This window comes from Lycium barbarum, chromosome 10 (genome assembly GCF_019175385.1).
Source record: "Lycium barbarum isolate Lr01 chromosome 10, ASM1917538v2, whole genome shotgun sequence".
Lineage (NCBI taxonomy): Eukaryota > Viridiplantae > Streptophyta > Magnoliopsida > Solanales > Solanaceae > Lycium > Lycium barbarum.
The window spans coordinates 23,464,133-23,536,221 of record NC_083346.1 but is presented as its reverse complement, the minus strand read 5'-3'; the positions used below and the strand labels follow the sequence as shown (position 1 = coordinate 23,536,221).

Here is a 72,089-nt window from a genome sequence, read left to right as displayed (position 1 = left end):
TCCTTTTGTGATCATGAAAAGTTATGTATAGCTATCAAATAGTTTGAGTAGATTTTTAATATTTTGAGCAAAGAATCTAAGCATTGAAGGGTATCTTTTTGTGTCGTGATATTCCATTTGAACGATATGGAAGAGTAGTCCAGAGTTTGTATGAATTAATGGAGTTGGTTCATTCCACTAGCACAGCTAAAGTCCAGCCCTCCATTTGCTATCAGCACTACGGGTACTTAACCCCATCACTTTGACACTTCTGCAAATACTGGGATCAGGTTATTGATTCGTGTAAATACTTTTGTTACATAATACGATAGGGAAAAATATAATAATGGAAAAAAAAAACATAATACAATATGATTCTTAAACCGTTAATTAAGGGAAAATAATGCAGGTGTTCATGCGGCAAAATCACCCGAAAACACCTAGTTAAATATATTACATTCTATATTTGAAAAAAATATCGATAAAATACTCAATTAATATGTACATTATATGCCTTCGAGTTATACAAATCACATGCTATATACTTTAATAGTATACGCAATATAATTCAATTATCTTGCTATTGTATACCTTCCGCCTTCCGGATATATAATTATGTGAAAAGTTTATCCAAAGATATAAAACTTCCAAAATTGTGGCATGTAATTTTCCAAGGGGCAGATTTTAAAAATGGTTCATGCGGATATATTTATTTCTCACTAATCATGTAAAAATCCCGTATTAAAAAAGAAAAAAAGAAAAGAAATAAGTGCTCAACGTTCACCATCTAATTCTTCTTACACAGCCAAAAGTGAGGAAAAAAAAAAAACTGAAATTATAGTTAGCAATTCGCTATTACGAAAATGACATATCACTATATGCTTTTAGAACATTTTATAATTGTTGGTGGACCAAGCTAGTTATTGAGTGGATAGTCATCAATGAGGACTCATATCACGCCATTGACAAAGATCGAACATCATAGAGCTTTAGGGCTATCTGGGCCATGCCAACAACAATTACACTGAATGGTCTGCTTCTTGGGCCATTAAAACAAAAGTTTCTATTTTTATAGGCATATATGAATATGGCAAGAAAAAATTGTACTAAGTGATAATGTCATACACAGAATTACCTAAGTTCATAATGCCAGTTATTCAAGAGTAACTCTATTTTATTTTTTTGGGTCCAAGAGTAACTCGATTGAATGTTCAATATAGTCCTGTCACTAAAACTGATTCGAGACCACCCCTATAAGTTGCCACAAAAATATTACTTTTCTTGGGAACTTTTTGTAGCCAAAAATAAAGAATAGTCACAAAAAATACTCAAGGAATTGTTCAAAATTAAAGTTGCAATTAAATATACATGTTATTAAATATTCAACCAGAACTTTTCATTTCTGGGTATGAAATTTATTTTTATTTTCCACTTTTTTGGGTAATTTTTCCGTTATACCTTATGGTTTGTTAGTTACTAGCATGTCAAGAAAACTTTTTTTTTTTCCACATAATTAAATAGTTCTGATGTTCTAATATATAACCAGAATCCAGTACATTTGTTTAAGAATATGAGCAAACAAACTCACTGGGACTATGCATACTAAGTAATAAAACTAATAGTATCTTTTAGTCACAGTCACATACAAACTAGTAAAAATTACAAGCTATACATAGGTGTTGAGCATCTTTTGTCAAATGCTACTGAATATTACAAAATGGTAAAGTTAGTATTATTGTTTTCTACAGTAAAACGGTGGGACTTAATAATTAGTTTTTGCATATATGCTAATCAAGAAAATAGCTAATTACAATTAATAATGTCTAGATATACAAACTTCAACATATACTTAGTCATTTCCTTAATTTCATTTTATTGATAATGAAGAATAAAGAGGGAACTCTTAATTATACTTACACGTTCTATGTGAAGTTTTCTCGAAGGATTCAAGTTAAGAAGTTAATTATAACCAGAGTGTAAAAATTAAAACTCTTACGCCATCAATTTAATTTAACTGGCAATAGTAGGTCATGACTATTTAAAATTCAAGCTTATAAGTATCAGGAATTACCTGTTGTTACAGGTCAACTTAATCTGATATTGTGAAAACACCAATGCACAGTCAATACTTAAACACTTTTTCAAAATAGAAGTTAGCATTAATTGATGCTTAATTACATCCAACAACTATTTGACTAGATATTATAAATAATATGGAATTGATGAATCAGCTCATTCATTACATCCGAAAGATACATTATCAGCAAACCTATTAATTAAACTATAGTAATACTTAACACGTACTACAAAAGTAATAGAATGTGCTAACTTAACAAAATAAGAAAAAGGAAGATAACATAAAAAAAAGGGCGTATGCAATATGTTAAGAATCAAGAACACAATCTTTTAATAATAATTTCTCAAAAACCAAAAGCCTACCATTTAACCCCATGAAGATTAGCTGCAGATGTCAAATTTTCACCATAATTGTCTCCATAACTCTGTGAAAAGTTCCCACTATTGAAGCTCTGAATAAATTCAGGCCTTGCTAGTGAGAAATTTGTAAAATGATGATGATCACCAATATTATTATAACTAGTAGTAATATTAGTACTAGTTGGTTCATGATGAGAAGATTCTTCATTTCTAGCCATGATATTTTTTTCCCCTTCAGTTTCTCTATACTTATTGAGATAACCCTTTAAGGGTCCAACATAATTCTCAAACCCTAATGTTGTCATAGCCCACAAAAGGTCATCTCCATTGATGGTCTTCCTCTTTTCTCTTTGGCATTTATCCGATGCTTCGCCCGTGATGAAGCTGATGAACTCAGAGACACATTCTTGGACAGTTTCTTTGGCTTCTTTGGAGATTTTCGCATTGGCTGGAAGTGATCTTTTCATTATTCTACTAACATTAGCTATGGGGAGGAACCTGTCTAGTTCTTTAGAGGAGTTATCGGACACGTTACCTGATAACGGGCTTCCCACAGGGCTATTTTGGGTTCTTTTTCCGGTCATGATAATAATAATGGTGATGATGAAGAAGAGAAGAAAGAAAGTTGGAGATGTTTGGATTTTTTTTCTTTTTAGGATGAAGTTTATGTTGCTTTGGAATATTGGGAGAGAGGGGGCTTTTTAAGCTAACATTAGAAGGAAAAAGAAACAATAGAAAAAGAGTGGACAGACGGTTTGATGGGGACAGAAAAAGGATATATATAAATTATGAGTTGATCTTCAAAGGGATGGATCGAGTAAGAAGTTGTGGAATTTACCTTCACTAGGTCTACTCAACACGAATTAGATTTAGTAGAGAGTGAATTTTTAAATATGATATATAAATATTTATCAGGCTTTCATTATCGGACACGTTTGGTTCAACTTTTGAAAAAAAAAATCGCGCGTTTTCAACTGCGCGTTACATAAATAAGTTAACTTAAAATATGTCACTTTCTTTAATTATACGCATTAGCCTCAGTAAGCTGAGGCTTGTTCCAATTAAGAGTGATGCGCCTAGTTAAAGGAGATGACATATTTATTTGTGGTTAACTTAACTACCTAACGGAGACTTGAAATTACGCGCAAAAGATTTTTCAAAATCTGAATCAAAAGTGTCTAATAGAATCAATTTACCTTGTGTTCAGGTGCTCAACTGAAACAAGTCGTAGTTCGAGTGTTTAAATGAAATGTACTGACAAGCTTAAGGAGTTGTGTATATATTAAGCCAATATATAATTATTTGTACTTGATATTTTACGGTAAGTAAATAATTTAATCTTAACACTTAAAAAATGAATTTAAAATATATTAATTAATAATTGTGCATATGAAAGACATATATCTTGGGTTCACTGATGGATTTTTTTTTTTCAACTCACTGATGGATATATATAATACTGGTTGTAAATAGAACATTTTGACTCTTCCTGTACGTAAAGGAGAAATGAAATAAGTTTTGTGCAATAATATAATGAAATAAGTTTTGTGCAATAATATAATGAAATAAGTTCTGTGCAATACTTTATCTCTATATGTTAATGAAGAAGAGATAATGGACAAAAAGATAATAGAGAGAATCTCCATTAATAATTTATACAAAAATCTTGTTTTATTAACTGTGTTATGAGCTCGTTCTTCTTGTTCTGTTCATTAAAACCTTTTTCCACAAACTCCACTATTAGGTGAGTGTGAGGGGCGGCTTGGTGGAGATTAATGATATGTATTAATTAATATAATAACGTAATCACTATGTGACTTTTTGTTTGAGTTGACAAAATTTTCTAAAATTTAGCTCCTTCTGTTTAACCAAATTTACTTTTTCTTTGAAGGGACTTTAATATGACAAAACGCACACAACAAAATTGCTAGACAATTGAGGAATGACATTACTATAGTGCTAAACTTTTTGTAATTGACTTTTGGCTTAAACATACACTGATCGATGTGTAAACAAACTTTTTTATAAAGGCGAATAACCTATAGAGACGAATTTATTTTTCTATTGAAAATGCTTTCGAATTCGTAGGTAATAGACGCACACCAATGGGACATAGTTAACTTTTAACTCCATCTTATTAGTCATCAAGTACCATTAGCTTTTAATTTGCTTCAGTGTGTAGATCTGAATTTTGTTTGTTTGTTTTTTCTTTTAGTGAATTGCTAAAGGTACACTGATTAAATAAATAGCTTTTCTCGAACAAGTTGCTGTACTAAAGAAAAAAGCTTTAACAATAATTCACAAATAACGGAAGAAATAGCTAATATGAAACTTAAAAAAATGTGTTTTCTTCGTCAAGGACCTTATAGGCTTATTATTAACCATTTGAATTAACCTTAGCTGTGCATTTTGCTTTAAATAATTTAATGGAGATTGTTAGGATTAATTATATTTTGAACCCTCCGATCCCGGGAATCTTCACATGTAATATGTTGCCTGAAGTAAAAGCTATTCAAAATTATTGTTGGATATATTTGGTGATTTTAAGCGAGCTTTTGGTATATTTTTTAGCTTTTCAAAGAGGGTAGGACCATGATTGTTCTTGGAATAATATCGTTCTAGGAAATTCTTGAATATAGAATAGAGTTTATTTTCTCGTTTGCCCTTTTTAATTGTTAAAATTGACGTATTTCGATATCCATTTCACGAATAAATTAATTTCTATATATACGGAACAACATAAGCTTATTTTATTATATCAAGGCACACAAAGAATAATTATAAGCAGTGTTTTAAAAGGCGGGGGCGTAAGGCGGGGCGTTTTACATACGCCTCGACGAGGCGTATGCCTCGAGGCACGGGGCGTAAGCCCCATGGGTATTTAATTTTTAGTATTTCTTAAAATAATATAATTACAATAAATATTTTTAAATAGATAAAATTACATAAAAAAATAAAAGAAAACTGTAAATAAATGATATATATATATATATATATATATGTATGTATGTATGTATGTATGTGTGTGTGAGCGCGCGCGCGCTTGATCTTCACAAAAAGATGATCAAAGCAATCCATTATACACCGCTTATAACTTGTAATTATATATAACATAATTTTACAAGTATAAACAATACAATGAAATAAAAGCTATTATGAAATGCAAATCAATTCTAAAATTTTAACTTTCAAACACGGAAAAAAACACAGTTTCTTAAAACACTATTACTGTCATGGTTTTTAACATACCCTTGAACAAAAAGCCAATCCTTACCAAAGGAGGAAATAGAATAGAAGAATTTACCTTCTTTTTTCCTTCCCGTTGATTCCCCTTCTATACTATCTCATATCTCACCTCAGCGCTAATAGAAGCTTCAAGCCCGAGTTATAGGAGCAACCATCGGAAGAAGGAAAAGTCATACTATTCATTTTATCTCCCTATAAGCAAATAATTAATAAAATTTATCAATATTACAATTAAAACATAACTTCTTCATGAACAAAAATAAAATTATATGATAATTCTGATACATAGAACTTATGACCAATGACAAGTGAAAATGTACAATTCCGCTATGTGTTTTTTTTTTAAATTAAGTGATATTCACCCTCACGACGTTCTCAAATAGGAAATATCCAATACTACGACTTGTTATATGAGTTACACCCAATCTTCTATTTTTATAGATGAAAAACTATTAAGTATCATTATTTTGTTAAACAATTATGAGGGTGAATGATTTTAATTAAGGAATTTAAAATATAATTTGTGTAAGAACTGTTAGGCGAGCCCTGGGCGTTGGGCGTTAGGCGTGTTTAGGGCGTACGGTTGGGCGCTTAGGACGTAAGCCTCATAGGAACTAAGCCCCGCACGTTAGCCCCAGAGCGTTTTGCCACTGCCCTGCCCCGAGGCGAGCCCCGGGGCGAGTCCTGACACTGCCTTTTAAAACAATGATTATAAGTAGCCTGAAAATAAGGCACATAATTACTTGTTACAACATGTTAAAATATATTTTTAATGTACGGAAATTTTTACGTGTTAGTGTGCGTAAGTCAAATCAAAATAAACTTCATAATGCTTAAAAATTGCACGAGAATTAAGTGGTAAATATTCCTCAAAATGGTAAAATCATATGCCAAAGAATTCATAGATTGGCCTTCTTTGCTACGTATTACTCTTACAACGTGATCCGAATAAAGATATTTGATATATAAAAATATATGCATCTCCATTTGTAGCTCAACAAGTTCCCAAACAAAAGGTATCCAATTAAAAGTTTCCCATTCCTATTATGGTAAAGCTTTTTATCTTGGCCATATATGGCTATTCGTGGGTGCTAGAAGAAAATTTGAATGAATTCTTGCTTATTTGACATTGGAGGAGACATTATGTTCGATAAAAGATTTCATACAATCCTTCACTTCACATGTAAATTAATATCTTTTGAAGATTTGTGAAGTTCAAATTCTTGGATGGTGTCTGCACTAAAATGCACAATAAGATAACAAAGGTATCTTTTTATATTTTTTTTTGATTTTTTTTTTTACCGTAGTGTCTTGACCAAGTTTCCCTCGCACACCTCAATTATTTCACCGGATACTTATTACCTTATCAACATAATTATTGAGATACAGTCAAACCTCTCTATAATTGTCATTCCTTATAACAACATTTCACTATAACGACCTGATTTTTTCCGGAACCGATCTTTCATGTTATATTTTACTTCTCTATAACAACATTCTACCTGTAACAACAATGACATTCATTATAGCGGTACACTCTTTGTAAAATTACTTCTCTATAACAGCTATACTCAAATATTGCATGATAACATTGTATACGGTAAAAACCGGATGCGAGGCAAACCGGTGGAGCGAGGGGACCGACTGATCTGCCTTTTTCGTCATTGGAACGACCAAGCCCGGTGACCCGAGCATTCGTGACCGTTGGTCCGAATTGATCGTGGACGTTGGTCCGTTTGATCATAGCCGTTGGTCCGAATTGATCGTGGCCGCTGGTCCGTTTGATCATAGCCGTTGGTCCGAATTGATCGTGGCCGCTGGTCCGTTTGATCATAGCCGTTGGTCTGGGAAATCGTGACCGTTAGTCCGGGAAATCGTGGCCGTTAGTCTGGGAGATCCTGGCCGTTAGTCCGTTTTGGTCATGGCCGTTGATCCGGGAGATCCGTTACGCGGTTGCCACGCGTCGATAGCGTCCTGCCATGGTCAACCACCAACCATGCGTGCGTCAGATCGTACGGCCAACCTAATCCCACCAAATCTGCTCAGAGCTGTCCTTTTTATTATTATTCTAATCATTTGTATGGGAAGAGGCCCATAGAGGCACCACTATAAATAAAGCACATCCCCCTCCTTTGTAAGGGTTGGCTCCTTTACTTTCCAAGAACATTTATAATAAAAGAGCTCATATACACAATCTCTCTCCCTCAATATCTGATCCGGCCAAGGCCATTTGTTTCCATTTATATTGTGCTTCTTCCATTAAGTATCGAACATAACTTCTAAATGTTCATGTCCATAGCAAATCGAGCAAATTATCGTTATTAGCCGTTTTATTACTAAATACTCACACGCTTATCTTCCACTATCAAACATATATCAAGATCCAAGCACATATTTTATACCCGCATACAAATTCAATTGATTTCCCAAATTCGGGGTAAACAGTTTGGCGCCCACCGTGGGGCTAGGATAATAGTGGTTTTTGATCTTGATCTCTATTTTACCCATCAAAATCAGAAACATCTGCTGTCCGTCTCTGAAAAAACGGACCAAATGGCTAACAGTGGGCAATCTGGTCACGTCAACAACAACGAGATCGTGGCCGAAAATGAAGGCAGCGGGCCACGAGGATTGCCAAACCCCACTGACCCTTTAAATACTAACAATTCAATTACTTTGTCCGGGACACAAGTCCGGAAAGAACCGGATACCCCGAATGATAATATTGACTTGCGTTTAATTTTTGAAATGTTGCAGGAACAGAGAGCGGCGATTGCCGAACAGGGAATCGCAATAGCCCAGCTGCAGAACGGAGGAGATAAAACGACCCCGGAAAAGGCGAAGAGTGTTGCTGAACCCAGAAGAGATGAGGCACGGATGGTTGAAAGCAATGGCTCCGGATCTGGTCCATCCACCGAGGTTCTGAGAATGCTCGAAACGTTGGCGAAGCAGGTGGACTCGACCGAAAAAATGGTGGAGACATACAACTCTCGGGTGGATCAAATCCCGGGGGCTCCGCCTATCTTGAAAGGGCCGGATTCAAAAAGGTACATCCAAAGGCCTTTTCCTCCGAGTGCAGCTCCGAAATTGATCCCGAAGAGGTTCAAAATGCCGGATATCCAAAAATATGACGGCACAACGGACCCTCACGAACACGTGACTTCATACGTCTATGCTATAAAAGGCAATGATATGGAAGATGATGAAATCGAATCCGTGTTGCTGAAAAAGTTCGGGGAAACTCTGTCAAAAGGAGCATTGACTTGGTACGATCATCTGCCCGAGCATTCAATCACTTCTTTCGAAATGCTCGCCGATGCCTTCATAAAAGCACATGTCAGAGCCAAAAAGGTGCAGGCTCGAAAGACGGATATTTTCCGAGTAGCCCAAAGAGACGAGGAGCTATTGTGTGAATTTGTCAACCGGTTCCAAAGGGAACGAATGGAGCTCCCCTCGGTTCCAGAGGAATGGGCCGCACAAGCTTTCACAAAGGGGCTCAATGTTCAGAGCTCGACGGCTTCGTTCAAATTAAAGGAAAGCTTGCTGGAATACGAGGCTGTGACCTGGGCGGATGTCCATAACCGATACGAGTCAAAAATTCGGATAGAGGATGACCAACTCGAGCTTCCCCCGGGGCCCGTAAAAATGAACAAAAGCTCGGAGAGATCACGAAAGAGTTACGAACCGAAGGCCGGACCATCGAGGGAAAGGTATCGGCCATACTCTCAAAAACCAAGCTTTAGGTCGGAAAAATCAAGGGATGGCCCGAGTCATTTCTCCGGGTGGGAGTGATAAACGGGCCGAGTCCTCGGTTTAGGTATACCACCGAGGAGTCAAACGAGGAGGCCACGACTGTGAAACTCGATCTCACGGATGAACTTCGTGAAACCGCGTCGGTCCGTATTGCAACCCAGAAGCAGATAATGGAAAGGTACTACAATCGGAGAGCCAATTTTTGACATTTCTAAGTTGGGGACTTGGTGCTTCGGAAAGATACCTTGAGCACCAAGAATTCCAACGGAGGAAAACTGGGTCCGAACTGGGAAAGACCGTACAAGATAACCGAGGTAACGGGCAAAGGATCGTATCAGCTAGAATCTGTGGACGGGCAGCGATTGTGTAACAACCGGAACGTGGCTCATTTGAAGGGATATTACTGCTAAGGTATGGACACCTCATGTTTAACCTTTTTCTTTTTGCAGGAAGTCAAGTACCGGATAAAGTTAGGATCTAGGTCTGAAAACGCGTGTTGCACTCTTTTCCTTAGTACGGTTTTGTCCCAAAATGGTTTTTTCGACAAGGTTTTTAATGAGGCAACAAGTACAACGTGTTACATAACAAAAATAAGGACAAACGGCCGGGAACTCGGGGTCACGGCCTACGAGTGGGGACTTGATAGCGCTCGCCTGATCTTGCAGCTCAGATAAACACTAGGGGACTTATACCCACATCGAGGTTTACCCCGGTTAGTGGAAAACGGAGGAGCTCAACAAATCAAGACCGGAACTTCTGCATTAGGTTTCGGTGTAAGGACCAAACGATCAAAATGAATCGTGTCCCCCCAATATTTGCTACGGCAAAATCAAGACCGGACCTTCTGCATTAGGTTTCGGTGTAAGGACCAAACGATCATAATGAATCGTGTCCCGTTTAGCATTTGCTACGGCAAAACTAAGGCCCGGTCACCGGCCATAGCCTTCGATGTAAGGACCAAACGATCATAATGAATCGTGTCCCATTTAGCATTTGCTGCGGCAAAACTAAGGCCCGGTCACCAGCCATAGCCTTCGATGTAAGGACCAAACGATCGTAATGAATCGTGTCCCGTTGTATATTTGCTACAGCAGAGGCAGAAGGAATTAAAATTCTCATATGTACAAACATTTTGCAAACGCAAAGTTATCAAAAGCTGGTATAACAAAATCTTGGGTGTCTTTCTATTAAAAGGACTTCGCCCCGATGGTAACCGCTGTATTCCGGTACTGCCCCACTCACATACTCTATATCGAGGATTGTGCCCGAAATTCGACAAAGGCGACAAGGTCACAATGACCCAAGCCAAAGCTCGGCAAATTCCCCCAAAACGGGGACTGCTACATCAAAAACTTTGCCAAGGTTGAAAAAATACCGACCCTAAAGAAAATGCTTATCGTAATTCGGAGACATCTGAACTTATGAAGCATCGGATAAGTCCCACGGGCACGGTGAATTAACGACTATGAGTCGACCTGTCCTAAAACGGACCAACGATCATGACAAAAATAATGGCAAACATTCAAAACGAAGAAATAAGAAGGTAACGACGAGCTGACAGGGCCACCGGTTTCGGAAGTTATCCACTCCCCGTTACTCCGATAGATCGGAGATCCGGGAAGTGTGGGGCTATCTGTATACGGTAAAACCGGATGCGAGGCAAACCGGTGGAGCGAGGGGACCGACTGATCTGCCTTCTTCGTCATTGGAACGACCAAGCCCGGTGACCCGAGCATTCGTGACCGTTGGTCCGAATTGATCGTGGCCGCTGGTCCGTTTGATCATAGCCGTTGGTCCGAGAAATCGTGGCCGTTAGTCCGGGAAATCGTGGCCGTTAGTCTGGGAGATCCTGGCCGTTAGTCCGTTTTGGTCATGGCCGTTGATCCGGGAGATCCGTTACGCGGTTGCCACGCGTCGATAGCGTCCTGCCATGGTCAACCACCAACCATGCGTGCGTCAGATCGTACGGCCAACCTAATCCCACCAAATCTGCTCAGAGCTGTCCTTTTTATTATTATTCTAATCATTTGTATGGGAAGAGGCCCATAGAGGCACCACTATAAATAGAGCACATCCCCCTCCTTTGTAAGAGTTGGCTCCTTTACTTTCCAAGAACATTTATAATAAAAGAGCTCATATACACAATCTCTCTCCCTCAATATCTGATCCGGCCAAGGCCATTTGTTTCCATTTATATTGTGCTTCTTCCATTAAGTATTGAACATAGCTTCTAAATGTTTATGTCCATAGCAAATCGAGCAAATTATCGTTATTAGCCGTTTTATTACTAAATACTCACACGCTTATCTTCCACTATCAAACATATATCAAGATCCAAGCACATATCCTATACCCGCATACAAATTCAATTGATTTCCCAAATTCGGGGTAAACAAACATTTTGTAAAAAATATATTATGTATAAGAATAAAATATTAAAATATTTATGGTAATCACCATTAATATAATGTCATGCACATAGAAATTTCAAGAGACATCGGATGCAGTAGGTGATAACGAAAGTGTTGATGAAGAGCCTCAACCTACTGCTACTTGGGGTGAGATAGAACAATCAACTGTTGAGCTCTTTTTTCCTGAAAGTTTGGACAAAATTCTTTGTCAATTGAAGCGTTATATTATTAATAAGAGAATGGAATTTACGAAACAACCTAGCTACGATATTTAAATTCTCAATTAATTTTAAATGCATATGTTCCTTAGATTTTATTTCTTTATCAGTATGGTACAACTAGATATGGATTTATTTAATAATTTATTAGTCTTTTTAATTTTTAATTAATGAGGTATAAAAATCAATTGAGATTTTAAAATTAACAAGTATATTGTTTTCGTTTATAACCTAAAAAGTATAAAAAAAAAATAGTTGTTTGCGTACTTTTGCTTATAACAGCTAAATGAGATCTAAACATCAAATGACAGTATACATATATAGCAACACCTCACTATAACAACCATGGAATTCCCGGAAAAACGCTGCCATTATAGAGAGGTTTGACTGTATATACTGTTAATCATGTGTTTGGATGAAACAATAATTTATTCAATATTTAATAAAGAGTTAAATAGATCATGTACTAGTATGTGTATCCTTTAATTGCATATAGTAGATGATTTAGTGATTATAGAGAGGTTTGACTGTATATACTGTATTTAGTATGAAACAATAATTTATTCAATTTTTAATAAAGAGTTAAATAGATCATGTACTAGTATGTGTGTCCTTTACTTGCATATAGTAGATGATTTAGTGTATAGTTTAGTTTATACACGGAAGATTAGATTATCGGTTCTTATAAGTATAAAATTTATGTTCACAATCTAAGATAGAAATTGGACAAAGCTATCGGTATGATTGTACCACAAGATTGAATATAATTATATTCATTATGGGAACGGTATAGTTCAAACTTCTTGTGCTAGTACATTTTGTATGTATTGAACGGACCAAGTAGAGATAAATGTATTTGTACAGAATATATAAAACAACTTCTCTAGTTCATTAAATGTACTTATACTCTTAATCTTGATATAATTATTACTATCATTGTAATTTGTTCATTATCTTGACTTTGAGATTGATGATACTCCTTTATGGATGCTTATAAGTTTTCATGTGAAAACCCTGCAGGTGAATTTTGTATTCGTCACATGAAATATAAAGGATTTAAGTAATCAATAAATTAAATTGTCAGTAATTTAATTTAATTGATTGGCATCTGTAATCTTAACATGAGGAGTTAAATAAGTTTTAATGAAGGATTTCGAAATTAAACTGAAGAGTACAATTACAATTTTTTAGTGGAATAAATTGTAATTTATTGTGGTATGATTAATTCATTTATATTTCGAATTAATACCACAATTTGAAGCCTTGTTATTAAATCTGTGGTCCCTGCTATGCTTAATTATTCTAGAACTTGGAAAATAAGATTGTTTGGGGAAAAAGAAAGTCCACACGTTATGCTAGTGTTTTACACCCTAAAACGTGGCTATATATACAAGGCTTTTCAGCCCTAAGAGGAACATTTTTCCTAGCTATAATACTTTCCACTCGAGTATTCTTGTTCATAGAATACTTAGGTTAATAGCAGAAGTCTGCAGACCGTGGAACTGAAGGAAGATCGCATGGATGCTTGAAGGTTCGATTTGCGGTCGCCGTCATGCTTCAAAAGATAAGTATTGATTTTATGTTTGATTAAAATCTTGATTATGTGTTGTTTATATTAAATGTAAGTTCGATCTTGGCTATTTGCTTCAGCTGTTTATGTCAGTATTCCATCAATAATAACAAGATAACTCTTTCCACGCACCATGATTTAAATTAGGTTTAAATGGGAAAAAAATCACCTAGTATTTTTTTAATCTTTGTTGAAAATTTTAATTCTAAGCTATAAGGTTGTATTTAATTTATTGATCACTAGACTACACCTTTGTATGGGTGACAAAGTATATTTGCAACGCTAAGGAAAGAAAAGTAGGGGGAAAAAAGTGCATAAATTCTTCTCCTTTGTATTTGTTGGTGTCCCCCTGGATTCCATGTATTAAATCAATCACTTAAGGCTATGATTTGACATTATGATCGTCATATCAAGTTATTTGAAGAAGTTAAAAAGTAGAGAAACAAAAAGATGCTAATCTTTACTTTATTTCATCTGAGATCAGGTTCAATTTTTGAAATCTGTTGAATGACAAGGATTTCTTGATCATGCTCCACACTAATACTTGTTCCTTTATCTTGAGGCATTTTTGGCTTTAAGATATAAAGTTTGCTGAAGAAAGCTAGTTTTGTCTATAAATTAATTCTATTTGACCCCTTTTTGTTCCTATGACTCGAAAATGAACTCAACGGTCGATCTTAGTTTTCTTGGCTAAATTCAAGTCTTGCAAATTTATTAAGAAAATTAAAAGATGTCATCATTACGTTAAAAAGGAAAAGAGGTAACAAATATTAAATTCCTACAATGTAAAATAATCGTATTTCAGCGTGTTGTAATATAGTAATTTGTTAATGTATGACTGAACAGAATTTCGGATAATGACTTATAATTTTGTGTGGAAAATACTTTTCAGAAAAAAGAACATTTATTAAAGATTTGTACTCCTAATTCTAGCAAATCGAATAGTGTTTTGTGAAATTTTTGAGTGTTAAATATTTATTTTAGATGTTGATTGGAGCAAAGTTACAATTTGAGATTTAGCGATGAAGAAAAATGACTTTCACCTAAATGTGAAGATTTTTTTTTTTTTTTTTGATTTGATGAAAAATATTTTCTAACAACAAGACATAAAAAATGACGGGTATTTTCCAAACAAATATTTTCAAAAATATTTTGCCGCATACCAAACACACCGTTTTACGGTGAAAACGGATAATCAGTTAGAGATTTGTATTTTAAGGGTTTAAAGACAAGTAGGTCGTATCCAATCCCGGAAACTCTCCTTTCGGGGTCAAGTGTTTGTGATTATAATAGCTATATCGAAAGAACCAAGCTTAATAACAAGATAATGTAAGACAAATAGATATTCCAAGATAAATAATGTGCCTGGATGTATATTGCTCTTGAGAGAAAAATATGAAATAGGTTCTAAGAGAGGAAGTGAAGATGCCTTAGCTTACAAGATAAGCTATTTATGTAGAAATAAAAAATAAGACTTTTTAACCCTAGTGTTCTATTGATAGGATGTAACTGTGCTCTCATGTGCCCTCCTGCAGCAGCACACTGAACGAGTTGTGCTGATGTGACCAGAGCAGGTGGGAATGGATGCCAGCTATGGGGACCCCGCGGTCTTTTTGAGCACCCGGTTACGGAACCCCACTTGAGTACGGATTTTACCTAATACAGATAATCCCCCACTCTTCGGGCCCTTCATATTTCAAGTGCCCGGGAAGTGGAATGATCTGCTCTTTTCCCGAAATTCCAACGAGAGACAAAACGTCACCTCTTTTCCTGTGACTAGCTGTTGTGTCAGGTCGACATTTAATGCATCTAGTCTTTTATTCGATGGATCTCTTCCCGAGACGCCGATTGGCGTTTCCTTGACAGGATGCGTTGCTTCGTTGCCCAAGGTGAATGATCACACCTATTGGCTATGTATATATAAGTGAGTGACCTCGCTCATATTTTTCTATCCATGCTTTCATTCCTTACTTCTGTGCAAGCTTATTTTTCCTATATTCCGGACTTCCTTTCCTCAGTTCAATGTCTTCATCATCTACCTCGACATCTTCCTCTTTTAACCTCACTCTCGCTAACATACGAGAATAGCTAGGGGCTACTTCAGTGGTCTCTGCTCGCCGTCAAACATCCCTCGCTATTGCTTCCCGAGTGGAGGACCTAGGTTCCCTGGAATCCGCTATCATTCCTTCGAGTTTTTATTTCGAGCTTGATTTTCGTGTTAACCGCCAGTTCGAGCCTGTGAAAGGTTTTACTTTTTTGATCGATGATTACACCATCCCTCAGGTCCGTATTGATTGCCACTGGGGACCTGAGGTTGAGGTATCCCCACCGCCGGTTGATGCCAATATTACTCGACATATCCCAGGGATGTCTTTTACATATACTTACCCTTTTACCATCGGATTTGGCTTGCCAATCCACGAGGTCGTTGAGGCCTTTTATCGCCGGTACGGAGTATATCTGGGGCAACTGGCCCTCAAACCTGGAGAGTGATCTGGTGCTTGCAGTGTTTGGTGGACTGGATGCACCTCCCGTTTACTCTGGACCACTTGATCCACCTATATTCCCCCCGAATGCTCCGCGGGCGGGGGGGGGGGAATGATTGAACTTGCTTTCCGAGGCTCCCGGGGCCTCATTTTGAACACCGAGGATGATTATGATAGGGGATGGCTCAATCGGTTTGTGATGATGCGCACCGATCGCCTTCACGACCTCTCTTGTGGCCCATTCCTCGAGCAGTGGAACAATGCCCGTAAGTATTTGGGTTCATGTCCTTTCATATTCTCATTTTTCTTGCTTCTCGAGTATCCTGGCCTAACTTGCTGTCGAGTGACGATTTTTCCTTTTTTTTTTTTTTTATGTTCTTCCAGCGGCATTGATCATTCCCGAGCCTGTGCCTGGCATTTTTGACTGGCTGATAGGCATGTTGTGTGCCTTTAGGGGTACTGAACGGACCTGGAGAGGCATTTCCGCCGATAGGTGGAAGGGAAAGAACCACGGTAAGTGCCTTTAAACCAGGCTCGTGTGTCTGCTCGAATCCTTGCCCCTTCTTTGATTCTTTTTGCTCTTGCTAGGGCTCCCTGCTCGAGGGGCTCCTGTTAGGAAAGAGCCTTCCTGGGAAGAAGCCCGTGCTCGTGTTGCTAATGCGGCAGCAGATGCAAGAGATAATAAGAATCGGGCCTGTCCTGATGAGGTAGAGGTGTTTTCCTCCAGGGGGATCGGTTCTAGTGTAGGGAGGCGTCGTCGACTCAGCGAATGGATTAGGAGGGAAATGCGAGATCGGTCAGTGTTGGGGATGGTGAGGGAGGAATTGCCGAGGACCGGGGGACAGGAGTCGATGAAGGCCCATGGGGCGGACATGGGCGACCTTCGTGGTGAAATGCCACCTTTCTTTGACGCCTCTACTGATTCTTCGAACTGTGAAGACGTTCCCCCTCCTGATCCAGCTTTGTAAGTCTTGAGCCTCTGGACCGGGCATGCATGAATCCTGGGCCTGGGTGTCAGTAGAAAGTTTCTCTGGACTAGAATCACCAGCCTTGACTTTCTTAGCATGCCTTGGGAGGATAACTAGCTATTGGTGCCGTGAACGCTCATTTTTTTGCTTTAAATTAGTATTCCGGGATCGGCGTACCTTTTTTGGATGTTTATGCTTTCCTGACTTGGCCTGCGAGCCCTATATTTTCAGTGGGTTCTTCTAGTTTTTTGTGCCTTTGAATGCTAGTTGCATGAGCCTAGGTGCTCCTTTTTGTAAAAATTTACCGATATTGGATGATGAATGTATTTACTCCATTCTTATCTTGCCCCATGTCATCTATTTTTGGTTTGCGTACCGATTTCCTAAAGTATTTTTGTCGGAATTGGCCGTTACTGTACATAAATTTGCTCGAGTTCATTTTTGTTGGTAATGATTGTGGTCCGGATGTCACGTTTATCCGTCCCTTTAAAGGGGAGCATCTCCATTATAAGGATCCATCCGCCTTGAGACCTTTCTATTGGAAGCATGCTCTATTTTTATTTCGGACACATTTGTTTAGGAGTTTTGATTGCTTTATGTTATGTATTTGGTATTGCGTGCAACTGGTTCTCCCAATCCGGGAATATTACTTCCGGTCGCGTGTGTTATGATCAGGTATTATTCATCTGATTCATAATAAAAAGAAGGGGCCCCTATTATTTTTTGACGCCGATGAGGAGGACGTCTCGACCTCATCTTTTTAGCATAAAGTTTATAATTCCTTCATGCCTGGAGGCCCGCAGGCTGTGTCGTGTGTTAGTGGGGGATGTATTCGGATCCGGGGTAACCCGTTCGTATCAACAAATTTAAAGTGCAACCGCGCTAGTTTAAATTTTTTTCATTTATGAACAATGAGACGCGTAGCTAGTTTGTATTTTACATTGCTGGACAAAGGAAAGAACTACAAGCTCCACGTCACGCGGACCAGACTCTAGCCCTGACAAGGAGAAAAATCTTAATCGTGACAGAGGCCGGGCATGCTATCCGCTGATCACAGTTCTCGACTTCGAACGGGGCGGAAGGGGCTTCCTCTTGCGATTGACATAACCCGGCTACGTCTTTAAGAGTAATACATTTTTCGATCGCTGCCTTATTAAAAACTTTATCGGTAAAAAACCCTTTCGGGAAAAGCTCGGTCAAGAAAAAAAGTGCAACACATATTTTTCGACATTTGGTGGCTCTGGCCGGAGTGGTACTCTCTCTTTAGGCCAGTCCCAATCCTGGTCCCATAGAAAAGAAAATTAAAAGGAAAAAAAACAAAGAAAATGAAGATAAGGGGTTCATACCTGGGGTCATCTGGGCAACACGTCCATGACGAAGTCGTTCTCGAATTCAGATAAGCTCTGCATGCTCATGGTCGAGCGGGATTGATAGGCTAAATCATAATCGCTCATTTCCACCGACCACTTTGATAATCTACTTGTGAGGTTTTCTCCTTGCAAGGTTGAATGCCGCGGGGCAGCGGTAATTATTTTCACCGGGTGACATTGTATGTACGTATGCTTTTTCCGGGTAGCCGTAACAAGTGCCAAAATCAACTTCTCCAAGGCTGGATATCGAGACTCCAACCCTGCCAAAGTTTTGCTGGCGTAGTAGATCGGGAGTTTGTTTTCCTCGTCTTTCTGCACCAAGGCCATGCTGACTGAGACCGATGAAACCGTCAAAAACACGAACAAGCGCTCCCCCTTTTGTGGCTTAGCCATTAGGTAAGGGTTAGATAGATATTTTTTAAGATCTTTCAGGCTTTGGTTGCATTCCGAAGTCCACTTGAATCCATTTTCCTTTTTTGGTAGGTTAAAAAACTCATGACATCGATCTGAAGATCGGGAGAGGAATCTTCCTAATGCCGCTATTCTCCCGATCAGTCCCTGTATAGCTTTGATGTTCCCCAGTTCTTCTGACATTTCATGAATGGCCTTAACCTTGTCTGGGTTCATCTCGATACCCTAACAGGAAACCAAATAGCCCAGGAATTTCCCTGACTGAACCCCGAAGGCGCACTTCTTCGGGCTTAGTTTCATGTTGTATCTACAGATTACATCAAAGGTCTCTTGTAAGCAGCTAAATGAGCGTCCGCAGTTTCGGACTTAACCAGCATGTCGTCGATGTAAACTTCCATGGTCTTGTCGATCTGTTCCTTGAACATTTTGTTTACTAGCCTTTGATACGTTACCCCTGCATTCTTAAGACCAAAAGGCATGACGTTAAAACAAAAGTTATTGTGATTGGTCATGAAAGACGTTTTCTCTTGATCTTCTGAATGCACGCTGATCTGGTTGTAACAGGAATACAAGTCCAAGAAGCTGAGCAATTCGTGCCTCGTCCTGGCATCAATAGTCTGATCAATATGCGGTAGTGGGAAGGAGTCTTTACAGGCCTCGTTCAGGTCCTTGAAATCCACACACATTTTAAATTTGTTGAGTTTTTTTGGGACCACCACCACATTTGCTAGTTAATCCGGGTTCTCCACCCTTCGGATTGACTCTATGTTAAGTATTCGCGTGACATTTTCTCGGCAGAATTAGTCCCTCACAGCTGATATCGGTCGCTTCCTTTGTCTTACCGGAGGGTGATGCGGATCAGAACTCAGTCGATGCGTTGCCACCTCCGGGGGGATCCTTATTATATCCAGGTGTGACCAATCAAAGCAATCTGAATTAACTTTTAACTAAGTTACATATTTACCCTTGCGTTCGAGCGGGAGCTTGAAACCCAGGTGTACCTGCTTTTTGGAATTATCTTCGAAAAGTGCTCTGCGTTCCAGTTATTCCACCGTCGAGTCTCCGGGATTTTTGTCCTCCGGGAATACGAATTCTTCAGGGGTGGGCTGATCTCGATACCTGATGTGCCACGTAATTTTTTCACATTTGATACTTTTAACGGAAACTTTTACTTGTTATCAAGCAAGTTTGTGTCGTTTTTATGTGGTTTTTGTTTTGTTTCAGGTTTTCAGTGTTTATATGACGAAAGTTGGAGAAGTTACATGAAAAGTTTTCAAAAAGAAGTGAAAAATGGCAAGTTGACGGGACAAGAGACAGATCGCAGAACATTCTACGACATGTCAAATATACCATAGACTTGTCGTAGGATACTTGTGACAAAAGGAAATTTCACGGAGAAAAAAACGGCCCGCAGAACATTCTACGGACCTTAAAAACCACCGTCAAGCAGTAACAGAGAGCAACTCAGCCATGGAAAATACTGCGGAGCAATTATACGGACCGTATAACATTTGACGGTCTGTCAAAGGGGAAGCGCAGAAAGTCTGATGAAGGCAGTTTGACGGCTGAAGAAGGAATTTTGATGGACCGTATAACTTTTTACGGTCCGCAGAATAGTGCCAACGGGGGCAGTTTTTTATCTTATTTCTCACGACTTAGACCATTATAAATACTGATTGTAGGGTTTGTTTAGACTATTCTTGATCAGATTTTAGTTCTATTTCCCTAGCATTGAATACTCATAGTTTTTGAAGCTTTTTGGAGAGCAAACAATTGCAATTACTTTCTTTCAATTCCAATCAATCAATTGTAAGCATTATGATTTCTATTGTTCTTCATTCACTGTGAGTAGCTAAGCCACTTACTAACGTTGTGAACCCTAGGATGGGTGTTTTATAATTGGGGATTGGGATTTATATATGCATAATGGATTATTAGGGTTTATTTATTCTCTATTTTTCATTCATAATTGATGGTTGCAAACATTGATTAAAGCCATAAACTTTGCTTAACTTGGGAAAGTAAGTAGGGTTTGGTAGGAATAAATAATAAGAACTCAAGGCTTTAAACCTTATTTAATAAATTCACTTAGGAATAAGAGGAATTTACTTGACACGAATTAACTATTCTTCATATACACTCTTTTATATTTGGAAAAATCATAAAGAAAAATAATCTTTAACTGTTGGGAAACATTAGGCATTCAATTAGAGGTTAAGTGCATTCTTATAACGATCCATTAGAAGTATATCATGATCAATCACTATAGCATACACTTTATCTAAAGGGGAACACAACCTTGGTTCCTTTTACCATATATTACAATCCAAAGCAATTAGTTATAAACAACCAACTTTGTACAATCTCAACGGAATACGAAACTAGCCCGTAAGAAAATACTATACGACTTTAGTAACCTTTTCACACTATATTCCCTGTGGGGTTCGACTCCAACCTAGTTGGGTTACTATATTTGACATCGTCCGCTTTACATCATTTAATAGGTATAATTTGAGCGTATCAATACCCTTCTGCACCTTGCCTCTTCCTTCCCCTGGTTTTATCGTTTAATCCCGACATCTGTAATTGCTATTTGGGGGCCCTGTCCTTCTTGGTTGTCGCCATCGTCATTGTTTCTACCTCACAGGTTTCCTCCTGGTCTCCTCTGATTTTTTCTATCCCCTAGGGAATGGGGAACCTGACCTTTTGATGGAAAATGGAAGGGACCACCCGTATGGCGTGAATCCATAATATCCCCAATATGAAATTATAAGACATGCCTCCTCTTATCATGTCGAAGGACGTGTCTTGTCTCATGCCATTGGCATGAACTGACACCTCAATCTCCCTTTGGGTCAGCTCACTTGTCATAGTAAACTCGACCAATACTTTAGTTGTGGGGATGATGGCATCATCTACCCCCATTTCCTTCCGGAAGCGTTGCTGGATTATGTTTGCTGATATTCCTGGATCAATTAACACACGCTGAATGAAAGAATTCTTAATTAGAACAGATATTACCAGGGCATTATTGTGAAGAGGGACAGGTCTCGTGCGGTCGATGTCGGTGAAGGATATGCTCCTACTCTCGGCGGAGTCCCAGCCGCAACTCTTTGTTGTAAATGACACCTTGGATTTTCGAAGATTGGTGTAAGCTATCTTGTTTATCATCCCCCCCTCCCCCCCCCCCCCCCCGAATATCATGTTGATCGTGTGGATAGGCTGAGGTACCTCGCCTAGCTTCTACCTATGATTCTTGTTTAGGTTGAGCTTGGCTCGGTCACTGATATATTCCTTGAGATGCCTAGCTCGCAAGAGGTGGGCCACCTTGACCCTCAGGTTGGCGCAACCCTCTGTAGCATGCCCGTTAGTGCTATGGAAGTGACACCACAAACCGGTATTTCTCTTGTCCGGGTTGGTCCGGATCTCTTTCGGGAATGTGGCCTACTTCATCTCCTCATTACCGTGACAAGGTTCTGCGGTATTTATACTGAAGTTGTGATCCGAGAACTTCGGGGGCCCGGCCCCTTTAGATGTCCGTCCCGAAGGACACGAGACTCTTCTGCTGAAGAGGCCTCGGACGCTCCCGTTGTTTTCCTTGCTGGAATTCTAACCTGAAGGCCTGCGGGCCTCATATGGCTCAAACCGTCCCCGATGACTTGCGACGCTTACTTCAATAGCCAGGTCTGGTCTTTTTCCAAAGCGACTGCAGAACTCTATCGGAACCATCGCTTTTTGATCTTTCTCAATAAGCATTTTTGTAGTATATCTGAGGTTTATCTCGATCCATGTTTTATCCAGGAATTCCCTTAAACTTTTTTCAACTTTTAGGAAGCGTCCGAGCCTCTTGAGTTCAAACCATCCGCGAATACAGCCGCAACCCAATTTTCCTGGATAGCCGACAACAAAATTCTCTCCCTTTGAAACCTATCCACAAATCCTCAGAGAAACTTATCCTCCCCCTGCTTTATGGCGAACACACCCTGCTTATGTGTTTTGACCCTTCGCGCCCCTTCGTGAGCTTTGATAAAAGCATCCGCAAGGCTGCAAAAGAGTCAATATAATTTCGGGTGAGTGAGTATACCAAGAGAGCTCTCCCTTTATGAGCGTTTGATTAAATTTCTTCAGCATGACCGATTCAATCGCATGTGGCTTGAGCTTGTGCCCTGTGACGGCTGCTTCAAACATTGTTATATGTTATTCCGATCGGTGGTACCATTGTATTTGGGGATGTCCGGCATTTTGAATTTCCTGGGTATGGGTGCTGGGGCTGCGCTTTCTGGGTACGGCAATATACCATATTTCCTGGCTCCTGCGCCCTTCGTCACGGATGGGGCTCTTGGGATTTGGCTCATTCGCTCATTCATTTCCTTTTCAACCCTGAGTAGCTCCTTGGTAAATGCATGTAATCGTTCTTTCCCCATCTCGACCTTTTTAGCTTGTGGGATCGCGAGCATTTTATCCGCATTCTGATTTAACGCCGGAGTCCCTGCCCTAGAATGCTTAGCCATGGTAGTCATGGCCCTTTCCATGCGTCGCATCCTCTCATCCTGCGCCTTGAGCGTGGCCATAAATATTTTGCTTATCGAGGAACCCATTTTTTAAGTAGGTCTTTGCCCGTCAGGTTGAGATCGAGTTTGACCCATTTTTCTGAACGCGTGCTTGCGCGGTTGTTCCGCTCCGTCGGCGTTTGGGATACCTCTGCTTCGCTCCTCACTCAGCTGCCTGCTCCTATGATCTTCATTGGATTCCTCTCCGTGTTCAGACACTTGCACCTCCACCAGGTCCTTCATACCCCTTACCAACATTTGTGCGTCCTCGAGTCCCTGTATATTGCTCGAGCTACCGCTAGACATGTCTTCCTGCATATAATGACTTTACTTAGAGTTTATGTAAGGAGAATTTCTGCTGCGAATCAGGACAACTCCACAGCTGTCTATCCCCACAGTCGGCACCAAACTGTTTTTCGGTGAAAACGAATAATCAGTTAGAGATTTGTATTTTAAGGGGTTAAAGACAAGTAGGTCGTATTCAATCCCAGAAGCTCTCCTTTCGGGGTCAGTGTTTGTGATTATCATAGCTATATCGAAAGAACCGAGCTTAATAACCAGATAATATAATACAAATAGATATTCCAAGATAAATGATGTGCCCGGATGTATATTGCTCTTGAGAGAAAAATATGAGATAGGTTACAAGAGAGGAAATGAAGATGCCTTAGCTTACAGGATAAGCGATCTATATAGAAATAAAAAATAAGACTTTTCAACCCTAGTGTTCTATTGATGGGATGTAACTATGCTCCCACTTGCCCTCCTGCTGCAACACACTTATCGAGTTGTGCTGATGTGACCAGAGCAAGTGGAAATGGATGCCAGCTATGGAGATCCCCAATCTTTCCGAGCTCCCGGTTACGGAACCCCACTTGAGTACGAATTTTACCTAATACACACTATGGTTCCCTTGTTCTATAAAGTCACTTACAATTTAAGAAAATCAGATTATTTTTTTTTTACTTTTTTAAAAAATGCCTCTTAGCATTTTAAAGATTCTGCTTCTCTAGGAGGGAGATGAGTCATCAAATAAGTTGGCTTGCTTCTAGCTACTTCTAATGCTCTGCGTGACCTATCCAGCAAAAAATACAATACTTCTAGTCAACTACTATTATAGTATACTTTTTAAAAATTTCACCCCATGTTCGATTTTGCTTTGAGCCCGACTAATCGAAATTTGTATGGAAAGTTTCATTTTAAAAGTAAAAACGTTTTATACGAAAGGCGATTTTATTCCCCATACTCGAACTAAAAAACTTTAGCTAAAAATTGAAAAGAAAAAAAAGTAGTTACCACTCTATCATAGTCTTTTAGGATTATTACTATTACTTTTCACACTTAGCTAGGGATTTGATGAGCTAACTCTTCTAATTCAACAATTAAAAATTGCACGTTGATTTTCGAAACGGTCATCTACTAAGAATAAATTTAATTATGGTACCAGCTCAGCTTAACTCTTGTTACAAAAATGTGCCAAATGGCAACTTTTACCAGCTTCTCAATTCGAAAATAGTGAAGTACATTATATTGTACTATCCCAATGAGCTGTCTCTTTAATCAACTCAGCTAATTAAAAGTTTAAATACTGTTGCGCAAAGGAATAGAACTCCTATTATTTATGGAAAGATTGCCCTAGATGGAAATTTCTAGTTAAAACTAGATCCGAGTTAAATCGATTTATGGGATGCTTTTGCTTGAGAAAGCATGCAAATTAACGTTACAATATTAAATAAACTAATAAAGTCAACAAACTATAGAAAATTGACAAGGTAGAATAAGATAAAAGGGAAAGGATCCTAACAAAAGCATCTGATCACCTAAAAAACAAGCATGACTTTTTAAAGAGTAACCTATATTTTGACCTTGAGAAGTTGGAATTTGTCTCACCCAAACCAAAGTCAATCTTAAGTATAAATTTTGGAAAATCTTATTTTGATTTTAGTAGCTGGAAAATGAAGAGTGGTTTTGATTAGTTTTTCTAAGATATTTTAGGATTGAAGTTGGACAGATTATTAGTTGATAATCTTTAGAGCTGATTAGGAAAAGTGGTTATTCGCATACTCAGGTAAGATGAAGCCCACCCCAAGCCTTACTATAAAATTGTTAAGTTCGAAAAAAGATTAAATGTCGCAAATCGATGGATTATGAAGCAGTAGAAGTGAAACTAGATTGCTTAATCACAGTCAAACTTATCAATGAAGAGGAAGTTCAACATCATCCGCTTCGACCTATTATGAAGATTGTAGATATTTATTGAAGGCCAACAAGGACACACTTAGACATGTATGGAGGGATGTGCCAATTTTCTAGCAAATGAAGAACACAATAATGAAGAGGCTTAAATAATCTGGAGTTGTGCACTTAAGATCATGAAGTTTCTTCTCCTAGAGGATTTAATTCATGTTGCTTATGAACAATTTTAAAATCTTTATTTAGTTTATTTTGTATTCCATTCTAAAAAAATCTTTTGTTAGATTATTAGTTGATAATCTTTAGAGCTGATTAGGAAAAGTGGTTGTTGGCATACTCAGGTAAGATGAAGCCCACCCCAAGCTTTACTATAAAATTGTTAAGTTCGAACAAAGATTAAATGTCGCAAATCGATGGATTATGAAGCAGTAGAAGTGAAAATAGATTGCTTAATCGCAGTCAAACTTATCAATGAAGAGGAAGTTCAACATCATCCGCTTCGACCTATTATAAAGATTGTAGATATTTATTGAAGGCCAACAAGGACACACTTAGACATGTATGGAGGGATTTGCCAAATTTCTAGCAAATGAAGAACACAATAATGAAGAGGCTTAAATAATCTGGAGTGGTGCACTTAAGATCATGAAGTTTCTTCTCCTAGAGGATTTAATTCACGTTGCTTATGAACAATTTTAAAATCTTTATTTAGTTTATTTTGTATTCCATTCTAAAAAAAAAATATTGTTACATCCTTCTAGTTACTTTATTTCAAGTATTTTATTAGTAAATCAATCTTAAAATAAATTATCTCATGGATATGTCACCAAAATTTGGACAATCATCCGAACGAAATGCAGCATACTTTAATTTAGGGCACACCAAAAGTGGCAAAAATTAATTAGATTATCTAAAAGTCCAAATAATGCTTGATTTTTATATTCTAATCTTTTTTTTAGTACTCCTACAGTCTTGCATTGCTCTAGTAAAGGCTACTGCCGAATTCTTTTCCCTTTAAATTAATACATCACTTAAGAATATTCGATTTTTGGTAATAATGTTCGGCAAATTTTCCTACTATTAAATCAAGTAAAAAATTTATAGTATAAGAGCTCATTATAATAATCCTCGTGGTCAAATACGATACTTGTGTTAGTTTAGTTTGACCATCATTAATTTTGTTTATTTTTCTCTTTGATACGCTGGCTGACATACTCAAAAAATTTCATTACCATATGGTTTGAAATCAATTTTTATTTATGACATAAACTATTTTTTATTTATATTTTTCTAGTTTGATGCTAGGTGGGCTGCCATTTCTCAACGTTGTCTTCGTATATGAATGTGGCATATGCTTGCCGGCCACGTCGAGAATAGTCTCTTTTGATTTTGATTTTTTATTTTTAATACTTATTATAAGAATACGTCGACATGTTATGATATTGTACTAGTAAAACGCAGTTAATCAACTCTTTTTGACATCTTAGAAATGTTGTCCCTAAGATAAACTTAATGGGAAATAAGATCTGAAAAGATTTATATAGCTAATCCAATTTGCTTGACGACTAAAGTATATTTCCTTCGTCTCATTGACTTATATGCATTATTGACTGAACACAAAGTTTAAGAAGGAATATCTTTTTTAAACATGTGACTAGCGCCCCGAGAGGAGAGTGGGGGACGACTCTACACGCAAGCAACATCAATAACGGCTCTATGAAGTCAGAATCGAATCTTTCTATTGATTATACCAATTCATTCGTGAATAATAATTTAAGGGCGTGAAACTAGTTGCTTCATCTGCTTCTTATTATGGCAGCTATATTTTCGTGGCGAAAATAAACGAGAGTACTATGTGTCTATTTGGTGCTTTTCACAGTCAAAGTTAAAAGTATATTGGAAAAATCTTAGATATTTATAAGATTATAGATTATCTCGTTAAGAGTAAAATGAGAATTTTAAAATTAAATTATTTTAAATATAGAAAAGTCACATTCTTATTGAGCCTACTACAAAGTAAAGTGTATCACAAAAACTTGGGATAGAGCATAGAGGGAGTAATTATTACTATTATATTATTGTTGTACTAATTGTTATTAGTATTGTCAAAATATTTTAGACATTTTGATCAATAGTTTTGAAGAAAAGAATACTTATCTTTTCCTTTTTTTTTTTTTTTGGAAGATAAACAACTAGAGTTTTTAATTTATTTAAATTTAAACTATCAATTATTCCCTTGGTGACATGTTTTTAGTTAGTGTGATACAACTGGTTTCAACCTTCCAAATTTGTGTCAAACTACAATGGAGGCTACAATTAATGATGGGTTTCCATCGATTGAAGGTCGGTCCATTTCTTTCTTCATCTTCGGTTGACTTTTTTGTGTTCTCTTGTTCTTTTGTTTTCTTTGCCTTTTTCCTCTGTTGGACTGCTCTCTTCTTTTTTTCTTTGTTTTTGGTTTACTTGACATTACTTTGCACCAATCAAGTGTTGCATTTGGGTAATATATAGTTTTATATGCAGGATAAGGTTTGAAATACGGGTTTTAAGAATTTATATTGAACTCTTACTTCAAAGATGGAACATACAATTGAAAGTTTTGAAGCTCAGACATGAATATTGATGATTGAGTCAGATATTTCTGTACCGGCAGAGACTAGATATAAATGCTTGTTTGATTGTTCAATTTTTTCGGGAATTTACAAGATAAGCATGATTTTAATTTTAGCGTGTTGATTAGTTTCTTTTTCCTTTAATATTTGGGTTCTTCATCGCCTTCTATGTATTCTTGTTGGATTCTCTCGATTATTTTCAGTTTTAAGCTTCTTTTTTACTTTGGTCAAATTGATGGGAGTTGAAGAGGACAGGTAAGGTAATTTAGAAATTCATAATATTGTAAGAAATCTGTTACTGATAAGTATGAGTTTTCATCTTTGTCATATTCTTAAATGCCAAAATTCAGTGTAATTCTCTCTCACATATGACCAATATTTTGTTTTCTTTGCTTCAGTTTCTGGTCATCGCTATTTACTTCTCACTAGTCAGTTTGTCCTTAACCTCTGCTGTATTTTTGAGTTCGGCAAGATTTTTTTCTTTTTACAGTTATTTTTTGGGTACTTTTCCTTTTGTAATGGTAATTTCTTTTACAACATTCTTGTTCTTTATGGATATCATCTTAACTTAGTGTTGGACTCAAAATGGTCAAGAAACAGTCATTGAGTAGTACTCTTGTTTGGACTGATGATAAATCGGTTCATTTACTTTCCATGTATTTCCAATTGATCGGATCCAATCAAGACACTTCACATTCTTGGGGGAGGACCAAGGCTTGAAGTTTCATCATGAATGACTCTAGCTATTGTTGGTTTCTGTTATCCTAGCATGCACTCTGAAATCTAAATATCTTCCCCCTACGTTCTACACTATTTATGTTGTACAAATTGCAGTGTTGAAAGAGGTTAGTCAAACAGCTAGCTTAGACCTTATTAGGTAATCAAATAGATGGAATGAAATATTATTTTTGTTATGGATTGATGTATACCTCTTTGATAATTTTTTCTTTGTCCTACTAACTATCCTGGTAATAGAAAATTTACATGCAGGTCCAGCTATTTTTTTAATTTTATAATGTTAGTGAATGATTCTGATGTATCTCTCAAAAGTTCTATGTCAATTCTTCAATGCAAAAAAAATCCAGAAACTACTGCGAGAAATAAACTAATGATCGCATGTAAATTATGACATTTTCTCTTACATATCAAGCGGTTTTTTGCAGGAAAATGAAGTCCCTACTATCATTTCCAACTTGAATGCCCAACTCACTGGTAAGTTGTAAAAAAAATTCAAAGTTGTTGATTGGTTCAACTCATATTTACATAGGGAAATGAGTATTGACTCTATGATTGTGTTCATGTAGAGTGGTTGGAAGCTGGAAAGCTACAAAGGGTGGCTCTTGTGATAATGAGCAAGGACGCTGGTGAGGTATCAGAGAGGTGGAAGTTAGTACCGAAACTGATAGCGAGGTTGAGGTAAGCTGATTAGTACCAAAACTGATAGCAAGATTGAGGTAAGCCGATTATCATTTTCTGAACTCTGGTAAATTTTGTGGATTGAAAAAACGTGTATACTAGAGTTTTTTTTTGTATGGCTGTAGAAAATATAGAAATTTTCTAATTTCTTTTATGAGCTTAAATGAGTGAAGAACCATATGTTCGACCCCAACTTGGTTGGATCATGCAGTAATAGCTGTTAGAAAAAATGTATGTTGGATTGTTCGTTCATTAGCATAACTTTTATTTGGTTAGTGTTTCAAGAGAGAAAAGTGGAAAAGAGATAATGAGGGATATTCAAGCAATTATGAGACAAAATAGCTTCCAGCATCACTTATCCTTTATGCTTGGAAGCTGAGCACTGTAGTCATGGAACAAAGGTAATCAAAATTACACCTTCAACTTACTCTTCCTTGCATCTCTTTCAAGAATAAAAACTGTAGTGTTGCACATTTGAGCAATGCTGATCGACTTGTTGTCCTTGAATCGTCTTAACCTGTAATCTCTCTTCTCAATTTAGTTTCTTGAGTGTTGATCTATTTGTGGGTGTCTGCATGCGTTTTCTATTTCTTCTTTTTCCTCTTTTCCCCATCACCCTTTCGCCACAATTTCTTGCTTCTTTTCATTTTTCTTAAGTTGTCAAGCGAGGGGGCTTGTTTTCTTTATGCTATAAGGGGAAATATTAAAAACTTAGCATGTAGTAATAGGTGGAGAAAAGATTCAAGCACTGTACTACTATTCAAATGCCTTACATCAAACGCATGTTTTAAAGCAGCTAAATTCTGAGGACTACTTCGATATATTAAATCTTTTCTCAATAATCTATACCAAGGTAGTGAAAGAATAGATTTATAGACTTCTAGAGCCTATTTAGGATAGGCTGATCCTCTTTTTCCTCTAAACCAATTGAATTTATCTCAAGAAAGAATTCTTAGGTAGGTCAGAGATAAGTTTGGTATACTGTCTTCCCTTCATCAGCAGGCTGTATAGTCGCATAGCAATTGTTCCACGAGAGTACTATGGAAACCCGTTGCTCGATTTAGGTGCTCATCCTCTTATATTTTCATTTAGTGTGTCTTCCTACTCTAATTCTGAGATATCAAAACTATGAAGGTCACATATTTTTAGGATTGTTGTCAATCCTTAAAGAGAACTGCAAGAATTTGGTTTAGAAAAATGTTAGTGCCTTATCGAGAGAGTTACTATGAAAACCTGCTGCTAGACTTAGGTGCCCGACCTCTTATTGCTTTCATTTAGCATGCCCGTCAACTGGCCCCTACGCCTTAAGGTTTAGTCCTAGGCATGTGCTTGGAAGGATTTGTGATTATCATCTAGGCAAGAAGGTTGGTGATCTTTTATTTTGCATATCAATGAAAGGAAGCTCGTGGGTATTCTGCTTTTTCTCTTTTGCCTTTCTCCTCTGCTTGACTGTGGAAACCGTGAGAGTCCTACTATTATTTCATTTTTCACTTTATGTTTATGTTGTCCATGCTCTTCAAATAGATTGAGAATGTCGTTGAGTAGTTTTTCTTTCTGAGAACTGTTTTTCCAACGCAATAGTAACAATCACTTTGTGTTTCCCCTTTACTAATTTCACTGTTACACCTGCAACCTTAAGGGACTTAGCTTCAAAGCACTTGCATTAGTTAAGGTTGACGCAAGCCGAAATAGTCAATTTTGTCTTCCACTGTCAAAAGTTGGTCACGTGTTCTAAATTTAGTAAAAAAGGTGGTTGTTAGATTAAAACTACAACCTCAATTTAGGCCTCTTTCAATCGATATAGTACATCACTATATCAGTTGCAAAATTTTTTGGCATCCTGTTAGCGGAAATCTGAATGTTCAACCTTCATTATATATTTTCAGAAGAAGGAAAGTATATTTTATGTTCCTCCTAAATGAAACAAAGACAAAAAAAAATGGCTTAAAGTGTGATTTACATTACTTGTTACACTATAGATGTGGGTGCGAAACTCAAGAACATTATAAATAGACACTTGTTTGGTATTTTTCTTTATGAGCAACTCCAAAATACCGATCTTTGCTATTATATTCCTTTTCCAACTACCCATCTATCCTAAGGCACCAGTTGTGCATGATCCAACACTCAACCAAAAGGGTCATACTAATTCCTTTATTTTTGTTGGCAAGACACGATACAAAATGGAACTGCTGAGGCAGTTATCTGCAATTCCAAGATTGTCAAGTTGATGAAAGTTATCTTCCCAGGTTATTTAGTTTTGTCCTTCACGGATGTAACGTACAATAGTCTTGATAATAGGCATAGATATATCTATTTACAGCCATTATTTGCGATGATAATGCACATGATATATAATATATTCGTCAATATTAATAACTATATCATTTAATTACTGCAGAAAAAATTAAGCACCATGAAGATAATATCAAATTCTTGGAGACTCAGAAGAACAGATTATATGATTAAATTTTAGACGTACGAGGCACTGTTTCCTTCTTTTCAAGTTAATTCAGTGTTCAAAAAAATTCATGTGCAAGATTTTAAAAGGTCACTACAGTTATTTTGTTCTTTCAGTATCCTAGAATATAATGCTTTTACTCGGTCTTTGTGGAAGGGAACAGTCAAACTGTAATGACCTGCTAAGTCGTTATGGGGGGTGACTTAGTAAACTAGACTTCCGTGGGAAATTTCAAGGCCGCGGGTGAGTCTGCAACGTGTTTTTATGTATATGTGCATGTTTAGTTTGTGTCTGTAGGCCTCGGATTGGTGTTGGGATTTTTGGGTGAAAAACTGGTGGAAAAACCCGAACTACTGATCAAAATGGACCGCTGCAGCGGCTGTGGGACCGCTGTAGCAAGTTCATCGTAGCGGGTAGTAGATCGCCGCCGCGGGGCGGGAAAAGTTAATGAGGTCCTCCATAGCGGAAGGTTTATAGCGAGACCGTTGCAGCAAGACATCGGCCGCTGCAACGGTCGATGGGCGACAGAATCAGAGTTTTATATTCTTATGTCTGAACCCATTGCCCACATAACTCCAAAAAAGTTCCCAAGAATTCTTGTGGCGAAATTCTAAGGCTAGGGCTAAGATACTCTTGAAAGGTAAGTCTCAACCCTCTACTTTGTTCATTCCCTCATTACATTAAGTTCCATGATTAGTTTAAGGTTCGTTAATGGCGTATGAAAGGACTAAAGCCCTAGCATTTAAGAAACCCTTGAATAATGAATGGGTTAATGATTTTATTGTTGTTTATTCATCTAGGAGTATAGATTATCACTTCCTAGGATGAGAACTTGATTATTAATTGTGAGAATTATTGATTGAGACTTAGGGTTCCAATAAAAATGGAAGTTTTAGCCTAAAAATTGATTGAAAGAGGTTGAATTGATTAGAAAACCCATGAATGGGGATAATATGATGGTTGGGGTTGATTTTACGATGAATTCACCCTTAGTGATAGTTCATCCATTTGAAAAGGATAGAAGTAGTTGGGTTCTCTTCCCCAAAATTGTTTTTTGTATGAGTAGATGATCCATTATTCACTTAGCGTTATGATTGCTAGACTTTGAACGTTCTGAAGCTTTGCGAAAGAAGAAAGCTATTGCGGAGTGATTGCATTGTCCCAGTTCGGCTTTGAGGTAGGTTAAGGTCTACTTAATTTATACTTTGATTAGTTGATTGTATATGTTATGAAATTGATAGGAGAAACATGGTTAGGGCTTCAGACATAAAGTGTGGTTGGAAATTCCTATGTTTGATATTGATTGGTTGATTATGTGATTAACTATTATAATATATTAAAGACGGAGTTAATGAATACTCTTCTTGTTGACTTGGAGTAATCCCTTGTCCATGCTTTTGATGAATTGATTCTTGAGTCTTGATATGACTTGTGGCATGGTGAGTTATGTTATTTGATAATGATGCATTAATTGTTCACATTCCTAATTGATTGTGGAATGGAAGTACATTGTGATGAGAAAGACAATATAAATATGAAAAGACACAATTGACAGGAGGTGAGGATGTGGCCTAGTTAAGGGCTCGTGATCCGAGGTCAGTTCTGGAGCAAGTGGTACATGGACACCATGGGTTCCCAGCAGGTCATAACTATATGGGGAAAATAATACCATTTAGCATGTGTGTACACGGTTGAGATACTTTTATTATGTATTGCATTGCATCGGACTCATGGCTATTTGATATTTGGCACAAATATCGTGTCATTTTACATCCCATTCTTAAGACTTTTATCGCCTAATCTATGATGAAATCGTCAAATTTGAGCTTATGTCACTATATTTCACGTGTCTAGGTACGATGAAGACAAACGACGGGAAACCGAGCAGTTTTGGTTGATTCTGGAGGTGACCTTATATGCACGAGTGAACGAGAGGAGCTTGCGATACTTAGGAGAATTTCTAGAAGGATTGAGCACAAATGTGCCAGCCCCAGGTCGCGGGTCCATGACGGGAAAACCAGGCTGCGGAATCTCGAATTTGCATGTCATGCCCGCATCGTGGGCTCAGCACAAATAGGGGCTAAAATCATTGAACACACCGCATTGGACCCGCGACGCTTGGCCAACGCGGGAATGCCCAATTTTGTCCGATTTTAATTAGGATGAGGACCCTTTTATTTGGTTAACAACCCTAAACTATTAATAAATGCTTTGTTCGTTATTAATGACGTGTTGGGATTATTTCAAGACTTGTAAGCCGTCATATTACTTTCTCTTTAGAATTTATTTTATTTTCATCTTTTCAACCCTAGATTATTCATGAATTCTTGTTGTTCATTGGGAATCATGAGTAGCTAAGCTCCTTAATTCCAGGGTTGTGGCGAAAGACATGATATTTGGTTTGGCGACACTTTCTATAAATTAAATTTTCATATTTTGGGTTGCTTATTTATTCTTGATCTTAATTGTTTGATTATCTGGCCAATAGTTGAACAATATTTGTGGCGTGTGAATTGAACTAGGGATAGGGAATTTTCATGGGTAATAAGAATAAATAGGGCTTGTTCGATATAATCTTCGCTAATGAGGATAGGAATATACCATTTAGCCTTACTTAGTTGAATACGGAGAAGTAATTGTGTTCTTGTTACCTCTAGCGATCATAGGGATATAGGCGTTATAGTAGCATCTACAGGCTTGTGAGCAACTCAGAAGATACTTATAAAGTTATAATTAATCCGTCAACTAGTAACCCAGGAAATAAGATAGGTAGAGTTGTCTGAAGATCCACTGGATTGTCGAAAGCCATGACTCTGGAACTTTCTCTCATCTGATAAATCTTACAGTCTTTGTCAAAATACTCTCAGTCACAAAAACACCCATCACAAATTTTTTACTTTTCAGTTTTAGTTTAGTTACAACAAACACCTTGATTTTCACTTTCTTGAATAGTTTTATTCGGATTTGAATTAGTTTAACAGTAGAATCTAAGTCTCTGTGGGATCGATATCTGGACTTAACAGTCTATATTACTTGTACGCCCACGTATACTTGCTTGTGAGTTTGGGAGCAACAAGTTTTTGTGCGTTTGGTCGTACAAGTAATATAGACTGTTAAGTCCAGATATCGATCTCACGGAGACTAAGATTCTATTGTTAAACTAATTTAAATCCGAATAAAACTATTCAAGAAAGTGAAAATCAAGGTGTTTATTGTAACTAAACTAAAACTGAAAAGTAAACAATTTCTGATGGGTGTTTTTGTGACTGAGAGTATTTTGACAAAGACTATAAGATTTATTAGATGAGAGAAAGTTCCAGGGTCATAGCTTTCAACAATCCAATTGATCTTCAAACAATTATACCTATCTTATTTCCTGGGTTACTAGTTGACGGGTTAATTATAACGTTATGGGTATCTTTTAAGTTGCTCACAAGCCTCTAGATGCTACTATAACGCCTATATCCCTATGGCCACTAAAGGTAACAAGAACACATTTACTTCTCCGTATTCAACTAAGCAAGGCTAAAGGGTATATTCCTATTCTCATTAGCGAAACGATTATATCAAACAAGCCCTATTTATTTTTATTACGCATGCAAATTCCCTATCCCTAGTTCAATTCACACGCCACAGATAGTGTTCAACTATTGGCCAGATAATCAAACAATTAAGATCAAGAATAAATAAGCAAACCAAAATATTGAAATTTAACTGATAGAAAGTGTCGCCAAACCAACTATCATGTCTTTCTCCACAACCCTAGAATTAAGGAGTTTAGCTATTCATGATTCTCAATGAACAACAAGAATTCATGAATAATTTAGGGTTGAAAAGATGAAAATAAAATAATATCTAAAGAGAAAGTAATATGACGACTTACAAGTCTTGGAATAATCCCAACACGTCATTAATAATGAACAAAACATCTATTTATAATTTAGGGTTGTTAACCAAATAAAAGGGTCCTACTCCTAATTAAAATCGGACAAAATTGGGCATTCTCGTGTTGGCCATGCGTCGCCGGTCCAACGCGTCTTCAGTAATTTTAGCCCCTATTTGTGTTGAGCCCGCGACGCGGGCATGACACGCAATTCGAGATTCCACAACCTGTTTTTCCCGTCATGGACCCGCGACACGGGGTAGACACATCTGATTGCCACTCCGTGTTGAATCCGCGATGCGCGGCTGGCACATTTGCGCTCTATCCTTCCAGAAATTCTCCTAAGTATCGTAAGCTCCTCTCGTGCACATAAAATCGCCTCCAGAATCAACCAAAACTCTTCGGTTTCCCGTCATTTGTCTTCATCATACCTAGACACATGAAATATAGCGACATAAGCTCAAATACGACGATTTCATCATAGATTAGGCGATAAAAGTCTTAATAATGAGATGTAAAATAACACGAAACATAGATATTTGTGCCAAATATCACCACCCCCTACTTAGACTTTGGTGGCCCTCGAGCAACCACGAACCAACACCAGACTGCATTTCTCATTTAACTTATTCAAACTGGTCTGCAATGGGATTCGGCTAGTATGGCTATCTCAAAAGAAAATTTTCAAAACCAAAACAATGAGCCAAGTTACGAAAGTCATGCCAAATATTTAAAACCTCATTTTTAGCAACAATGACCATTTTCCTGAAAAACACGTCACTTTTAAAAACAATTGACTCAACGACACCACTTTAAAGAATGTAAACATTATTATGACCAAGAAATCCATCACTTCATCACTCTATTGCTAATCATGTGCCACCACCAAAAGAATGTAGTACAAATCTCTCAAGAATCACATATGTTTAAATCAATGGACATAACATCCATAATTATGCTCACTCTCACAAAGAATATCACATGCAAAGTACGACGTACCATAGGCTTGCCCGTAGTGTAACCACTCCACTAATACAAGTAAGACGAACCTAGAATCAAGTAGGACTTCGAGAGTTGTAATGTAGGCTAAGGGACAGTAGGAATTATTTGAATAATAGTGACTATCCTCCCTAAGCACTTTAATACATATACTTTTATCATTCTTGCACAATTTCTTCATTAGCTCTTATTCAACACCAACCAACCTTTAAATTTCTCCTAATTCGCCCATTTTTCTTTGTTTAAGCACCACTCTTTTAAAAGTGACACAAGTTAGAAGGGAAACTTTTTTTTGCTACATTTTTTTTTTGTTTTCAGATTTCTGTCTTTTCTTTTCTTTTTTTTTTTCATTCCCAACTAACAAGTGTGTTGGTTATTTTCATTCGGTGCTCCATTAGTCTTCCTAGATTATAATTAACAGTCACTTCCCCTTTTTCATTCACATCCCAACTCGCATTATATATGCAAATGATTTAAAGTACTCATAGAGTATTTGGATAAAAAATCAAGTTTTATAGAACGAAGGAGTGAAGGCTAATTAACTACTATCAAAGAAAAGGCTAAAGGCTTAAAAAGGTTAACTAGGGTGCTATTTACAAGTTGGTAGGATAAACATTTTAGGCTTTTTAGTGACTAATCAAAAAAACGCCTCTATCATTTTCTAGGCTTAATCGAACTTCATTCGCTTCGCGAACACACAAGGCAAGTTCTAGACGTCAATACCAATTATGGATACAAGTGCAAAACCTTACACACATATGGCACACAATCAACGTAAGAGGGATCCGGTTGTCCCTCGAATCAAATAATAACAAGAATCAACAATGCCAAGTGGGTCATAACGAGTCAAACACAAAACAATTTGCAAGTGCTTTCAAGAGAAATGATACAAATTCAAGGCATACTTTCACAAAAAAAAAAAAAAAAAAATTAGATCGTTCATATGCCAATACTTCACCTAACCCGTGCACCTAACATTTGAATATCCCTATCCTAAGGACTAATTTTCCCTCAAGCAGGTTGTCATCCACCCGTCATCAGGAAAAACCCTTTCTATGACTAAGAAGTAAAAACAAAAAGAGAATAGAAATCCTAATGGATGACTCATGCTACTACTGAGGGTCTAATAAAAAAATAAAATCTTTTTTATTCAAGTAATCCTAAACTAAAAAGAAAGACTAAACTAAAGTTAGATCATAAAAAACAATCCTAAGGCATAAGCATCCTCTGTCTCGAGACGTACTCCTACCGCACACCTACTTTCATGCACTGCCCTCAATGCATATGAAAAGATAAAAATAAAAGTAAGGCGAGAGATACTCCCTGGGGCCCACTAGGTCCTAATCATCCTCGTCAAAATCATCAGCCTCGCCATCCTCAGGCTCGGCTTCCATCTCAACATCTTCTTCATTTCCTTCCTCTGCCATATGCGACTTCACCTCTTCACCAGCGACGAGGTCGGCCTCCATCAAGTCCAACGAATTCACATCCTCATCAGCCGGCAGTCTGGACTCCTCACCCACAAGAGCCCGAGAGTATGGAGTGTGAGGGACCTCAACAAATGCACTAGAGAAATCCACATCAAATTTTTCGCCCGCGCAAATTGCCATCTTGTATAGTTGGGCCAACAAAGTGGACTGCCCCGCTCTCTCCTCGGCCGGGGTCAACTGTTGTTTCCTGCTGAGCTCAGGTGCTTTGACATTCGAAATGTCAAGTACCTGCTCTGGCGCTCCTACGACCCTGTCATGTGGCCTAGACAAGTTCTCATCAGGGCGAAGTATGAATAATGTGAGGGTATTTCCAAAACTTAACCTCGGAGGTAAAGTCTCACGGACCTTTTTCAGTTCTTGCATCATCAAGTGCCCTATGTTGATGGGCTGCCCCGTCATTAAGAAGAAAATAATGCACTCTCTCTTTTTGCACTTCAGAATAGTGCTCCAACGGCAAAATGTTGTAGTTCAAGAGACGCAGCCACACTCTGGCTTCTTGGCAAAAATTGCTCATCCTTAAGAACTTGTGGCACCTATACTTGCGTGCATAACGGGCCCATGAAGCTCTCGAATCTGGGTCACACAATGTCTCTCAGATGGCCTCGTAATCAGGCCGTCTGATGAACTCCTCCAATGGCTCAGTGGGATAATCTGGGACCCCAAGATATGCACACAATGTGGTCACCGAGATCGGCACCCCCTCTCCCCTCAAGTAAACACTCTTTGGCCATGTATCGTCATGATGGAACCGGATGTTAGCATAAAATTCCAATACCAAATCAATGTTGCACAGCCCTGGTGAGTCAAAGACTTTTACCCACTGCATCTCCACAATCTTGTTGTAGACATTTCGGAATATGCGCTCTAGAGTGGATGGGTTTATGGCCCGCTCGTGCATGTACCCCTGTGTGGGTTTGAATTGAGAATACCAATCCTCAGCATGTGGACGTAGATCTGGCTGAGGTCTCCCAGGTGAGTGACGAGGAATAGGTGCACCGGGCTGCTTACCCCCCCCCCCCTCCCGAAGTGCATTTTACTAATATTTTTTGTTGTCGAGGGTTTAGCTCTAGCCCTCTTTGTGCCCTAAGAGGTGGAGGTGGCAGTCGACTTTCCTTTACCCTTGGTGTTAGCCATTTTGCCTGCAAAACAAACAAGACTAAACAATGAATCCAATTTCAACTACCAAGGTATCGTGGAACGACCCCACACTTACTTCAAGCTATATTACAAAAAGAAAATCAAAGAAGTTAACTCAGTTATACTAAAAAAAAAATCATGAAATCTAACTAGTTCATGTTTTAGGACTTTAGGTTGGTGGATCATGACATTATTTTTTTCTCAACCCAATTCACAATTACTGACGCACAATTGATGCCCAAGGGTTCATACAACTATTTGATGTCATATTGCTACTCAAGACTTCACAATTCCTCATAGAAATTCATTCGAGCATTTTTACTGACACCTTGCAGGCATAGAATCATCCCTTTGAATTTTAAGCAACAATGGTGGGTTTAAACCCTCCCTTCTACAATGGGAGTCATCTTCTAGCCTTAGACATCAATTACAAACAACCAATACCAATTCCCGCCCCAATTTCGCCCAAATGCATTAACCCATGTTTCACACCTCAATCTCCAAGCACAAAAGGGAAGAAGAGGGATGGGAATTCATGTAATAAAAGAGAAAGTACTTACCTTGTTGGATTAATGAGGGATGGATGAAGTGTTGTGAACTTTTATTGTGAGGGAAAGGGATTTGGGGAGGGGTTTTCGAGTTTTTTTTTTTTTTTTTTTTTTTTTTTTGTGATATTTGGGAGAGGAAAGGGGATTATGGAAGTGAAGGGCCGCGGGGGTGATTTAAACTTTAAAAAAAATTCAGGGCCTCATTCGCGTTGGGTCCAACGCGGAACGTTCCATTTTATTTCATGCAGGCATTACACCCGCATCACGAACACAACACGCATAAATCAGCTGCAGGAAATTCGTGATCAGGTTTTGACCACGCATCGCGTGATCAACACACAAAAATCAGCTACAGGAATTTTTTGTGTAGGTATTTACCCCGCGTCGCGAGTCCAACTCATATTACAAACTTGGTAAATTTTTCGCCCTTTTTCGCGAATTTTTCTGGTTTTCCTCCTTCCCTAGTCCTGCAACTTGAACAAACGTGACCTATATGTACAAAAACGTTGGGTTGCCTCCTAACCAGCGCCTTATTTAAGATCGTGGCACGACTCTTTTTATATTTTTTTCTCATTTTTTTTCTATTTTTTTCTTTTTCTTTTTTTTTCTTTATGCTACTTTTACAAATATGGGTTGCCTCCCGAGAAGCTCTTGATTTAACGTCGCGGCACGACGTAGGAGTTTTTCAGGCCTCCTCTAAATCCACTGAGGTTTTCTCTGTATTGATGACCTCTCTAAAATAGTGTTGGAGCCTCTGCCCATTTACCAAGAATGTTCGCTCTGCATTCAGCGGTTTCAGCTCAACCGCCCCATGTGCGGTTACCCAAACAACTTCCAACGGACCAGACCACTTGCTTTTCAACTTCCCTCTGAAAATCTTCAGCCTCGAGTTATACAACAAGACTAACTGCCCAGGCTCAAAGTCACAAGGTTGGATGCGCTTGTCGTGAATTCTCTTAGTTCGCTCCTTGTACATTTTCGCATTCTCGTAAGCATGATAGCGAAATTCCTCCAACTCGTGCAGCTGCAACAGACTCTTTTCTCAAGCTTGACCCATGTCTATGTTGACACCCAATTTTGTTCCACCTTTCTTCCAAAATATTTATTTGCGCTTCTAATATTTTTGACAACTTAAGAACAATTATTTATATTTTATTACATTTATTAGCTTTCTATTAATATTGTCATTTTTTCATTATCCAACTATAGTCATCGCCTATTATTATTATTATTATGCCATCACTTAATATCATAATCGTCATGATCACTTTTAACATCTTACGCATTGCATTTATTTTATATATTTACACGATAGCATTTACTTACTTTTAAACTTTATAAATATTATCGCGCAACTATTACGATATCGTATAATTTTATTTTTTATTTGATTACTAATAAATATATTTTTATATTAAGTAATACTTTAGCACACGTTTATATATAATTAACTAAAGAGTGTCGTTCATTTAAATTTACAAGTCGAAGAAATTAAAGGAAGAAAGGAAAGATCCGCACCCGAGGCCCATATTTTCAGTTATTTGCAGCCCAAGTTTGCTCTAATATTCAGCCCAAACTAAGCCAATTCAGATCAGCCCAAAAGGCCCTCTAAAGCTACTATTGAAGAATCAATCTCGACCATTCAATAAAAAATGATTTGATGGACCTTATTAAGTCTCAAGTTTTGATCCTAATTCATCTACACTCTGTTTGGAACATTGTTACCCATTGTATTGTATTGTATTGTATTATTACCACAAAAACAATGTTTGTTTTGATTGTTATTTAAAATGTATTGTATCGTATTTTTAAATTTCGTCGTTACGTAACAATGAAAAGTCCCATTTTATGTAACAACCGATTTGGTGTTATCCCATTGTTACCTAATTTCTTTTTCCAATTATGTCCTTACTTAATATTTCATAATCCTATTTTACCCTTTACCTTATATTATTTAACTCCACCCAAAAATCCTATACCCTACGTCTTCTACATAACTCTGTCTCCTTCTAGGTTTGGCTCCCTACTTCTTTTTCTTTTTCTTTTTCTACGTCTTCTAGGTTTTTCTTTTTCTTTTACGTCTTCTTCCTTCTTTTATCTCCTTCTACGTTTTTTTTTTTTGTCCTGCTCCCTACTTCTTTTTCCTTCTTTTAATTTTATATGTTTGCTTTTTGCTCAGGACTCTTCCATAGTTTCAAAGTTACAGGTAAGCTAATTCCATTCTGCCATATGTTTGCTTTTTGTTCAGGAATCTGCCATAATTTCATTAATTTGCTTGTTTTCTTGTTTTATTTTTTTGCATAGAATATTTTGCTTATTTGCTGTGCTTTCCCATGCTTTCCACAGGAAGACCGCAAGATTCTTTTATTGACCATGATGTCACCCGAAGATTAAGTTTAGAATAATTTTATTTAAATTTTAAGTATTTATGATTTTGTGGACCGCATGAATACTTTGTTATTGACAATTATTTTGTTATGCATTTTAAGCTATGGATTATATGAAAAATATAGGCATCGTGAGAAAATGGTGAGTTCGTGTCTTCTTCAATTTAAGTGTTTGTTAATGGTCTGATATTATGCTATTGCACAATTTACATGCACTTAGCTTATAGTTTAGGGTATTTTAGTAAACTTACCAATTAAAATACAGTACGATACATTCAATCCAAACATAAAATATGTTATTACACAGCAGCAAACGATACAGTCTATCCAAATATTGTATCTACAAAACAGCACAGTACAATACAGTACATTATGAAACAATGGGCTAGGGTTTCCTTTGGTGAGGGCCAGCGGCGCCCCTTCACCTCTGTCTCTCATTTCCTCTTTCAAAAAATTGCCAAACTCCTTCAGTCGAAATGAAGATTTTGTTTTGTCATTTTTGTTTAAAAGAATGCTTTTCCAGACCCCTCTCTATCTCATGTTTCCGTTTTCGTGCTTCAAGGTACGCGAATCTCTCCATTCCAGTTAAGGTCTCGCCATTTCGGGTAAGACATCCAAATTTCAACGTTTAAATTCAAACGGTTGTGTTGACCAACTCTCAAACATGGTGTTCAAAATCCCGCCCAAAATAACCCTAATTTGTATCTATAAATACTAGCATTCGGAGTCCATTTGGACCAAGTTTTTGGGCCGCCACTTCTCTCTTTGAAAGCATTATCTTCTTGCCATTTTTCTCAAGGCACTTAGTATTCATTATCTTCTTATCTCAGATCTGAGCATCGTTCGTTTTCGAGGGTGAGTCGGAGATCCAAAGCCCCCGTTCGCTGCACCACAAAGAGGTAAAATCATAACCTTTTCTTTTTATATTGAGACATGTAAAAATCATTAATTTTAGGTATTCTTTGAAATTTTATTACACAATGATTATTGACAGTGTTGGTTTAAATTTATTGGAATCTGTTCGTAATGTTTGAGGTGAATGTGTCGTAGATCTTTTATTGAAGCATATAGTGCTCTCTTTTTTTCTTCTGTGAGGGTTAGGTATCGTGCTTTACCCATGAGTTTGTGTGGAATATCATTTTAGTAGATTAAGTCTTTAATATGTGTTCTTCATTTGATATGATTACCTATGTTGCTATGTTTAAAATCTACTATATTTATAAATGGGATTTATCCTATAAATGAAAACCCTGAAATATAGCAAAATGTGGATAATAATATATTCTACTCTTCCCTTTTTATCTTAGATTCCGTGTACACTTATATTTCACTTTAGAAATTCACCTCATATATTGAATATGTGTTAAAGTATAAAATAGATACTCCCCTTATAATGTTTCTATGGACCCTCATAAAAACAAAGCTGAAGTGCTTTCTGGTAAATTACATTTGCTTGAGTATGATAGATTTTTTTTTAATATAGGCTAAGGGGTATTCCTAACTAATGTGAGAAAATGTGCAGTACATGTTGTCGTTCCGACTTTACTCTGCCTCGTGTGTGATTTTATATATATATATATATATATATATATATATATATATATCTTCTCTATCTATTGTTAAGTATGGAATCTTCTAATTTCTTTATTTTGCTTTTACATGTACATCCGTATGGAGTATGAGAGTTTCAAATGAAACTCCGCCTACAGAGGGGATTTTGTCCTCTTGTTAAAGTTGAACGTGATCAATGATTTTCCTATTTATATTGCTCGTTTTATTTACTTGTGTTGATGTGATAAATATTTTATCTTCAATTATGTGTTTGTCGTTTTCTTTGTCTTCTAGAAACTCGGATTGTCTATAAGATTAACCACTGGAATATTACTCTAGTTTTCATCCTTAAACAGCAGCAAGGAATACCCTTTTTTTGACATAGAGCATGACATTTGGACAGAGGCTTCACTTTGGAGGATTCTGTGTCAAGTATATTAGTAAAATCATTTGGGGTTCCTTTTTCGTACTTCACAACCTTTTTCCTGTCAAAACTTAGTATTTTCATAAAATAAAAAGCGTCGTCAACAGCATTTTCAAACGAGGAAGTGATTTTGCAAGACGTGGATCTTTAAAAAATGAAACCGATATAAATACTTTTATCTAAAGTGATTCTGTTATCCAGTCCTCATCCAATACTTATTTCTTAAACATAGTTATATTTTATGCTCACATTTGGGCAGGTAGATGTATTTGACCGACTTTTTAAACGATTTTCTTTAGTTTCTACCATACAAATTTGATTTCCTTTAGTACAAATATTTTATTCAAGTCTGCTACTTCTACTTTTCAATGACCAAATTTATGCTATTGTACCCACTTTTAGTCATTACTTTAAATTATTTAGACGTTTTCAGGATCTTAGCCTTTTTAATTAACTCTAAGTTTGGCCAGTTAACCGTACTTAACGGATCTTAAAGGATGCTTAACCCCTTCCCTTTAGGATAATTAAGAACCCTTACCTAGAATTATATAGTTAAGTAGATCATTAATGGAGGTTTAGTTTAGCATTACCTTAGTTAATAATTAGGTGTCCTAATTCACCTTTAAAAATAATTAGGTGGCGACTCTTTAAGTTAAATAATTAGGGATCACCAATATGTTGTACTCTGCTTTGACCCGATTAAAATGGGGTATAACAGTCCAAATTCAGCTTCTTTATCGCCCAATATGCTCTATGCTCAAGCTCCACTGGTAGATGACATGCCTTACCAGAGACGAGCTTATAGGGAGATGTGCCAATAGGAGTTTTGTAGGCAGTTTTGTATGCCCACAGAGCATCATCGAGCTTCAGCGACCACTCTTTCCTACTTACACTGACAGCCTTCTCCAAAATCCTCTTAATTTATCGATTCGATACCTCCACTTGACAACTCGTCTGAGGATGATAAGCAGTCGCTATCTTGTGTTTCACCCCATACTTAAGAACCAATTTATCAAAGAGCCGATTGCAAAAGTATGTACCTTGATCGTTGATGATGGCTCGAGAGGTCCCAAACCTTGTAAAAATGTTCTTCTTTAGAAATCTTGCCACCACACTAGCATCATTGGTAGGAAGTGCAATGGCCTCCACCCACTTCGAGACATAGTCTACAACAACCAATATGTACTTATTCCCCTTGGACGATATGAAGGGTCCCATGAAGTCAATACCCCACACATCAAATAGTTCGATCTCTAAGACGCCCTTCAAAGGCATTTCATGACACTTGGAGATATTTCCTGTTCTTTGGCAGTTATCGCAGGCTCTCACAAATTCATGAGCATCTTTGAATAAAGTGGGCCAATAGAAACCTGACTGAAGTACCTTCGCAGCTGTTCTGTCACCCACGTGATAACTACCATAGGGTGACGCGTGACACTTCTCAAGAATCGCAAGGACCTCTTTCTCTGGGATACATCTTCTAATCAGCTAATCTGTGCCAACCTTATGTAGATAGGGCTCATCCCATACATAGAAACGGCTATCATGCAAAATCCGCTTCTTCTTCTCGTGATTAGCGCCAGGGGGATAACTCTCACTTACTATAAAGTTCACCATGTCTGCATACCATGGTACCTCAGCTGATTGAAGAGCAAAAAGTTGTTCATCACGAAAAGTCTCCTTAATCACCATTGCTTCACCTACATGTTCCCGATCTTCCAATCTCAATAAGTGATCTGCTACTTCATTTTCTGTGCCCTTCCGGTCAAGAATCTCAATGTCAAACTCTGGCAGTAGCAACACCCAACGAATAAGCCTCGGCTTTGCATCCTTCTTCGCAAACAAATAATGAACTTCAGTGTGATCAGTATATACAATCACCTTCGTGCCCACAAGATATGATCGAAATTTGTCAAAGGCGTAGACAATCGCCAATAACTCCTTCTCTGTGACAGTATAGTTCATATGGGTTGCATCAAGTGTCTTGCTGGCATAGTAAATAGGATGAAAAATCTTGTCCCTTTTCTGACCAAGGACAGCTCCTACAGCAAAATCACTTGCATCACACATCAAAATAAACGGCAGAGACCAATCGGGTGCGATGATAATAGGAGCAGACACTAACCTCTGTTCAACTCATCAAAAGTCGTCAGACAGGCTTCATTAAACACATACTTCATATCTTTCTCTAGATCTTTCACATTGGATTAGAAACTTTAGAGAAGTCTTTGATGAACCGTCCATAGAAGCCTGCATGCCCAAGAAAACTGCGCACTCCCCGAACTGAAACGGGTGGTGGTAATTTTTCAATTCCTTCAATCTTTGCCTTGTCAACTTCTATTCCCTTGCTCGATATCTTGTGCCCAAGAACGATGCCCTCTCGAACCATGAAGTGGCATTTTTCCCAGTTAAGTACCAAGTTCGTTTCTTCACAACGAGCTAACACGACATCAAGATGGTTCAAGCAGTCATCAAAAGAATCCCCAAAAATAGAAAAGTCATCCATAAATACCTCCACATATTTTTCCACCATATCGGTGAAAATAGCCATCATGCATCGCTAGAAAGTACCCGGAGCATTACACAAACCGAAAGGCATCCTTTCGAATGCAAACGTGCCATATGGACATGTGAATGTGGTCTTCTCTTAATCCTCAGGTGCAATCATGATCTGGTTGTAGCCTGAATAGCCATCCAGAAAGCAATAATAATCGTGCCTAGCCAATATATCGAGCATCTGATCCATGAAGGGCAAAGGAAAGTGATCTTTTCTGGTGGCGTTATTCAACTTGCAATAGTCAATATATATCCTCCAACTAGTAACAGTTCGTTGAGGCACCAACTCATTCTTCTCGTTCTCTACAACAGTCATGCCCCCTTTCTTCGGGACACATTGTACAGGACTTACCCATTTGCTATCAGAGATGGGATAAATAATACAGCTGTCAAGCCACTTGATTACCTCTTTCTTCACCACCTCCTTCATGATCGGGTTCAGTCGTCTCTGGCACTCAACACTAGGCTTGCTGTCTTCCTCCAATAATATTTTGTGCATGCAAAACGAACTACTAATACCTCGAATATTAGCTATCGACCAGCCAAGGGCTCGGATTCGATCTCTTACCACTCGTAACACACGTTTAACCTGCACATCATTCAAGTAAGCAGAAAGTATTACAGGCAATGTGTCTCCACTACCCAAGAAAGCGTAGTGAAGATGAAGAGGTAATGGCTTTAACTCAAGAACTGGAGTTTCTTCAATAGATGGTTTCAGCTTCTTCCATGACTTTCGTCTGTCTAGCTCCTCAAATGGTGTGTTTGCTCGTAAATAAGCATATGAAGTGTCAAGGATGTTAAGACACTCCTCGACTTCTGCATCAATCATCAAGTCTTCCCCATACACCAAAGTTATCTCCAAAGGATCTCGCGAAGCTAGAAAGTGATCTAACTCTGCATTAGTGAGCTCGGGCTCCACCACGGAAATCATCTTCAACTCCTCATAATGGGCTGGAAGCTTGGTGTCTTTAAACACATCAAAAGTCGCCTCTTGTCCATCAACTGTCATGGACATCTTCCCATCTTTCACTCGGATCACAGCATCAACAGTAGCCAAGAATCCTCTCCCCATGATGAGAAGAACACTCTTATCTGCCTCATAATCAAGTATCACAAAATCAACCGACAGGATAAACGAGCCTACCTTCACAAAAACATCCTCAATAATACCATCAGGATAACCAAGAGATCGATCAGCCAGCTGCAACGTAATAGTCGTTGGCCTAGGCTCACCCAAGCCTAATGTTCGGAACACAGAAGTGGGCATCAGATTAATACTCGCACTCAAATCACACAATGCTAGCCCAACTTCAATGTTGCCAATGGTAATCGAAATCGTGAAACTGCCCGGATCGTTCAACTTTGGAGGAATTTTACTCCTCACTCTAGAACTGCACTCCTCAGTAAGTGCAACAGTCTCAAACTCTGTCCAACGCCTTTTGTTTGCAACCACATCTTTGATATACTTAGCATATTTTGGAACTTATTGCAAAAACTCCACCAAAAGGATGTTGATGTGTACCTGTTTCAAAAGTTCAAAATATTTCTTGCAAGCTGAATATGCTTTCAATTTCTGAAGTCGCTGTGGAAAGAGAGGAGGTGGTCGAACCACTTCCTCAACTGGTTGCTCTGCGACTGTTTTCTTTGGCTCATCTCGCTTAGCAGGGATAAGTTATGCTTCTGTTATGTTCTTCTTTTTTTAAGACACTTCCTCAAGTTCTCTGCCATTCCTCAAGGTGGCTGTCTTGCAATCCTTTGGATTTTTCTCAGTATCACTAGGAAGAGCACCCGGTGGTCTGACATTCTGCATAAGAGCCATTTGCCCCATCTGACGCTCAAGCTCGTGAATAGATTTCTGGATCCCACTATGAACTTTCTAATTTTGCTGCTGTGTCACTTGATTCTGAGCTATGAGATGCTTCATCATCTCTTCCAAATTGCTAGCTGGCTGAGCTTGAGGTTGTTGATAATTGTTCGGCTTGTGGAAGTCCTGCTTCCGGAATGGAGCGTTGTAATTATTTTCTTAATAGTTTCCTCGATTTTCGATACCACGATTTTTCTGCCCCACAAAATAGACAGACTCTGGATTCATTGGGCAATTGCTATAATCATGTGGCTCACCACAACTTACATATACTGCCTGCTGAATATGTTGAACTGGTTGAATCTGCTGAGCTTGAGGAAACGCCCTCAACATCACGTTAGTAAGAGTACCTATATCAGCCGGAATAGCTGCAACATCATCAACTTCAAGAATCCCAGCAGCTTTTTGTGGTAACCCCCGGCTAGTTTCATGATACTCATGTTGACCTTCGGACATCATCTCAAGGAGAGCTTCCATCTCTTCATATGTTTTGTTTAAGATCTGCCCTTGAGCTGAAGCATTCAATAAGACCCTTGATTCATGGTTAAGTCCTTCTACAAAATAGTTTTCAATGATCTCCTTTGGCTGCATGTGATCAGGGCAATCTCGCAAATAACCCTTATACTTTTCCCAACCGTGTGGAAGAGATTCAGAATCTCTCTCAGTGAAATTAGCAATTCTTCCTCGCAGCTCCTTTATTTTCTTGGGTGAGAAAAACCTGTCGGTAAACTTATTCGATAATACCTCCCAAGAAGTGATAGAACCTGCAGGCAGATTCGTCAACCATTCCCTTGCTTCACCAATCAATGAGAATGGAAATAAGGATAGCTTCAGATAATCATCGGGAACATCTATATATTGAAAATTCTCGCTCAAATCCATGAACTACATCAAGTGCTTATGCGAGTCTTTACTAGACTTACCCATATATTGGCACGTATGTTGTACCAGCCGCACTGTTCCTTCTTTCAGCTCAAAATTTTCAGTAATGTCAGGTCTAACGATAGCCTTAGCAATAGTTGCTAGACTAGGTCTAGCATAACTGGACAAAAGCAATAGTTGCTAGACTAGTTCTAGCATAACTAGACAAAAGAATTTGTTGTTCTTGTGCCCTCGCAGCTGCTCTTCCACCCTGTTAATCCCCGTTTTTATTTCTATCCCTTTCTGTCTGTTCAAGAGCAAGTCTTGCTGCTTCGTTAGCCATTTTTTTATGTCTATGCAAAGTTCTTTCGATTTCGGGATCAAGATCAAATAACGATTTTCCTGAACTTCTAGTGCTTGGCATAAACCAAAGAAACTTGAAGTGACACAAGTAGAACAACGAAAAAAAGTAAAGACTCGAATAGAAAAAAAACTCAAATTAGAAAAACAATAAATTTTTCTAAGTCCCCGGCAATGGCGCCACTATTCGAGCAAACATTACCATTTATCATGTTTGTACGAATTTGTGACAGAGTTGAGAAAATTCGTAAGTTATGGTTGTGTTAGTAGTGACACGGGTTGAGTTACTTTTATTGATTACTGTTTGTGTGGGCTTATCTTATTTCGGTGATTGGAAGATTCTTGTTGATAGTTTCATAAAGTTATGTGTTGTTGTGTCTATCTGTCTATTCTATTGATTTTGTGATTTTATACATGATACTAATCTTAGTCGGCCTATGATATCTATCGCTATATAGTGTTTGTACTGATACTATCTTGCTGCATTCTTCTGAGTGCAGATTGTGATCCAACGACATCTACCAGATCTCATATTTAGCGTGAGGCCGGTTCCTGATCAGATCCGATGGTGAGCTCCTATCCATGCCATGCCGCCTGGAGATCTTTCTTATTTTGGATGTCTATTTCATTTCAGACATTTATGATTATTTCATACCATTGTTCATTCTTTAGATAGTTATGTTTTAGAGTCCTTATACGATGACTTTCGGATTTTAGGGTTGCAATAGTTAGGACTTCCGCACTTTTAATTATTTATGGCATGACTAGACAGTTTGGAGATTATTATTATTATTATTATTATTATTATTATTATTATTATTATTATAATATCCTTGATTGTGTAAAAATTGATTAATTAAAGGATGATTGGTTAAGGGGATTGATTCGCCCGCTAGGGGATTTGTGTGGGTGCCACTCACGGCTGTTTGGGTCGTGAAAAAGTTGGTATCAGAACCCTAAGTTCATCGATCTCATTGCACAAGGACATGTCTAGTCAAGTCTTGCAGATCAGTACGGAGACGTCTGTACTTATCTTCGAGAGACTATGGGATACTAAGAAAATTATAACTCTTTCTTCCTTTCGTGCTACTTGATTCCAATTGGTATCTAGATGATTCAAATTGGTATCTGACTTTTCCTTCTATTCTCTCACAGATGGTGAGGACTCGTGCGGCAACAGCAGCTAATGAGGTACCCGCGCCGGCCGCTAGGGTCAAAGCTCGTGGTGGAGGACAGGCCGTTGGGGCCGCAATTCGTGGTGGAAGCCCGGCCAGGGGCCGTGGTCGTGGTAGAGGTAGGGGTGCAGCGGCGCCAGCCAGGGGCGGGGCTCCTGCGGCTGGTCAGGCTCGCGCCGAGTCCCCTGAGCCTCAGGTGATTCCAGAAGAGACAGCAGAGTTTGCTGCAGCACTAGCTCATCTTGATATTATATCTCCTCCAGTGTTGTCAGACGTGATGGTTCAAGTGTTGAACCTGCTGAATAGGTTGACAGAGACAGGTATGTCACCGGCTGCTCCAGGTGCTCAGGGTGCCAGAGTGGGTGATCCAGCTCCAGGCAGAGTTCGTGCTCCGGGGTTACAGCATGTTGCAACTGTGGCTCCTTAGTTGGATGAGGCTCCAGGACTAGAGGTATTTCCCAGACCAGTGAGAGGTCCGGTGTTGACTGAGGATGAGCATGATTTGTTTTGGAGGTTCACTACGATGAAGCCTCCAGAGTTCTTTGGCACTGAGTTTGAGGATTCATATGATTTTATTAGAACTGTCATGAGAGGCCCCATAAGATGGGGGCAATAGAGAAGTATGGTGTTGAGTTTGTGACCTTCCAACTTTTAGGTAATGCCAAGTTATGGTGGAGGGATTTTTTAGAGTGCAGGCCCGCAAGATCGCCCCCATTGATATGAACTCAATTTTATCAGGTGTTCTTAGACAAGTATGTTCCTCGTACGTTGAGGGACCATAGGCGTGATGAGTTCAGTAACATTGAGCAGGGTAATTTTTCTATAGTTGGTTATGCGGCTTAGTTCCATTCGTTGTCTCGCTATGCCCTCCAGCTTGTGCCTACTGAGGAGGAAAGGGTTAGGAGATTCATGAAGAGGTTGAACACTGCCCTTTAGTTGTCAGCTCTTCAGCTTGCAGCAACATATGCTTCCTTTCAGAAAATGGTGGATCATGTTAGAACTGTCGAGGGTGTTAGGCAGGATGGTTATAATAAATACGCGGAGAAAAAGGCTCGAAAGGGTGGTAGTTTCAGTGGCTTTTTCTCTAAGGGCCAGAGTTCCCAGGTCTATTCTGGACACCCTATTCAGCCAGCCATGCAGGCTTCAGTTGGAGGCCCGTCAGGGGCCAATCAGCATAATTCCAGTCAGCCAAGGGGTTCTCAGGTCAGAGCTCCAGATTATAGTGGTTATTCGTCTTCATCCGTTTCTATCCCGCATCCGACTAGACCGCAGATGCTTTGAGTATGGTGATACGGGGCATTTCAAGAGAAATTTTCCTAGAATTAGGCAAGGTGGATAGGGTACTCAGTTTTAGGCTCCCTGAGCTCCAGCATCAGGTAGAGGGCGAGGATCTTATGGGGGTAACCGTGCTCAGTCTGGGCATGGCGGTCACACGGCTGGTAAAGGTGGTACCCAACCTAACAAAGGCGGTTTCCAGTCTAGTAGAGGTGGACATCAGTCCGGCAGGGGCGGAGCTCAGACATGACAGGTTGATAGCAATGGTTCGCAGGATACTAGTAGACGGGTTCACTGTTATGCCTTTCCTGTTAGGACAAAGGCTGAGGGCTCAGATGTAGTCATTACAGGTAACATCTCAGTCTGTCACCATATGGCTTGTGTATTATTTGATCCGGGTTCTACATTTTCTTATATATCTACATATTTCTCTATGGGTCTTGATATGGTCTGTGATTTTCTTGATACCCCTATACATATATGGTTGTAGATAGAGTCTTTCGATCTTGCACTGTCATACTTATGAGGTAGGGCAGCTAAGTGGATTTAGTGATTCTAAACATGATAGATTTTGATGTCATTCTGGGTATGAGTTGGTTAGCTCCTTATCATGCAATTCTAGATTGTCATGCCAAGACAATCACCTTCGCTATGCCGGGGTACCCAGACTTGAGTGGAAGGATAACCTTAGTCCCTTAAAAAAAAAAAATTATTTCCTTTATTCGTGCAAAGAAGTTAGTGGATAGGGGGTGCTTGGCTTATTTGGCACATATCCGTGATATCAGTGTTGACGGTCCATCTCTTGAGTCAGTTTCTGTGGTACGTCAGTTTGCAGAGGTGTTTCTTACAGACTTGCCAGGCATGCCACTGGACCGTGAGATTGATTTCTGCTTTGACTTAGAGCCAGGGACCCGCCCTATTTCTATTCCACCATATCGTATGGAACCAGCAAAGTTAAGGGAATTAAACGAACAACTTTAGGATCTTCTTAGTAAGGGTTTCATTCGTCTGAGTGTCTCCCCATGGGACGCTGCTAGTCTGTTCGTGAAAAAGAAAGATGGGACTATGCAGATGTGCATTGATTACTGCCAGTTAAATAAAGTCACCATCCGAAATAAGTACCCCATCCATCGTATTGATGATTTGGTTGATCAGCTTCAGGGGGCTTCTGTGTTTTCGAAAATTGATTTGAGATCGGGCTATCATCAGTTGAAAATTCGGGCAGAGAATATTCCTAAGACAGCTTTTCGTACTAGGTATGGGCATTATGAATTTCTTGTTATGTCTTTCTGGTTTATTAATGCCCCAGCTGCTTTTATGGACTTGATGAATGGCATCTTTAAGCCATACTTAGACTCCTTTGTGATAGTGTTTATTGATGACATCCTGGTTTATTCGAAGAGTAAAGAAAATCATGAAAGACACTTGAGAGTGGTTCTTGGGTTGCTAAGAGACAAGGAGTTGTGTGCTAAGTTATCTAAGTGTGAGTTATGGCTTGCGTCTGTTTCCTTCTTGGGACATGTGGTTTCGAAGGAAGGGATTATGGTTGATCCTAAAAAGAACGAAGCAGTGAGATATTAGGCTAGGCCTACATCAGTGATAGAATCTCACAGCTTTGTGAGGTTAGCCAGTTACTACCGTCGGTTCGTGAAGGGCTTTGCTTCTATTACCTCACATTTAACCCGTGACTCAGAAAGAGATACTCTTCCAGTAGTCCGACGAGTGTGAGGAGAGCTTCCAAAAGCTCCAGACTTTATTGATTACAACTTCTATTCTATCTTTGCCTGTGGAGGGCAAGGACTTTGTGGTTTATTGTGACGCATCTCGTTCTGGTTTGGGTGTTGTTTCGATGCAGGAAAAGAAGATGATTGCTTATGCTTCCAGACAGCTGAAGATTCATGAAAAGAACTATCCTACTCATGACTTGGAGTTGGCAGCTGTGGTTTTTATGTTGAAGATTTGGAGGCACTATCTCTATAGTGCCCGTTGCGAGGTATTTACTGATCATCGCAGTCTCCAGCATGTGTTTACTCAGAGAGATCTTAATTCTAGGCAGCGAAAATGGATGGAGTTACTTGGAGTAATCTTTTGTTCATGCTTTTGATGAATTGATTCTTGAGCCTTGATATGACTTGTGGCATGGTGACTTATGTTCTTTGATATTGATGCATTGATTGTTCACATTCCTAATTGATTGTGGAATGGAAATACATTGTGATAAGAAATACAATATAAATATGAAAAGGCACATTTGACAGGGGGTGAGGATGTGGTCTATTTATGGGCTCGTGATCCGAGGTCAGTTCCGGAGTGAGTGGTACATGGACATCATGGGTCCCCTGCAGGTCATGGATATTTGGGCAAACAATACCATTTAGCATGTGTGTAAGGACACGTGACAGAGTTGAGATAATTTGTGAGTTATGGTTGTGTTGGTAATGACACGGGTTGAGTTACTTTTATTGACTACTATTTTGTGTGGGCTTATCTTATTTTGGTGTTGGGTGATTCTTGTTGATAGTTTCATATGGTTATGTGATGTTGTGCCTATCTGTCTATTCTATTGATTTTCCTATGATATCTACCGGTACATAGTGTTTGTACTGATACTACCTTGCTGCATTCTTCTGAGTGCAGATTGTGATCCAGCGACATCTACCAGACCTCATATTTAGCGTGAGGCCAGTTCCTGATCAGATCCGATGGTGAGCTCCTATTCATGCCATGCCACCTGGAGATATTTTTTATTTTGGATGTCTATTTTATTTCAGACATTTATGATTATTTCATACTGTTGTTCATTCTTTAGATAGTTATGTTTTAGAGTCCTTGTACGATGACTTTCGGATTTTGGGGTTGCAATAGTTAGGACTTCCACACCTTTAATTATTTATGGCATGACCAGACAGTTTGGATATTATTATTATTATTATTATTATTATTATTATTATTATTATTATTATTATTATTATTATATCCTTGATCGTGTTAAAATTGATTAATTAAAGGATGATTGGTTATGGGGATTGGTTCGCCCACTAGGGGATTTGTGTGGGTGCCACTCACGGCTGTTTGAGTCGTGACACAAACATGGAAAAAAATTCATATCAAGGGATGTCTTTCGCATTTCAAGTAAATATGGCGGATATCGTGGTTACCTGTGGTGCAAAATATCAGCCATCAACTTGTTTGAGTGAGTGACGGAGGCCTAATATATTGTTCATAAGTTTAATTGGTTGTGTATTGCTTATTTAAAAGTACCCGATGTAGAATATAGCATTGAGTTTAATTTTTGTCTTTCCCTTCTTGCGTATGTTTTTTCATTCTTTCTCATGTTTAATTCCCTGTGCTTTGTGGGGTATTGTACTTTCTTTTGGCAAGTTTCATTCCGCAAGTGGACCTGGTTCTGAAAATAAGGGATCTTCCAATGGGCAGAATGAGGATGAAACCATTCAACAAATACTAAGACATGATAGCTGCAACTAGCATATGTTGCCAGTTAAAAACTCATCATGGAGCTCAGTTTTACTCATCTTCCGTGATGAAGGACGTGAGGGGAATTGTTGCTTTGCTTGGAAATGAGATTATTTAGGAATACACATTTCTGAGATTACGCATTGAATTTCTGGTAGTAGATCCTTAATTAAATAGGTGTTTGTGATTGTTCCAGAAGAAGTGAAACAAAAGACATAGTAGAGCGTTGGACCACCTACATGATTACAAACAATCTCGATGTTTGTCTTTCTAGCAAGTTCAAAAATGTAGCATAATAATTGTGTTCTCCAAATGAATATAGTATATTATGTTACTCCAATATTTAGTTTGATGATATTTTCTTTATTTGGATAATCCTACAACACAATAGAACACCGTAAAATTAACTTTTCTAATGTTGGATTTCATTTATACAAAAGATGTTGGGGAAATGCCTGTGCCTTGCACGGGCACGGGCCATCTAGTTTATTTACATAACCTTCTTTTCATTTGATCTGGAAGTAGAACAAAAAAGAAAAAATGAAATAAAACTTAGGAAACATATTCCATCTATTACTATCCTTTTTGTCGGAAAAAAAAATTGGGAAAAATATAAGCATATTTTATTTTCTTCCTTATCTTCTTCTCCTCCGGTGAAGTAAAGGAAAGGAGCATAAAGTAATTCCACTTTCCCTAAGTCTCACTTTTTTATTCGGAAAAAATGCAAATTTGTCTTTATGTTATTTAAAATTGCTTAATTTTATTTTTATTACACTTTAGATTCATTTATACACTTGCAACAATTGGTTAATTTTATTTTTATTACACTTTAGATTCATTTATACACTTGTCGTCAACAAATCGGTTCGTTTTATCTTGTTATTAACAAAGCTCCAGCGTCGGTCCAAATTTACCGCTCAATTTTTATTATAAATTCAACCTACATTAAAAGTTAAGGGCAATAATGAGAATTCTCTCTAAAGGATTGGATAATATTAAAGAAAAATAACACTCTATGTCTATTTGGAGAAAATATTTACACTCGAAATGGTCCATATTTCAAATATTACCAGAAATGGCCCTTTATACATATTTATACATTGTCTACAATAGGTGTTAATGTTGGATATCGTGTGTATAAATACTACTGGAAAAAAAAAATATGACTACGTGGATGCAATATTTTATGTTGGATTGTATGCTATTGAAATTATCCCAAATGTCAAACCACAAGCTTAACCAATGATAAAGGTTGATCAATTTTGAATAATTATGAACAAAATTAAACTTTTGAGGATAAAGGATAATTGAACCTTTGATTAAGAACGAGTCAGTCCTATCTCAAAAGGTCCGTTAGGATCGTTTTCTTGTTATAGAACATATACGAGCATGTTGGGCCATCATCACCAAGATAACTTACATAAGTAGCTATATAATGGAGCCTTGTAACAATCCGTAGTTATGTTTTCAATAATTACATTCCGTAGCTACCTTTCTGATATACGGACAAGTCTGTTGTATCCAATTTTCATGCGAGGTAAAATAGGCACAAGATGAGGAAAATGTGTTTAAAAAGGCAAACAAAATAAAATCTCTCAAAAATCACGCCTATCGATCTCAGTCCCATTATTTCACAGGCATCTCGTCTCTCTTTCCATACTTACGTACAAATTAAAAAAAAAGGTTAAAAAACATATACCTGAATGTATTTAATTGTATTTTTCTCAATTGTTTTGAATACACTTCATCAGTCATCATATAAAATAGATTATGTGTTTTAAATTAGCTACATACAGATGTATTTGGTTGTATTTACTTTGTGACCGCGCTCGTTCCTATAAAAGTTTATCGAATTCGTTGAAGTATTTGCATATATACTGCAATGCATAAATTAAAACAAGTACACATGTATTTGTGGCAAATACATCTGACAGAAATACATACTTCAATAAATAATGCAATGCATAAATACACACAAATACACACGTATCTGTATGTAATACATCTGATAGAAATACAGACTTGCATAGATACGACAATGCATAAATACATACAAATACACATGTATTTGAATAAAATATACCTGGTCTGCTAAACAATATTGTATTCTTTTCAAAATTACATAGTGTATTCATAATATGGAGAATATAATCAAATCCGGTCGGATCTCCGGCGAAATACAAAATACACTGTATTTTCATTCAAAAAAATGGAGAATACACTCAAATCCATTTCAGAATACATCTAGTTTGCCCAAAAAATACACTCAGCCAAATACACATAGCTCATACCTACACTAAAAAAATGACGAATACACTCAAATACATTGTATTTACACTAAAAAATGGAGCATCAGTGTTGAGGCGTAGAAGAGAAGAGTTTGGCTTATATTTCCTGGGAAATATTCTGGTGTGACTCTTCCTCTTTCGTAATTCAGAGTTTGGCTTATATTTCCTGGGAAATATTTTGGTGCGACTCTTCCTCTTTCGTAATTCAGAGTTTGGCTTATATTTCCTGGGAAATATTCTGGTGCGACTCTTCCTCTTTCGTAATTCTCGTGTCCATCACTCGTTTCACTTACATCTTCACTGTCAAAGGCAAATCCTGTAACTCTGACGACTTCTGCTTCTTGCCTGAAACCCTAATCCTCAACATTGCCGTTGAATCACCGGATCTCGGCACTGGTCTCCAAAACTACTACTGCTCTGTTTTTCAGGATCTAATCGTCGATGGCTTCCTCTCTCCCAATTTCGAGTCTCTGGATATTGAAAACCTAATCGTGGTATGATTGTGGACAGAGATAATGGAGAGAAACACTGTGAAGATTGAGAAAGAAAGAGAGAGAAGAGTGTTTGAAATAGTGGAATTGGATACAAGCCGTATATGTAGCACAGTAACTTTATGTTACTGCAGTAGCTATGGATGGAAAATTTACAATATTGTATAGCTATGAATGGTAATAAAAATAAAGTGTAGTTATTAACCATAAATACATCTTAGAGTTAGCTATGCCATATAAAATTAAAATATGGGCTTCAAATGAGTGATTGTTTTTTCTTCGTTTTCCTTCTTTTTTTGTTGTACTTCAGTTATTTTGTGTGACACTCTTTCTTTATTACATAATTTATTTCAAAAAGTATGATATTTTTCTAAATTTGAAAGTAAAATAACTTCAACTTTATTACTTTTACACTTAATAAAATACATTTAGTCACAGAAATGTCATAACAAGTTTAAGACCATAATTTTCAAAAATCTCTTTTTTCCCCTTAAACTTTGTGTCAAGTTAAACACCTCCACATAAATTGGGGCGAGGAACGTAAGTAGTTAACAAAAAGTAGGAAAAAAAGGTTAACTAGCTTTAACCAGAGGTGGATTTACGTTGCGTGGTGCCATGGACACTAGTTACATGAGGCTCCTGCTAAGCCCAGGCCCAAACACAGGATATTCAAGTACTAATATTTTAATTAAAAAGGTATAATTTGTATAATATTTGTTTACTGCTTAATTAATATAATTCAGTGGCATGTTAAATATGTATTATTGATAAGTTTTCTTAGTTATAAAGTTTCTTAATTACTTAATTAGACAATTCTTAAACAAAATATTATTTATGAAGAAGGAAGTTTGGCAGGAGAATTATCAAAGATCAAAGAGATACAAGCGACTCGACATTTGTAAAATAACATGATCTAAATTCTATAAAATAATTACAACTCAATGAAAATTATATTATTTATTATTTTTTTCGACATTTTTATGAATTTGTGAGTGTATGATTTTGTTATTTATAAATAGAAATAGATTTTTTGAAATTTATTAAGTTTTAATTTCACTCATGATATTTCATGCTGCAAGAGTTTATGTTAGTTAAATGGGGTGATTTAAACTTAGTTTTAGACGAAATTAAGAAGAAAAAAACTAAATTCATTAAATGAACCTCAAGAATCAATTTAGTTCTTCATATATATTTTATACTTAAAAAAATATTAATCATCAGTTAAAATTGTAATTTATAGTACTTTTGGTATATTTTTTTAGACACATTAATTTTAATTTAAAATATTAAATTGATCTAATTTAATTTAACTTCAAAGTTTAGTCAAATTAACTCCCGAAAAATGAAAATTCCCATATAAATTGAAATGAAGAGAAAGTAATCAGTAAGATCTAATAATGCTCCCCTTAGAAACGAATATGAAGCTCCACAGTTGCCTAATTTTTAACCAAATGTATAATGACAAATAATGTAAAGGGTAATCTAATACTCCATTCGGTTCATATGATATGGTGTTATAGGTCGGACACACCTCTTAAATAATTACTTATCCCTATAAAGTGGGAAGCGTTTTCACTAAATTATCCTTAATTAAAAAGTAGCAATTTAATATAATTTTTTGGTTATGTAAAAATTCATTTATCTAAATAAGGGTAAATTTGAAGAAGAAAAAAAGTTACTCCATTAATATCTTCTTGATTATGTAAAAACTATTTATTTTGAACTAAAATAAAAGTTAAAAATATCATAATATAAATTAAAGGGTGTAAGAGGCTAAAGCAGATTGACAAAATATTGTAAGGGCCCATGTCAAATGGGCTGAAGAAAAACAATTGAATGTTAAAAATGGGACATGCAAGGAAAAGGCAGCAGCAGCCATGTGTAAGTAGCTTGATATCACCAACCAATCAAAATTCTTGTTTTTGCAATGTGAGGACAACAAAAGATTGAGATCGGCCGTTATATATAGTAGTAGTAATATGTATAGTAGTAGATTGGTTCATTACACACGGCTTTGATACCATGTTTGAAGTAAGGATCGAATTGCGAAAGGAAAAGAGATTGACACCGTAAAAGCAAAGAGAAGTTTCATAGAGAGGAAAGATATTCTCTCAGGATTTCACCGACCTAAAAATTATCTTTTATATCTGCGCACTTCTAGGGCCGGCTCTACCATACGCCACTAAAGCAATGACTTGAGATTCAAACTTTTTAAGGGGCCCATTTTTTCTAAAAATTTAGCACATATATATTATTAATTTTATGTATTTATTGTTTTCCCACATTTACTATTCTTATTATCTTATTATTAAATATTCTAGGAAAAAAGCTCAAATATACCATTGAACTATCCGAAGTGGCTAATTCATGTCACTCGTTAATAGTTGAGTTCATTTATGTCATCGTTGTGACATATTTGGTTCATTCGTGCCACTAGCTACTAACGGAGTCCTACTACTGCCAGATTTACCTAAACTCTTTATTACTTACCAACCCCCACCCCTTTTTGATGGTGGCATATGTGAGCCATTTTGTTAAGTTCAATGGCATGTTTGAGTCTTTTTCAATAATACATGACTCTCTTGGGTAACAATACTAACTTATATTGTTTTTCCATTTATCATTAATGAATTAATAAAATGAAAAAGGAGCTTTTAATAGCTATATTATCAATCGAAAAGGATTTATTATAACAAATCGATTATAAAATAATAATTAATGATTTCACATCTAAAAAATCTAGAAAAATAGACTTTAAATAAAAATATATGTGATGATCTTTTTTTTTCTTCCTAAATACAGGATTTTTATATCAAGTTTGGCTTTAGGCTCCCAATCATGTTGAGTCGGCCCTGGGCATTTCTAGTATATTTATATGTACAAAAGAGTTGCAAAATTAGACAGAGCAATTACAAGGGGAAAATGAAAATGCTACTCCCTCCATCCAATATTAGTTGGCCACATTACTAAAAGTATCTGTCCCAAAATACTTGTCCATTTACAAAATCAAGATACAACTAATTAATTTTTTTCCTTAACTTTAATTGTTTTTCAAAGTAACCAATATTGATTAGAGTGTAATTTATTGAAGAGAGACAAGGGTAATATAGTAAAAATACACTTTCATTTATGATTTCTTAAAGGGCGTGTAAAAGAGAAAGTGGTCAACTAATATGGGACGGAGGGAGTATTACAAATGTGTAATGGCTAACAATCAAAGCTCAGTTGGACCAAGCAGTTGGGCCTTCATTCTTTGGGCCAGCTCTGTGTAATGGACCAATGTGAACAGACTAGTTTCTCAAAGGAATTTTTACTCATTATAGCTTCTTTTAAGACCTAATTATTAATATTAATTACCCTTTTATTTAATTATATTTATTAGCTAATTAACTTTTCTAAATTACAAATGGTAGCTATATCAAAAATACATACCCAAACACATATATCTTTCCTTTTTCCCAATCACTACCCATTTCAGATTTTTTATTTCTCAAAACCCTAAAAAATCTCTCTCCCCTTCTCTCAACCACCACTACCATGGTCGCGCCGCCCCTCTCTCTCTTCTCCCTCTCCCTCTGTGCTCACCCCTCTCTCTCTCTTTTCGTTTTCTAGGTCTGATTCCGAGTTAGTCTAAATTTCTTCTAATCTTCCTCAAATTTTGCATATAGCATTGTCCAAGTATTTCCAATCAATTCCAACTGCACCCACTTACACTCCTTCACTCCAACAAGAAAAGAAAAATAGAGAAGAAAAAAAGTTGAAATCTACTTTTCTCTTTTGTTTTTGCTTATCTTCTCTGATTTGATATGAAACTGGCTATGTTACGTCTTGGAAGAAGATCAATCTTTCGAGCAAGTCATAATGAGAATCTTTAATTTAGATTCTCAGATTAGGATTTTGGTAGTGGTGGAGAGATTAGGGTGATTTTGAGATGGCGGCGGAGAAGATGACGTGGAGGTGGAGAGATTAGGGTTTTATTGGTGGTGGAAAGATTAGGATTTTTTTGGTGGTGGTGGTGTCTCAGATTTGGGTTTTTGGTGGTGGTAGTGTCTCAGATTAGGATTTTGGTGGTGGTGGAGAAATTAGGGTTTTTTGGTGGTGGTAATGTCTCAGATCTGGCCGTGTGCATTTGTTAAAAGTCAAATACAAATACATTCAAAAATCTACATCTCACAAATACACTGTTTTTTTAATTTATTTGTCTTTGTATTTTTAGAGTGTATGTTTTAGTGAATTTTGTTAATATCCAAACACACTGTTTTTTAATGTATTTGTCATGTATTTGAATTTTTTTGTCTTGTATCTGAATGTATTTGTTGAAATCCATTCAAATACATGAAAATTTGAATATATTTGGCTTCATATGTAGTTGGAATGTACACAATGTATTTGAAATACATCAAAAAAAGTCACTGAAATACATCCAAAAAAAAAAATCAATAAAATACATTTAAAAAAAACACTGAAATACATTAAAAAAAAAAAAAGACACGGAAATACATTCTAGCAAAAAAAAAAATCACTGAAATACATAAAAAAAAAAACCACTTAAATATATCAAAGCAAAAAAAATTCACTAAAATACATCAATATATTAATATCTAATTTAATAGCTCCACCGTTAAAGGCTAAAATCAAGGATCCTGTTTTTTTTTACCGTGTTCTCATGTATTTGTTGGCAACAAATACACGCGAAAACATACACTATTTTGCCAAAATGTAGCTACAAATGATAATATTTAAAAGGGTAGCTATAAATGGTAGGAAGCTACAATAAGGTAGTCATTTGAGTAAGTTTGCCTTTCTCAAATTAAAGTTTTAAGGGGTCATTTGGTTGGTGGGATATATAAGGATAATAATATCGAAATATCCCATAAGATTATTTTTCTGCGTTTGGTGATGGGCATTATTTAGTCTCAAAATTATTTTGTCCCATCATTTTAGTATAAATGGTGGGATAAGTTATCTCATATAGAAGGTGGGATAAATGAATTTAATGGAATATCCTGATCTATCCTATTCCACCTACCAAACGACTCCTAAGTTCATAACACTATGTAATGCAGCGACATGCACTTTTTTGTTTTTGTTTGTGTAAAACAGGTTTCTAACAATTCTGTGAATGAAATCAATGGCACTTAGGACAACTTCAACTTTAAAACAGAGACATGATGCATATTCCTTTCTATAGAAGGAAAAAGTCCCCTTTTTAAAAAACTTATGTCTTTCTTTTAATTTGGCTGGGAAATTGTGTTGGAGTGGGCAGAAGAAGGGGTATATTTGTTGACGCAGGCCTATTCAGGATTTGAATATTATAGGTTTAACTTCGAAATTGTATCACGACATGTTTGATTTATTGTGTTTAAAGTCTATTATTTATACTTACTTTACGTATCTTATTAGCACTTATATTTGAACCAAAATTACCTAATTCAGATCAATCTATAAGTTATATACTAGATCCCCTATATGTTGATGTGGGAGTGGTGGGTCAATATATAGGTAGGTAGGAATCTTAAACACATATAGGTAACTAATTAGAAGACAAAACTGTAGAAGGAGAAGGTAATACAGAGCCTTGGGAATTGACCATCCAAGGTGCGCACTTTGAATGAAGATAATAAGAGTTTCTGCACCTATTGGATAGAATTCAGAGAGCATTATATTCATCTTTCAGTCCCACACTTCCACTATACCTTTTTCACTATTTTGTGATGCCACTTCTACTACTGATTCCATATCCGTTTCAATCAATACTTGAGTAAAATTTAGATGAACTAGAGTAGATTAAATAAAAGTAACAGATCAAAATTTTAGTCAAATACATCAATTGTTTTAGTAGTAATTTAGTTTTACCATTTCAATGTATTCGAATAAATAATATTTTTTGAATAAAGTTATTTTGCCGCACTTGATGCTTACCAACTTAGAAATTTTTAAGGGGCATTTTATTTTAACACTGTCACTTAACTTGTACCCATGCATTTCTGCCTGAAGTTCATGCATTTCTGCTTGAAGTTCAGGCAAAAATAACTGTACTTCAATCATTTTTGCATGAACTTCAGTCATATATATAACTAAAGTTCTAGCAAAAATGGTTGAACTTCAACCATATATGTTTGAACTTCAGTCACATAAAACTCCATACATTGTGTCTGAAGTTAGATTTTGTCTCAAGACTAATTTTAGACATTGTATTTCTAAAGTTGTCCAAAGTGAAATATGCGTACAAAGAAATTTAAAAAAGGGGCACAAATTAAATGACAACGTCAAAATCTTAGTGCACCTCCTTATCAACTAGTTTCAATCAAATAAGCCAACGGGCCCATAATTCTCCTTCCTTCTTTTATGTGTTTGTCCTAAAATTTTTTTATCATATTTGAATTTTTCTTTTTAGTGAATGAAGGGCAAAACGTTTACCATAGTTAATTTTTAAAATGTCGTATTTGATTTTCCTTTAAAGGAAAAAGTTTTGGAAGAGGGAGTAATGACTGTTAGTAAAAATCGAGAACATTATAGATCAGTTACTAGAAAAAGAAAAAAAAAACAAATTATGACCCACAGTTGCGTCGTGGCAAGCCACAGTCTTGGTACGCTCCCCAACGTTCCACGGTGAAAATCGTTTAGCCCGGTATACTCCCCAAGGTTCCACAACAACTCCCCGACACCTGCACTGGTGGTTGGAAGTATAGAGCTTACACAAAACTGTTGCCCAGAAACCAGAAGAATATTAGCTTTTTGTAGAAGAGAAATATTTTTCGGTGTGTTTTCAAGAAATATGTAAACCTCATTTTATAGGTAGATGAAAATAGAGTCAAGAATCAGAAACGGTGGTTAACCTTCAAAAAATAATTATGCCAATAAATCTGAATAATGGAGGAAAATAATTATTGGCATTAACTCTAGAATAATGGGTCGCTTAATTCAGAGGTTACAAATCTGCACAATAAAGTCCATAAAATGAATCTGGACATATTATTTAAGGTAAGGATATATTTGGGTAATTTCTGGTAAGGATGTATTTGGACAATTTCAAATAAGCCCAAAATATCAAAAAATAATATTTTGCAAAACCAAAATTAAGTTGGGTCTGATGTCTACCTCGCGCGCAAGGGAGGGAGAGGGGGGGAGGGGTGGGGGCAAATTCATCACTTTTGCTTACGGAGCCCAATTCTCATGTGCGCGAGGCCCATCTCTTGTTCTAGCCCATTTACTAACCCAACAACACACAATTCAATATAAGGAGGAAGGAAATACTTTCCTCCACCCATGTAGGACATTTACACTTCATGTAGGAGACAAGATAAGGAAAAAGGAACCACAAAAAAACTTTGACTTTGCATTACCAACAAAGAATCGACTAGAATATCAATACATAACTTTCACAATGACTATGTTCTACTGTACGTGACTTTGACATGAAGGGAACTTATGTTCTGTGATCTACTCGTTCTGTTTCATAATTCATTAATATTTATCCAATATTAAAATTGGCATTATATCTTGTCTGTATCCTGTTATCTTTGTCAAGCCAAACAGTATTGAGTATATACTTGCCAAAAATCTTTTTAGGCATATTATTGGAGTACTGTTGAGAATGAAGAATATATATACCATGCTTTTGCCACCATGTTTGGAGAAACCCTACATTAAACAGTTGCCAGATGCAACTAAAAAGACAAAATAAGTAACTATTTTATATATAGTGGCTTTGCTTGCTTAATGAGGATTGTTCAAAAAGGTGGACCAGTTTCTAATATACAAGGAATTATGCACAAAACCATATGCTGGAAAACTCTTAATAAGAAACATCATGAGGGTCTTCTTGGTATCTTACCTTACTTTAAGACATTTGCAATTAATTTTCACTTTTCAGCATAGATAATTAAATAAATTTACAAAATTTTGAACTAATGAAGGTCGACCTGGGAGATAAGGATGTATATAGGCTGATTAGCTATTAGCTACTAGTTGAATAAATATAGTAGCTTTCTTTGTTTGGGAGGAAAAAACAATTCAAAGCAAATGATTGAACTTGTGAACATGAAAAACCAAAAAAGCTTAAATATATATTCCAGCAGAGCTAGCCTGAAGAATAAGGGAGAGTAATTTCAAAATCATAGTCAAAAGTAAATGAATCTATCCCTCTGCGTAACTACGGTACGCCGATCTTATATGTTTTGGCCACATTCCTTTCCGCTCCGAAGAAAAAGGTTTGGATCTTTCAATATTATGTATTGAGGTATATGTGTGACCTATATTAGGTCCATAAGATACTACAAGATGGATTTGATGTTTGGACTTTTTTTCTCGAATTTTTTTGACATGTGAAGTTTACTTATTTCACGATGTAGTCCCATTGATACTAAAAACAAATATGAGACGATAAAATATAAAAAAGAGTAAACTTGAGCAAATTTGGACATTTTCCCAATATAATTAAGACTAGAACAATTATTTCAGACCTATTAATTAATTATAAATGTTGGATTAATGATCAACCACTCTTCCTTGTCACACCCTCCAACTCCCTTCCAGGCTTCCACCCGTCCAACCCGATCCACATTAGATTATCAGTTAGCAAATCAGGATTGCAATGACCTAAAATATTATAGTAGGAGTAGCACTTTTGGACATAGTCTACAATCTTAATACAGTCTATGTTTAAAGAATTAATAATGTCAATTCAGTTGCTTTCCAATGTCTGAGGACAGAACCCTATGTGACTCAAATTCCTACTTTGCAACTTGTACCTCTTCGTTTTGTTAAGTCAAACTCACATATGTGTCCCTATGCAAATTAATTGAATTATTCTCATTCCACATTTGTGGTGTGGCAAAATCTATAGGCAATTTAAAGGAATTTATAAATTGTTGATTGTACGAAAAGTCTCCAACTATCCTACTTTAGACTACATGTAAAGGATTTAATGACACGAAATAGTCATATACTTGTTCAATAATGTGAATTTAACTAATATTGTTGAAGGGCTACTCATCAAATTAGAGAAGTGTTTTCCCACTTACCCTTTTTGGTTTTTCTTTTCTTGGAAAGGCTGCTCCTTCACATGCTTAAAAAGGTAACGACGAAACAAGGGTCTAATATGATTCAAATAAATAATATTCTTCACATTCCTTTTCTTTTTACAAAAAAAATGTTATTTTCACACCCAAAAGGTCACAGTGTTTTTTTGTGTTTCTGCTCAAAAGTTGAATCATTGGTGACTAATTAGCATTTTCTCATATCATCAATATGCGTTGCTTTCAAATCCGTGTACCATTTTATAACTTTATAAGCATGATTGCTACCATTTTCCCCTCAATTTTTGAGTTCACAAGCCAACCACAGGAATAGGCCCCTAAGTTTACCAAACTGAATTAGTCAGATTTGCATCACACGGCAAATCTAAGTAGTAGTACTAATTAAGAACTCGCAATATTATGTTTTTGTATGAATACATGGCAAAGAAGTCACGTGTGTCATTACGTCATAGTGGCAAGGGCTTAATTGGTAAAAAACGATGGCAATTGCTGATAATAACTTTTTAGTTTATTTCACAATGATGTAGTTTTCAGATAATATTTCGTTGTCATTAGACCTATCAAGCAAAGGTACTTGGTTCCTTGAATGACATGCCAAGTTCATATATTAATTGCGTATTTTTATCAAACTAGACTGCGTTGGTGATGCAGTTCATTTTCTTAATTATATGGCACCCTCTCCCAAGTCCCAATATCTCTAAAAGACTATACTTACCCAAGTTTCTTCTAATAAAAACTACAAAGAGTTATCAGATTTTACAAATAATGACATCGGAAAGTAATTAATTAAAGTCGAATTGCTTATGATTTAAGAACCTCATCGACATGTGTTGAGAAAATCACACATAATTTAATTATTTTTAATATGATAAAAAATAGTGTTGTGATTTTATCATGTTAGTGAGTAAAATTCTCTTTAAGGTGACAAAGAATTATTTATAACTTTACTATATATAATGGGTAAGTTCTGTAATTGTACATAAAATTAACATGTTAATTATCGATACTTTATATGTGCGACAACGTACTTGAATTCGGAAATGTTCTCGATAAGTTGTCAAAAAATTAACAAAGGAATACAACAAAAATTAGTACGTACATGCAGTTACTTAAGCAATATTTTTGTTTTTGTCTTCACAAAGCAAAGATTTAAATTGCCATGCTAATCATGTATGATTTAAATACAAGATTTTGTCAATGCACGTGCTAAGACTTCCTTTCTTATCTTGTCGAACTATTCCTTACTTTAATCATGTGAAAATGTTCCTTTTTGTTTACTTTACATAACTTTACAGTTTAACTTTTTAGAAATGATGATTTTCATTACTACGAGTGTTGATTCCAATTAATATGTAATTGAGACATAATTATTTTTGTTGAACTTTTTATTGCTCCAATATTTCTCAAAATATAAAGCGGAGAAGGAAAAAATTAATTACATGATTAATTTCTAATATTGGTTCTTGATTTCTTTAAAGAGTCGAACTTTTGATTTGTTTTTTACTCGGAGGGGATATTATAGTATTGTTTTTTTATTCGTATCTTGCGTATCTTAATTGTTTTGTTTTTTCAGTTATTTTAATTTCTTAGGTTGCGACAAAAATGAGAAACTACCAAACGGTTTTGCAGTTCCCGATTCTCAACCAAACATTTTTAATGAACCAAAAACTGGTCCAATATTTTAGTCAGTAATTGGCTATTGATCGAATTAGAGTTTTTTTTTTTTTTGGCAAATAAATATCTGATATTATTTATCTGCAAATAAATCGAATTAGAGTTTTTTTTTTTTTTTTGGCAAATAAATATCTGATATTATTTATCTGCAAATAAATATCTGACATTATTTATCTGCAAATAAATATCTGATATTATTTATCAAGTAAAACTGTACAGTCCAAAGAAACAAAAAAATCCGTCAAGCCTGAGCTATCAGCCTCAGTGTTTGAACATAGCATCATTCTAAATTCCCTTTAAGGATAAAAATACAAACTATTCAATTTCCTAGGCAGTCTACTCTATATGGCACCTCTACCGTGGATATTGTATAATTCACTGTTGCAGTATTATTCCTTCCTCTATAATGTATGAGAGACCACTCCAATTTATTAATTTTGTCATCTCATTGGTGTTTCCTCCATATAATTAAAGAAATCATACTACTAAAGAACAATTGTGAAGATGTCTCATTGGCATTATTGCATAAAGGACTATACTGTCAATTATCCCTCATTGAGCCAATCTTTCTCAGGTTTGAGACTTCGTGCATATTGCCAGCCTTAGAATAAAGGTCTATCTTTGTGATCCCATGTTATTGCACACTATTTTATTTCCATGGTACTTTTTGGACTGTCCCTATCAGTTTCATATATATATTCTTCTGTATAGAAAATGCAACCATCCGAATAAGCTTCCATCTATCCAACATCGAAATACTTTAATTTTAGTATCTTTTTATTACCCAAGAAGTTGTACCAGCTTTCATTCCGCACATTGACCTTCCCATTTCACAATAAATATGCATATATTTCACCCAAAACCACCCAACGACGTCCTGTAGTGGATGGGGCTGCTCCGCTCTTAAAGTCAGAGGTCTCGGGCAGGGCCGTCTCAACACTATTGGGGGTCGAAAGCCAAACTTCAAATAGAGGTCCTAATTTTTATTAAAGGAAAGATAGTCATATATACAACAACAACATACTCGGTGTAATCCCAACAAGTGAGTTTAGAGAGGGTAGAGTGTAAGCAGACTTTCGGCTCAGGAAAAGCAAATCAAAGCAATCCGGAAAAGAATTAACAGAAGTAAAGAAGCCATGATAAAATACTAAATAAAGCATGATAAAGCAGTCTGGAAAGAAGAAACGAAAAGATCGTCATATATATTTTTATTTAAAATCTACTTTTCTAATTTTTTTAGATGCGAAGTCCTTAATTACTATTTTATAATCGATTTGTTCTAACAATTCCTTTTCAATTGTTGATATAGCTAATTCATTTAATCTCTCTTGAGACATTGTCGATCTTAGATAAGATTTTATCAATTTTAACAATTTATATATAAAATACATCTTTAAAGATAAAATGGGGCCCCAAAAAAGTTAGACCCCCGAACAATTACTTTATTAGTATTATAGTCGAGCCACCCCTGATTACAAAGCTCCTTCTCTGTAAGGTAAACTTTCTTTTCCTCTTAAGTCTTAAAATTTTCCCTTCTTCTATTAATCATCATTATTTGCACAAACTTTTCAGTCAAGTTTCTTTATTTCTTTTATTATACTAATCTCTCTGCACGTGCGTTACACGTGAATTTATGTACCTTTTCTACAATGGAAGACGATGAGAACGAACAAGGAGGAACATAGCTCAGGTCATCGACAACTCGAGCAAGAAGGAGAAACCGACATAGCTTTGAATATGTCGAGCAAAATTAGGGATTTGGGCTACAATTTCCTATTTTACTCTTTCAATTTTTTTATTTTGCATTTTGGACCTTCCACGTTTTTTTTTTTTTTTTTGCACTATGAACCTTTGTGTCTGATTATATAAAATCAACCCATGGGGCTATAATTTGTTTTAAAAAAAAAATGAAAGAAGAAGTATTTGCAAATGCAAGTAATGAACATTATTGACCATTTTCAGAATATGAAAACTTGTCAAGGACAATTATAAATGATTGTGTGTGTCTATATATATATATACTAGTTTTCGGGCAAGCGCTTTGCGCGTGTACCCTATTTCAATGCGTATATAATTTTAAAAAATTGAATATATTAGTATGACGTATTTGAGTTATAAATAAAAGTTAAAAGAGAATATATCATTTTGTCCTTTCCAATTTTGCTTTCAACTATCAAAATCATTCGATTATCTTTTTACAGGATTAATTAACACAATATACTAAACAAAACTTAATTAAATGATAAGGTCGAGTAAACAATTGAAGGTGTAATTTATTAATAATAATTTTAATCTTTATACTATTTACAACTTGCATATTTTATGTAGGTATTGAAAGGAACAAATAATGGAAAAAAGGAAAAATAACGGGGAAAAAGAGATATTCCTAAATGAAAATAACAATTCCTGGAGATTGGAACTAAAAAGAAAGGAATCATTTATCATTAGTAAATATAAAACAATTGGTACCTCCTCCTCCAGCTCCATGATCCTCCAGTGCATCATGTATACAGGGAGAAGAATTTTGTAGC

General features: G+C 36.8%; 2 protein-coding genes and 1 long non-coding RNA gene across 24 annotated transcripts; 2 read left to right on the top strand and 1 right to left on the bottom strand.

Moving 5' to 3' along the window:
- Positions 1-2,158: 2,158 nt before the first annotated feature.
- Positions 2,159-3,107, bottom strand: LOC132614068 (nuclear transcription factor Y subunit B-3-like). Its single transcript, XM_060328428.1, has one exon. It carries the CDS (start codon positions 2,997-2,999, stop codon positions 2,415-2,417), a length of 585 nt encoding a protein of 194 aa, XP_060184411.1. The 5' UTR covers positions 3,000-3,107; the 3' UTR covers positions 2,159-2,414.
- A 24,529-nt stretch (positions 3,108-27,636) lies between these two features.
- Positions 27,637-34,530, top strand: LOC132615773 (mitotic spindle checkpoint protein MAD2-like). Of its 18 annotated transcripts, none has more exons than XM_060330369.1 (5): positions 27,637-27,934; positions 29,367-29,415; positions 29,508-29,619; positions 29,896-30,020; positions 33,636-34,530. In XM_060330369.1, the coding sequence occupies exons 1-4, from the start codon at positions 27,836-27,838 to the stop codon at positions 29,996-29,998; spliced, it is 363 nt and encodes a 120-aa protein (XP_060186352.1). In that variant the 5' UTR covers positions 27,637-27,835; the 3' UTR covers positions 29,999-30,020; positions 33,636-34,530. The 18 variants fall into 18 exon arrangements, 7 of the variants coding, with proteins under 7 accessions (XP_060186352.1, XP_060186351.1, XP_060186353.1 ...); XM_060330368.1 differs by having other exon boundaries at positions 27,639-27,934; positions 33,182-34,530; XM_060330370.1 differs by having other exon boundaries at positions 27,644-27,934; positions 33,935-34,530.
- Positions 34,531-42,159: 7,629 nt separating this feature from the next.
- Positions 42,160-56,414, top strand: LOC132615500 (uncharacterized). 5 transcript variants are annotated; one of them, XR_009572717.1, is made up of 8 exons: positions 42,160-42,343; positions 43,087-43,129; positions 43,355-43,423; positions 50,641-50,708; positions 51,296-52,940; positions 54,446-54,583; positions 55,228-55,295; positions 55,972-56,414. It is a non-coding gene; the product is annotated as an uncharacterized LOC132615500 (long non-coding RNA). The 5 variants fall into 5 exon arrangements; XR_009572716.1 differs by lacking the exon at positions 54,446-54,583; XR_009572715.1 differs by lacking the exon at positions 55,972-56,414 and having other exon boundaries at positions 55,228-55,965.
- Positions 56,415-72,089: the final 15,675 nt, after the last annotated feature.

What these genes read in the sequence shown, in the direction of transcription:
- LOC132614068 (XM_060328428.1), bottom strand. Translation starts at nt 2,999, where the DNA reads ATGACCGGAAAAAGAACCCAAAATAGCCCTGTGGGAAGCCCGTTATCA.
- LOC132615773 (XM_060330365.1), top strand. Translation starts at nt 27,836, where the DNA reads ATGTTTTTAGTTAGTGTGATACAACTGGTTTCAACCTTCCAAATTTGT. An exon ending in TGGGTTTCCATCGATTGAAG is followed by an intron (nt 27,935 to 29,366) that starts GTCGGTCCATTT and finishes GGTTTTTTGCAG; the next exon opens with GAAAATGAAGTCCCTACTAT. An exon ending in CTTGAATGCCCAACTCACTG is followed by an intron (nt 29,416 to 29,507) that starts GTAAGTTGTAAA and finishes GTGTTCATGTAG; the next exon opens with AGTGGTTGGAAGCTGGAAAG.